The following is a 72089-nucleotide window of genomic DNA, read 5'->3' as shown; positions in this document are numbered from 1 at the left end:
AGGAGCGTTTGATGGCTGTGGGCCTCTACTCACAGGAATTCAGAATGAGGGGTGACCTCATTGAAACCTATAGAATGTTGAAAGGCCTTGACAGAGTGGATGTTTCCTGTGATGGGGGAGTTTAAGACCAAAGGACACAGGCTCAGAATAGAGGGGCAAACTTTTGGAGCAGAGATGAACATAGAACATAGAATAGTACAGCACAGTACAGGCCCTTAGGCCCACAATGTTGTGCCGACCCTCAAACCCTGTATCCCATACAACCCTCCACCTTAAATTCCTCCATATACCTATCTAGTAAGTCTCTTAAATTTCACCAGTGTATCTGCCTCCACCACTGACTCAGGCAGTGCATTCCAGGCACCAACCATTCTCTGAGTAAAAAACCTTCCTCTAATATCCCCCTTGAACTTCCCACCCCTTACCCTAAAGCCATGTACTCTTGTATTGAGCAGTGGTGCCCTGGGGAAGAGACGCTGGCTGTTCACTCTATCTATTCCTCTTAATATCTTGTATACCTCTATCATGTCTCCTGTCATCCTCCTTCTCTCCAAAGAGTAAAGCCCTAGCTCCCTTAATCTCTGATCATAATCCATACTCTCTAAACCAGGCAGCATCCTGGTAAATCTCTTCTGTACCCTTTCCAATGCTTCCACATCCTTCCTATAGTGAGGTGACCAGAACTGGACACAGTTCTCCAAGTGTGGCCTAACCAGAGTTTTATAGAGCTGCATCATTACCTCGCAACTCTTAAACTCTGTCCCTCGACTTATGAAAGCTAACACCCCATAAGCTTTCTTAACTACCCTATCTACCTGTGAGCGAACTTTCATGGATCTGTGGACATGTACCCCCAGATTCCTCTGCTCCTCCACACTACCAAGTATCCTGCCATTTACTTTGTACTCTGCTTTGGAGTTTGTCCTTCCAAAGTGTACCACCTCACACTTCTCTAGGTTGAACTCCATCTGCCACTTCTCAGCCCACTTCTGCATCCTATCAATGTCTCTCTGCAATCTTTGACAATCCTCTACACTATCCGCAACACCACCAACCTTTGTGTCGTCTGCAAACTTGCCAACCCACCCTTCGACCCCCACATCCAGGTCATTAATAAAAATCACGAAAAGTAGGGGTCCCAGAACCAATCCTTGTGGGACACCACTAGTCACAACCCTCCAATCTGAAAGTACTCCCTCCACCATGACCCTCTGCCCTGGTGAGACCACACCTGGAGTACTGTGTGCAGTTTTGGTCTCCAAATTTGAGGAAGGACATTCTTGCTATTGAGGGAGTGCAGCGTAGGTTCACAAGGTTAATTCCCGGGATGGCGGGACTGTCATATGTCGAAAGATTGGAGCGACTGGGCTTGTATACTCTGGAATTCAGAAGGCTGAGAGGGGATCTTATTGAAACATATAAGATTATTAAGGGATTTGACACACTGGAGGCAGGAAGCATGTTCCCACTGATGGGTGAGTCCAGAACCAGAGGTCACAGTTTAAGAATTAGGGGTAGGCCATTTAGAACGGAGTTGAGGAAAAACTTTTTCACCCAGAGAGTGGTGGATATATGGAATGCTCTGCCCCAGAAGGCTGTGGAGGCCAAGTTTCTGGAAGCTTTCAAGAAAGAGATGGATAGAGCTCTTAAAGATAGCGGAATCAAAGGTTATGGGGATAAGGCAGGAACTGGATACTGATTGTGGATGATCAGCCATGATCCCAGTGAATGGTGGTGCTGGCTTGAAGGGCCGAATGGTCTACTCCTGCACCTATTGTCTATTGCCTTGTGCAGGCAAGCCAGTTCTGAATCCACCTGGCCAAACTTCCCTGGATCCCATGCCTTCTGACTTTCTGAATAAGCCTACCGTGTGGAACCTTGTCAAATGCCTCACGAAAATCCGTATAGATCACATCCATTGCACTACCCTCATCCATATGCCTGGTCACCTCCTCAAAGAACTCTATCAGGCTTGTCAGACACGGTCTGCCCTTCACAAAGCCATGCTAACTGTCCCTGATCAGACCATGATTTTCTAAATGCCCATAGATCCTATCTCTAAGAATCTTTTCCAACAGCTTTCCCACGACAGACGTAAGGCTCACTGGTCTATAATTACCCGGACTATCCCTACTACCTTTTTAGAACAAGGGGACAACATTCGCCTCCCTCCAATCCTCCGGTACCATTCCCGTAGACAACGAAGACATAAAGATCCTAGTCAGAGGCTCAGCAATCTCTTCCCTCGCCTTGTGGAACAGCCTGGGGAATATTCTGTCAGGCCCCAGGGACTTATCCGTCCTAATGTATTTTAACAACTCCAACACCTTCTCTCCCTTTATATCAACATGCTCCAGAACATCAACCTCATTCATATTGTCCTCACTGTCATCAAGTTCCCTGTCATTGATGAATACCGAAGAGAAGTATTCATTGAGGACCTCGCTCACTTCCACAGCCTCCAGGCACATCTTCCCATCTTTATCTCTAATCGGTTCTACCTTCACTCCTGTCATTCTTTTGTTCTTCACGTAATTGGAGAATGTCTTGGGGTTTTCCTTTACCCTACTCGCCAAGGCCTTCTCATGCCCTCTTCTTGCTCTTCTCAGCCCCTTCTTAAGCTCCTTTCTTGCTACCCTATATTCCTCAATAGACCCATCTGATCCTTGCTTCCTAAACCTCATGTATGCTGCCTTCTTCCACCTGACTAGATTTTCCACCTCACTTGTTCTTTCACCCTACAATTCTTTATCTTCCTCACCAGGACAAATTTATCCCTAACATCCTGCAAGAGATCCCTAAACATTGACCACATGACCATAGTACATTTCCCTGCAAAAACATCACCCCAATTCACACCCGCAGTTTCTAGCCTTATAGCCTCATAATTTGCCCTTCCCCAATTAAAATTTTTCCTGTCCTCTCTGATTCTATCCTTTTCCATGATAATACTAAAGGCCAGGGAGCAGTGGTCACTGTCCCCCCGGTTCGTTACCTAATACTAGATCTAGTATGGCACTCCCCCAGTCGACCTGTCAACATACTGTGACAGGAATCCATCCTGGACACACTTAACAAACTCTGCTCTGTCTGAACCCTTGGAACTAATCAGGTACCAATCAATATTAGGGAAGTTAAAGTCACCCATGATAACAACCCTGTTATTTTTGCACCTTTCCAAAATCTGCCTCCCAATCTGATCCTCGGTAGCTCTTCAGCTACCGCGGGGGGGGGGGGGAGGAGGGGGCTATAGAATACCCCCAATAGAGGAACTGCTCCCTTCCTGTTCCTGACTTCCACCCATACTGACTGAAAAGAGGATCCTGCTACATTACCCACCCTTTCTGTAGCTGTAATAGTATCCCTGACCAGTAATGCCACCCCTCCTCTCCTCCCCCCCCCCCGCCATCCCTTTTAAAGCACTGAAATCCAGGAATATTGAGAATCCATCCCTGCCGAGGAGAAATTTCTTTAGCCACAGAGTGATGAATCTGTAGAATTCGTTCCCAGAGGTAGCTGTGCAGGTCAAGTTTTCATGTATATTGAAGGCAGAGGTTGATAGATTCTTAACTGGTCACGGCACGGAGGGATACAGGGAGAAGTCAGGATCAGCCATGATGAAATGGCGGAACAGATTCAATGGGCAAAATGTGGAATGTTATACTAAAGGAGGGGAGGGTTGGCAAGAGGATAGTGTCTAAGGAAACTGGGGCAGGACTGCAGTGAGTTTAAGATGGGAGCGGCTTGTATGGAACAGGGGTGCCAAATTACCGGCCCGCTGGCCGGATGCGGCCCGCAAAGGGGTCCAATCCAACCCATGGGATGACCTGGGGGGAAAAAAGTATATTTACGACCATTTATTATGTATCTGTCCGGCAGCCGCTCTCTCTCCCACTGCTGTCTGTGCCGCCTGCTGTGCCGGCAGCTTGTAGAAAACAACAGGCAGCAGTAAACCACCCGCTGTGCATAAACACCTACCACCCTGCACTGAAGACCACTAGGGCCCCACGTACATCGTCAGACGCAGTATAAACACACAGAGTACTCAGGTAAGTAACACCTGTAGCAAGGATGAGACTGTTTGCTGCTGTGGTTCAAAATGCTTTCCAAGAAAAGTTGACAGCGAAGGTCAGATATTCAACGATAATTGGAAAGATCGTTTTTCCCTCTGTGAGGGCAACGGCAAACCTGTGTGTCTGATATGCTCTCAACAAGTGACTGTGGCAAAAGAGTACAATGTCAAACGACACTATGAGACATAACACGGAGAAAAATATGACAAGTACGCAGGACGGCTCAGAACGCAAAAGGTAAACAAGCTTGAAGCAGCTCTGAAAAAAACGGCAATCAGTGTTCACCAAAAGTCGAGAGACTCATGATGGAGCTGTCAAGGCCAGCTATGTTATTGTCAACAAAATAGCTGCTGCGTTGAAGCCATACTCAGAGGGGGAATTAATCAAAGCATGCGTGCTGATGGCAGCTGAGCTGGTGTGCCCTGAGAAGAGGCAGACTTTTGGTAGTATCAGCTTGTCAAGAAATACTGTGGCAGAGAGAATCGGGGACCTTGCAGGAGATTTGAACAGTCAAAAAAAGACAGTGAAGTCATTTATTGCCTTCTCTATTGCAATTGATGAGAGCACCGACGTGACTGATGTAGCTCAATTAGGAATACTTATTCGTGATGTTGATGCATCTTTGACCTTCACCGAGGAGTTAATTTTATTAGAGCCAAGGGACTCAACCATCGGCAATTTGACACTTTTTTGTCCGAAAGTAATGTTGGACATAGAAACCATAGAAACTACAGCACAGAAACAGGCCTTTTGGCCCTTCTTGGCTGTGCCGAACCATTTTCTGCCTAGTCCCACTGTCCTGCACACGGACCATATCCCTCCATACACCTCCCATCCATGTATCTGTCCAATTTATTCTTAAATGTTAAAAAAGAACCCGCATTTATCACCTCGTCTGGCAGCTCATTCCATACTCCCACCACTCTCTGTGTGAAGAAGCCCTCCCTAATGTTCCCTTTAAACTTTCCCCCCCACCCTTAACCCATGTCCTCTGGTTTTTTTCTCCCCTTGCCTCAGTGGAAAAAGCCTGCTTGCATTCACTCTATCTATACCCATCATAATTTTATATACCTCTATCAAATCTCCCCTCATTCTTCTATGCTCCAGGGAATAAAGTCCCAACCTATTCAACCTTTCTCTATAACTGAGTTTCTCAAGTCCCGGCAACATCCTTGTAAACCTTCTCTGCACTCTTTCAACCTTATTTATATCCTTCCTGTAATTTGGTGACCAAAACTGAACACAATACTCCAGATTCGGCCTCACCAATGCCTTATACAACCTCATCATAACATTCCAGCTCTTATACTCAATACTTTGATTAATAAAGGCCAATGTACGAAAAGCTCTCTTTACGACCCTATCGACCTGTGATGCCACTTTTAGGGAATTTTGTATCTGTATTCTCAGATACCTCTGTTCCACTGCACTCCTCACTGCCTTACCATTAACCCTGTATGTTCTACGTTGGTTTGTCCTTCCAAAGTGCAATACCTCACACTTGTCAGTATTAATCTCCATCTGCTATTTTTCAGCCCATTTTTCCAGCTGGTCCAAGTCCCTCTGCAGGCTCTGAAAACCTTCCTCACTGTCTACTACACCTCCAATCTTTGTATCATCAGTAAACTTGCTGATCCAATTTACCACATTATCATCCAGATCATTGATATAGATGACAAATAACAATGGACCCAGCACTGATCCCTGTGGCACACCACTAGTCACAGGCCTCCACTCTGAGAAGCAATTCTCTACCACCACTCTCTGGCTTCTTCCATCGAGCCAATGTCTAATCCAATTTACCACCTCTCCATGTATACCTAGCGACTGAATTTTCCTAAGTAACCTCCCACGCGGGACCTTGTCAAAGGCCTTACTGAAGTCCATGTAGACAATATCCACTGCCTTCCCTTCATCCACTTTCCTGGTAACCTCCTCGAAAAACTCCAATGGATTGGTCAAACATGACCTACCACACACAAAGCCATGTTGACTCTCCCTAATAAGTCCCTGTCTATCCAAATGCTTGTAGATTCTGTCTCTTAGTACTCCCTCCAATAACTTACCTACTACCGACGTTAAACTTACTGGCCTATAATTTCCCGGATTACTTTTCAATCCTTTTTTAAACAACGGAACAACATGAGCCACTCTCCAATCCTCCGGCACACCTGTAGACAGCGACATTTTAAATATTTCTGCCAGGGCCCCTGCAATTTCAACACTAGTCTCCTTCAAGGTCCGAGGGAACACACTGTCAGGTCCCGGGGATTTATCCACCTTAATTTTCCTCAAGACAGCAAGGACCTCCTCCTTTTCGATCTGTACAGTTTCCATGATCTCACTACTTGTTTCCCTTAATTCCATAGACTTCATGCCAGTTTCCTTAGTAAATACAGACGCAAAAAACCCATTTAAGATCTCCCCCATTTCCTTTGGTTCCACACATAGCTGACCACTCTGATCTTCAAGAGGACCAATTTTATCCCTTACAATCCTTTTGCTCTTAATATACTTGTAAAAGCTCTTTGGATTATCCTTCACTTTGACTGCCAAGGCAACCTCATGTCTTCTTTTAGCCCTCCTGATTTCTTTCTTAAGTATTTTCTCGCACTTCTTATATTCCTCAAGCACCTTATTTACTCCCTGCTTCCTATACATGTCATACAACTCTCTCTTCTTCTTTATCAGAGTTGCAATATCCCTTGAGAACCAAGATTCCTTATTCCTATTCACTTTGCCTTTAATCCTGACAGGAACATACAAATTCAGCGCTCTCAAGATTTCTCCTTTGTAGGCTTCCCACCTACCAATCACATCCTTGCCAGAGAACAACCTGTCCTAATCCACGCTTTTTAGATCCTTTCTCATTTCTTCAAATTTGGCCTTCTTCCAGTTAAGAACCTCAACCCTAGGACCAGATCTATCCTTGTCCATGATCAAGTTGAAACTAATGGTGTTATGATCACTGGAACCAAAGTGCTCCCCTACACAGACTTCTGTCACTTGTCCTAACTTGTTTCCTAACAGGAGATCCAATATTGCATCCCCTCTAGTTGGTCCCTCTATATATTGATTTAGAAAACTTTCCAGAACACATTTTACAAACTCTAAACCATCTAGACCACTAACAGTATGGGAGTCCCAATCAATATATGGAAAATTAAAATCCCCTACCACCACAACTTTATGTTTCCTGCAGTTGCCTGCTATCTCTCTGCAGATTTGCTCTTCCAATTCTCATTGACTATTGGGTGGTCTGTAATACAATCCCACTAATGTGGCCATACCTTTCCTGTTTCTCAGCTCCACCCATAAGGACTCAGTAGACAAGCCCTCTAATCTGTCCTGCCCGAGCACTGCTGTAATATTTTCCCTAACAAGCAATGCTACTCCCCCACCTTTCATTCCTCTGCCTCGATCACATCTGAAACATCGGAACCCTGGAATATTAAGCTGCCAGTCCTGCTCCTCCTGTAGCCAAGTTTCACTAATTGCTATAACGTCATAATTCCACGTGTCAGTCCACACCCTCAACTCATCTGCCTTCCCCGCAATACTCCTAGGATTGAAATATATACACCTCAGAAGATTTTTACCACCACTCACAACCTTTCTATTAGCGGATTTGCTTGAACTTTTAACATCATTTATTTTCACCCCAGCCATACTGTCAGCTCTGGCACTCTGGTTCCCATCCCCCTGCAAATCTAGTTTAAAGCCTCCCCAGTAGCACTAACAAACCTCCCTGAAAGGATATTGGTCCCCCTGTAGTTCAAGTGTAACCCGTCTCTCTTGTACAGGTCCCACCTGCCCCAGAAGAGGTCCCAATGATCCTGAAATCTGAAACCCTGCCCCCTACACCAGTTCCTCAGCCACTTGTTCATCCTCCAGAGCATCCTATTCCTACCCTCACTGGCACGTAGCACAGGACGCAATCCTGAGATTACCACCCTCGAGGTCCTGCTTTTCAACTTCCTACCAAGCTCTCTATACTCACTCTCCAGGACCTCCTCACTCTTCCTTGCTATGTCATTGGTACCGATGTGCACCATGACGTCTGGCTGATCACCCTCCCACTTCAGAATGTCATGCAAGCGATCGGAGACATCCTTGACCCTGGCACCCAGGAGGCAACAAACCATCCTGGATTCTCTGTCACGACCACAGAACCTCCTATCTGTACCTCTAGCTATCAAGTCCCCTATCACTACCACTCTCCTCTTTTTCCACTCCCCCTTCTGCACTGCAGAGCCAGACTCAGTGCCAGAGATCCAGCTGCCACAGCTTGTCCCAGGTAGGTCATCCCCCCCAATAGTATCCAAATCGGTATACTTGTTGTTGAGGGAAATGGCCACAGGGGAACCCTGCTCTGCCTGCCCTTTCCTCTTACCTCGCCTGACAGTGACCCAATTTCCTGTCCTCTGCTCCTTTGGCGTAACTACCTCCCTGTAGCTACGATCTATAATCTCCTCATTCTCCCGAATGATCCGCAGGTCATCCAGCTCCTGCTCCAGTTCCCTAACGTGGTTTGTTAGGAGCTGCAGCTGGATGCACTTCTTGCAGGAGTCGTTGTCAGGAACACTGGAGGGCTCCCTGACTTCCCACATCCTGCAAGAGGAGCATTCCAACATCCTGCCTGGCATTCTCTTTACTCTAAACAAACTGAACAAAAAACTTACCGGAACCTACTCTGGTCTCTGCCTGTTCTCGCCGAAGCCTGTTGAGCCAAAGCCGTCCCACGCTGCTCCCTCTCACTCCGCTGCCCGCTGTATATGGTGGTCTGTTTTTAAACCTTGGTATGCTACATCACGCGCCTCTGCAGCGCAGACCCTTCTCCCCCAGCTGTGTTTAAAAAAAAGACTTTTTGCACCCGATTTCTTCACTCCCTTCTTCTCCGTTGCTTGCTTCGAATGAAACAAGGTACAAGGACAAAATATCACAGCTGAAAAGTGAGTTTCAGAATCGTTTTCAAGTCTTCACTCAGCTCGAGAAGGAATTCCCACTGCTTTGCTCGCCTTTTGCCGTCAACGCAGCATCAGATGTACCGGAGGAACTCCAAATGGAACTAATTGAAATTCATTGTAAACAACAGGAATTCTGCAGATGCTGGAAATTCAAGCAACACACATCAAAGTTGCTGGTGAACGCAGCAGGCCAAGCAGCATCTATAGGAAGAGGCGCGGTCGACGTTTCAGGCCGAGACCCTTCGTCAGGACTAACTGAAGGAAGAGTGAGTAAGGGATTTGAAAGCTGGAGGGGGAGGGGGAGATGCAATATGATAGGAGAAGACAGGAGGGGGAGGGATAGAGCCGAGAGCTGGACAGGTGATAGGCAAAAGGGGATACGAGAGGATCATGGGACAGGAGGTCCGGGAAGAAAGACGGGGGGGGGGTGACCCAGAGGATGGGCAAGAGGTATATTCAGAGGGACAGAGGGAGAAAAAGGAGAGTGAGAGAAAGAATGTGTGCATAAAAATGAGTAACAGATGGGGTACGAGGGGGAGGTGGGGCCTAGCGGAAGTTAGAGAAGTCAATGTTCATGCCATCAGGTTGGAGGCTACCCAGACGGAATATAAGGTGTTGTTCCTCCAACCTGAGTGTGGCTTCATCTTTACAGTAGAGGAGGCCGTGGATAGACATGTCAGAATGGGAATGGGATATGGAATTAAAATGTGTGGCCACTGGGAGATCCTGCTTTCTCTGGCGGACAGAGCGTAGATGTTCAGCAAAGCGGTCTCCCAGTCTGCGTCGGGTCTCACCAATATATAAAAGGCCACATCGGGAGCACCGGACGCAGTATATCACCCCAGTCAACTCACAGGTGGAGTGATGCCTCACCTGGAAGGACTGTTTGGGGCCCTGAATGGTGGTAAGGGAGGAAGTGTAAGGGCATGTGTAGCACTTGTTCCGCTTACACGGATAAGTGCCAGGAGGGAGATCAGTGGGGAGGGATGGGGGGGACGAATGGACAAGGGAGTTGTGTAGGGAGCGATCCCTGCGGAATGCAGGGGGGGGGAGGGAAAGATGTGCTTAGTGGTGGGATCCCGTTGGAGGTGGCGGAAGTTACGGAGAATAATATGTTGGACCCGGAGGCTGGTGGGGTGGTAGGTGAGGACCAGGGGAACCCTATTCCTAGTGGGGTGGTGGGAGGATGGAGTGAGAGCAGATGTACGTGAAATGGGGGAGATGATGTGAAATTCATTGTAATTCGGCTTTGAAATATAAATTTGAGACTGTGGGTCTGGACTCATTCTATCAATACCTGGGACCGATGTACCCCAAGATGACAGACTTTGCCTCAATGATCTTTTGCATGTTCAGGACAACATATCTCTGTGAGCAGGCATTCTCCATAATGAACATTAACAAAATCCAAACTGCACTCACAGCTGACACACAGACATCTAAATGACATAATGAAAATCAGAACTGCCCAGAAACTGGTCCCTGATGTTGACAGGCTGGTTAAAGCCAAGAAATGTCAGGTGTCTGGAAGCAGCAAGTGAAAAATGAGTGACACTCTTCGATGCACTGCGACATGTAAGCAAAATGCATTGAAATATTGAGTGTCATAATATTGTAATTCATTCATTTTCTGACTATTCTATTATTGTAAATGTGATCACTTCAATAAAAATTAGAGGCTAACTGTGTTCATTGTTTGAGTTTGATTGCTGGAAGCAGGCTAATAAAAATAAGGTGCAGTTGTGTCGCCTACGTTTACAATTTGTTTCGTTAGGTCTACATTTGTGTCTGCTAATGTTCGATTTCAAATGGTTTATTAATGGAAAGGGTGTGGCTCCCAAAACAATCTTAGCCAAAATAGCATCGCTTTTTCTCTCTCTCATTACAACTTACTTGTAGCCTACGACTGTAAGTTAATACCAATATAAAAATAATGCTTGCTAGGCAATCTTCTTCATAAACGAAATTGGTAAAGGGAAACACTTTGTAGTTATAGCAGAGGCTGAGACACATGTAGCAGGTTGAAGAAACGAAGGCAGCGAAAGGCGTGGGAGCGCGCGCGCGCACAACTGATCCGGCCCGAGACCTAAAATGAGTTTGAGTATAGAGCGAAAAAAAAGCTGGGGTAAACGGTCTTCCCAATGGCGCACCAGTCTTGATCAAGGAGTAAATGACGGTCAGTTTTGTGCTCACTCTGAGCTGTGTATTAAGTTTCATGTCAATTTCACCACTGATTCCCACCGAGCTGTTTATAGATTTCCAAACACACAAGCACTGCTTGCTCCTTCCTTCAGTCTCGTAAGTAAATAGTCCAGTTTAAGAAATACTGAGCACTTTATCCCACCCCTTCCAAAACGCAGCCAATCAGCCTAGGAGCTGGCGCTATCACGTGACTGGAACGTGGAAGGAAACGAAAGTTTGCAAAAGTTTGGCGTTTGGTTGAGTTGTTTTGAGAGTTGCAGATAGGGGACCGGTTCGTGGGGGCGGTTGCAGACCGAGCGGGGTTCGTGTCATAGAGTGAAACAGAGTGGAAGATAAGAAGGATCGGAGTGACTATGGCGACAGAGGCATCAGGCTCGGGTAAGGAGAGTTGCATTGATTTGCAACGTTTGCAGCAAGATCAGTGCCCGACCATCTGAGGGAGAAAGTCCGCCCTCCTCAGATGCTTCGCCACTGCCTCGAACTATTGACTTAGGTGCAGCGGGGGGACCCTAGGGGAGGTGTAGGGTCCTCCCCCGTATGGGGGGGGGTGAAAGTATATGCCTGCATCTGAACTCGTGGTAAGCCTGTTCCAAATTTCCACCAGCCACATACTTGCGAGAAATAAAACTTGGTTCACTAAATGTTGGGAACGAGGAAAAATCCATTCTTTCAAATGCAAATAAGAAGGCGTCAGGGTACCATAGTATTGTTTCAATAGTTTGAAGAGGACGGCAGCATTCGTAAGGTGCAGATGTATTTGCAGACCCTATCACCGGATCGCACTGGTGCAAGAGGGCTGTGTTTCTTTCAGGATCTCGGCCAGCATTCATTGGCCATCCCTCATTGCCCTTGGGAAGTGGAATTGAGCTGCCACCTTGAACCTTTGGTAGAGGTGCTCTAAGAATTCTGCTGAAGGGGGAGGAGTTTCAGGACCTAGAAGTGAGGACAACGGAGAACCGGCGATATATTTCTAAGTCAGGATGTTGTAAGACATGGAGGGAAGCCTTCACAGGAGGAGCTTCCCTGTCCTCAACAGAAGAGAGCTATAGACCCAACATGGGTAAAGAGGGTTAGTGAGGTAGATATAAAGGACGTGGAGAGCTGTACAACTCTTTGAGTCAGGAGATGCCGTCATGAGTAACTACAGTGTATTTTGTAGATAGCTCCATAATCTTTGCACCATTTTGCTTTATGCTTGTTGCTGTATTTATTAGACCATAAGAGAACAGAGCAGAATTAGGCCATCCAACCCATCAAGTCTGCTCTGCCAGTTTATCATGGCTGATTCATTTTCCATCTCAACCACATTCTCCTGCTTTCTCCCTGTAATCTTTAATGCCCTGACTAATCAAGATCCATATCAGCCTCTGCCTTAAGTACATCGAATGACTTGGCCTCCACAGCAGCCTGCAGCAATGAATTCCACAGATTCATCACTGTCTGGCTAAAGAAATTCTTCCTTATCTCCATTCTGAATGGGGGTCCTTCTGTTTTGAGGCTGTGCCCTCTGGTTCTGGACTCTCCCACTGTAGGAAACATCTTCTCCACATTTGCTCTGTCAAGGCCTTTCAACATTTGATAGGTTTCAATGAGATCCCCACCCCACCCCCCATTCTTCTAAATTCCAGCAAGCACAGACTCAGAGACATCAAATGTCCTTTCATTCCTGGAATCATTTTCATGAAACTGCTCTGAACCCTCTCCAATGTCTTCACATCCTTTCTTAGATAAGGAGCCTAAAACTGCTTGCAGTACTCCAAGTGAGGCCTCACCAGTGCCTTATAAAGTTTCAGCGTTACATCCTTGCTTTTATATTCTAGTCGTCTCAAAATGAGTGCTGATGTTGAATTTGTCTTCCTCACATAGACTCAATCTGCATGTTAACCATTGAACCACAGATTTACAGATTTTTGAATTTTCTGCCCATTTAGAAAATAGTTCATGCTCTTGTTCTTACTACCAAAGTGCATGGCCATGCATTTTATGACACTGTCTTCCAACTGCCATTTCTTTACCCATTCTCCTAATATGTCCAAGTCCTTATGCAGCTTCCCTGCCTCCTTAACAATACATGCCCATCCACCTATCTTCATATTGTCTGTAAATTTGGCCACAAAGCCATCAATTCCATCATCCAAATCATTGATATATAATGTAAAAAGAAGTGGTCCCAACACTGACCCCTGTGGAACACCAATAGTCACCATTAGTCACTAGCAGCCAACCAGAAAAGGTTCTGTCTGTCTGTATCTTGTTTTACGGCGGTTGGCATCCAGCTTAATGGTGCATTACCGCCACCCTCTGCTCCAGAATGTGCACTAGACATACATTCTAAATCCCTTCACACACACACACACACACACACACACACACACACACACACACACACACCTACACTTCACCCTCCCATCTTTGACCATCCTAGTATCCTATTCCTGTTTATTCGTCATATTCTATAAAAAACCCCTGTACCCCTTAAAAACGCTAAAAAATACCCGGACTTGTGCTCTCTCACCCATGCCCAGCAACCCTTTTAATGTGAATTCCTGCATCCCCAACTCCCTTAATTTATTTCTCATCATCTCTCTCTGTATCCCATACTTCCTGCAACTCAGAACTACATGTTCTACTGACTCCTCTTCCTGACATTCCTCACACAATCCTGTCTGGTGTTTCCCTATCATTTTCAATGTTTTGTTTAATGCACAGTGCCCCAGCCTTAACCTAGTCCACACAATTTCCTCTCTTCTGTTTCCATTACCTACCCTAGTAACTGCAATACTCTTTTGTATTTGATATAAATGCCTCGGTTTCCCCTCCCTGTCCCATCTTTCTTGCCACATTCGGTTGACTTTTTCCCAGATTACACACTTAACCTCTGCTTTACTGATACTAATGTGTATTTCCACATTTTCTTTCTTGAACGCCCTCTTTGCCAACTCATCCACCCTCTCATTCCCCTTCACCCCTACATGTGCTGGAACCCATAGAAATTTTACCTGACCTCCCTGATTTGCAATTCTTGTAACTAACTGAAGGACTTCATAAAGTACATCTTGCTAGAACTGAGGATGAATCTGAACATATCAATGCTTTGGATGGTCTGGCTTTCTGCACCCATTGCAACGCAACCAACACTGCCAGCATCTCCACTGTAAACACCCCTAACTTATTAGATGTTCTTATGCTGATTCCAATTTCTTTTGCTGGTATAACCACCCTAAACCCTGTCACTCCTGTTTCAGGTTCCTTCGCACCATCTGTATAAATGTGAGTATAGTCACTATACTTTTCCATCACATGACAGTTAAATGCATTTACCAAATCTGTTTTATATCTTTCTTTCCTTTTTACCTCTAACAAATGCCAGTCTATGTCAGGCCATACAAGCTTCCATGGAGCTACAACCGGATAAACTACTGAAGGACTTATCCTCAGATCAAACACTCCACATTCTTTCGCGATATCATTCCCTACCCGACTAAAGGTATCCCTCTGAAACCTCCCATTTTCCCAGCACTCCTGCAACACTCCTTTAGTAGGGTGAGAATCATTGTGCCCCTGCAAGTTAGCCCAGTAGTTTGCCATCTGTTGCATCCTTCTTAGTTCCAAAGGCATTATTCCCATTTCTACCTGTAGGGCTGACACTGGTGACGTTTTAAAAGCCCCACTGCACACTCTCAAGGCCTGAGCCTGAATCACATCCAGTTTCCTTATAAGAGACCTAGCTGCTGATCCATATACTATATTTCCATAATCCAATACAGATCTTACTAAAGCCACATACATTCTCTTCAAAGCTGAACAACTTGCTCCCCATTCCCTACCAGTCAAACATCTCATCACATTTATTACTTTTTTACATTTCTCCTCAACTTTCCTGATATGGTCTGCCCATGTTAATCGTGAATCAAATATAACTCCCAGAAATTTAAATGATGCAACCCTTTCTAATTCAACCCCATACATCCTTAACTTCTTCCCTACCTCAACCCTTCTCCTGGTAAAAAATACAGTTTGAGTTTTATCTACTGAAAATCTACATCCCCAATCATAACCCCACTCCATCACTTCATCAATTGCTTCTTGTAGTTTCCTGATTATATAGTCCATGTTCCTGCCTCTTTTCCACAAGGCCCCATCATCCGCAAACAGTGACCTACCTATATCCACTGGTACCTTTGTGAAGACATCATTGATCATAATCATGAAAAGTAATGGGCTAATCACACTACCTTGAGGTGTGCCATTTTCCACTATGTACTGTTTTGATAATTCTGATCCAATCCGAACTTGAATTTTTCTACCAAACAAAAAATCTTTAATCCAATTAAAAACTCTCCCACCAACCCCCATCTTGTGCAGTTTAATTAATAATCCTTCCTTCCACATCATATCATAGGCTTTTTCAATGTCAAAGAACACTGCCACTACTGACTCTCTATTTGCCTGGGCCTTCCTTATTTCAGTCTCTAACATAATCACTGAGTCCATGGAATTCCTTCCCTTTCTAAAACCACTCTGATAACTTGCCAGCATTCCCCTTTTCTCAAGCTCATATGATAACCTTTCTGTTATCATCCTTTCCATTATTTTACATATACTTGATGTTAATGCAATTGGTCTGTAGCTAGTGGGTTTTGACAGATTCTTGCCAGGCTTTCCTATTGGAATTACTACTGCTTCTTTCCATGCACTTGGTAATCTTCCCTCCTCCCACACTCTGTTATAAAAATGCAGCAACTTCAAGAGCGCTCCTTCTCCTAGATTTTTTAGCATCACAGAGCATATCAGATCTTTCCCTGGGGAGGTTGGTCTCGATCTCTTTATTGCTCTCACCATTTCTGCTAATGTAAATGGATCATCAATTATATCATCTGTTCCTTCCCTCCTGCTTAACACACCTGGGTGTTGGCTCATTATTCTTTCCCTCCTTCTTCTCCCTTCTTCAGACAAATTTTCTGAACTGTGTATCAGTACAAATGACTTGGCCATGACCTCAGCCTTATCCCTACTGGAGACTGCAGTTTCCTCCTCAGATATCATTACTGGATATTCCCAGAAAAGGTTTCCTTTATTCCCAGTATTTATCTCCTACCAATCAGCCAATCCTCTATCTGTGTTAGTATCTTTCCTGTAATACCATGGGCTCTTATTTTGTTAAGCAGCCTCATGTGCAGCACCTTGTCAAAGGCTGTCTGAAAATCCAAGTACACAATGTCCACTGATTCCCCTTTGTCTATCCTGCTTGCTATTTCCTCAAAATATTCTAACGAATTTGTCAGGCAAGATTTTCCCTTAAGCTTATGCTCCTTATGTTTGCTTTGCCCTATTTTGTCATGTACTTCCTAAGACCTCATCCTTAAGAATCGACTCCAACATTTTCCCAACCACTGAGGTCAGACTAACTGGCCTATAATTTCCTCTCTTCTACCTCCCTCCCTTCTTGAAGAGTAGAGTGACATTTACAATTTTCCAGTACATCCAGAACCATGCCAGAAATTTGTGATTTTTGAAAGATCATTACTAATGCCTCCACAATCTCTTCTGCCACCTCTTTCAGAATCGTGGGGACACTCACAACACGCTGGAGGAACTCAGCAGGTCGGGCAGCATCCGTGGAAAAGATCGGTCAACGATTTGGGTTGGAACCCTTCGTCAGGACTCAAAGGGTTCCGGCCCGAAACGTCGACCGATCTTTTCCACGGATGCTGCCCGACCTGCTGAGTTCCTCCAGCGTGTTGTGAGTGTTGCTTTGACCCCAGCATCTGCAGAATATTTTGTGTTCAGAATCATGGGGTGTAGGCCAACTGGTCCAGGGAACTTGTCCACTTTCAGACCTTGCAGCTTTCCATGCACCTTCTCTATAGTAATAGCAATTGCATTCACCTCTATCTCTTAACACTCTCAAAATTCTAGCATACCATTAGTGTCTTCCACATTGAAGATGGATACAAAATGCATATTTTTGAGTGAAGATAGATTCAAAATACTTAGTCCATCTGCCATTTCCATGTTCTCCTCCCACCCCCATTACTGCCTCTCCTTTGTCATTTTCCAGTGATCTGGTATCTACTCTTGCCTCTCTTTTACACTTTATATACTGTATCTGATAAAACTTTTGGTAACCTCTTTGATATTATTGGCTAACTTATCTTCATATTTCATCTTTTCCCTCCTTATAGCTTTTTTAGTTGCCTTCTGTTTTCTAAAAGTTTCTGATCCTCTAACTTCCCACTAATTTTTGCTCTATTATATGTCCTCACTTTGACTTCAATGTTGCTTTTAACTTCCCTTGGCAATGATAGTTGCATCATCCTGTCTTTAGAATACTACTACATCTTTAAGATTTATCTATCCTGTACCTTCTGAATTTCTCCTAGAAACTCCAGCTATTGCTGTTCTGCAGTCATCTCTGATAGTGTCCCCTTCCAGGCAATTTTGGCCGGCTCCTCTCTCATGCCTATAAAATTCCCTTTATTCCTTTACTCCGCTGTAATACTGACACATCTGACTTTAGTTTCTCCCTGTCAAATTTCAGGGTTCATTCCACAACACCCAGTCCAGAATAGCCTTTCCCTTAGTGGGCTCAACCACAAGTTGCTCCAAAAATCCATATCATAGGCATTCTACAAATTCTGTCTTTTGGGATCCAGCACCAACCTGATTTTCCCAATCTGCCTGTGTATCAATATCCCCTTTGCCCATTTGACATGTGTTCTCTATCTCCCATTGTAATTAGTAGCCCACATGCTAGCTACTATTTGGAGGTCTGTATGTAACTCCCATCAGGATCTTTTGACCATTGCAGTTTCTTTACTCGATCCATATCTTCCAATCCTCTGTCACCTCTTTCAAAGAAATTGATTTCAATTTTTATGAACAAACCCACCATGGATGACAGTTGCCAATCATGCAGGCTGTTCTGTCCTCAATAGCTTGAATTGCATGAGTTCACGGAAGTGCAGCATGTTCCTTACTTGTGCCTCGATGATGGAAAGGCTTGGGGTGTCAGATGGTTAGTTTACCAAGCCTCTTATAAACACTGTATGTGTTTCAGGTCAATGGTAATGTGAGGGTGCTGATGGTTGGGTCTTGGTCATGGTAAGGCAATTGAATGTTAAGGGTGGACCTGGATGAGGTGGTCATTGCCTGCCACTTGTGTGGCATGAATAATATCAGTTGCTCAGCAGCCAATGCCTGAATGTTGTCTAACAACATTGGCAATTGTGTATGGACAGAGGAGTAATGTGCACAGAAAGAATTAGTAACTGAATTTAATCCTGACTAGAGAGCTGTGAATCAGATATCAACATTTTTCTAAGCCCTTCTTTTCAATTTGATGTGTGGAAAGATATGTTGTATGGCGCCTTTCCCAAACAAAGCACTTTGTAGTGCGCAGAATGTCCTGTGGGTGGATAGTACTACCACTGATCGAGCTGGTTGGGTCCTAAAGGACAGAGCTATTCAGTAGATCTAAACAGATCAATACACGTCCTTGCAATACACCTGAGGTATGTCTTTATAAGCTTGTTGGCAGAAGTGATCAATGTTCTTGTGGAGACAGTACTATGTCTTTTCAATGAAGATGTTGTCTGTAAATCTGTAGCATTACACATGTTAAATGGGATAGACTTCCAAAAAGTGGTAGGTAGTGAATGAGAAGCAGTTTCAAATCTATTCCCATCCTCAGTGGTGGTATTCTGCATGGCAAAGTTATTTGAAGCTGTTTCTAGCCAGAGGTGCCAGGTGATGATCCATCTTGACTACCTTCTGATCCCCAAACAATTAAATTCATTCTGATGTCAAGGAAAATCTGAGTACTGGCTCATTGATCAGTGTTTAGTTAATTTGCAAACCTTTGAAGGAGCCCTATTAAAAGAATAGTTGAAAATTTTTCTGTTAGAAATGGCAAGTAGCAATCATGCCATGCTTAATCAATTTTAGAAGTATAATTATTGTTTGGGAGCCTCAGCAATGTAAAAGTGCTTTATTTCTAACATTTGCCCAAGCTGATTACACTGTAATTCTGTTACACTCACCACAGATGCTGCTGGATCTGCTGAATATTTCCTATATTTATTTTATAAACCAAACCTTATTTGGGGAAGGGTTGGATAATATGCTTACTTATTTAGTCTGAAGTTCTTGACCTTGTTCCTCTGTAACTTTCCATTGAAGGTGCTGTCGTGGATGAAGGTGTTGTTTAATTAGCAGCCTGATTATGTATCTCCCAAGTATCCCTGTGGAGAATTGTAAATTGGCATATGCTTTCACAAGCCATCAGAGGGAAGGGATCTGCTCAAACCCAACCATCATAGACTCATACAGAAATACAGCACAGAGGCCCTTCAGCCCATCTAATCCATGCTGAAAACATTTAAACTGCCATTGACCTCACCAAAGCCCTTCATATCCCTACTACCCATGTACCTATTGAAACTTCTCTTCAATGTTGAAATTGAGCTTGAATGCACCACTTGGGTTGGTAGCTCATTCCACTCTCTCACAACTGTCTGAGTAAGCAAGTTTCCCCTCATGTTCCCCTTAAACTTCTCACCTTTCACCCTTAAGCCATGACCTCTGGTTGTAGTGCCACCTCAGTGAAAAAAGCCCGATTGCATTGACACTATCTATATCCCTCACAATCTTGTATACCTCTATCAAAAATCCTGTCAATCTTCTGCATTCTAAAGAAAACTATCCTAACCTATTCACTCTTTCCTTATAACTCAGGTCCTCCAGATATGGCAACGTCCTTGTGAATTTTCTCTGTACTCCTTCAACCTTGTTTACGTCTTTCCGTCGGTTGGTGACCAAAACTGCACACAATACTCCAAATTAGGCCTCACCAACATCTTGTACAACTTCGACATAACATCCCATCTCCTGTAGTCAATACATTGATTTATAAGGGCATTGTGCAAAAAGCTTTCTTCATGGCCCTATCTTCCTGTGACACCACTTTCAACGAATTATGGACCTGCATTCCCAGATCCCTTGGTTCTACTGCACTCCTCAGTGCCCTGCTGATAAACCCTGGTTGGTCCTACTGAAGTGCAAAATCTCATGTGTGTTTGCATTAAATTCCATCGGCCATTTCTCATCCCAGTTTAACAGCTTGATGCGGATCCCTCTGCAAACCATGATAGCCTTCCTCACTGTCCACTACACCCGCAGTGTTAGTGTCATCTGCAAATTTGCTGATCCTGTTGGTGTCATCTGCAAATTTGCTGATGCTATTATCATCCAGATTGCTGAAATAGACGACAAACAACAAAGGACTCAGCACCAATCCCTGCAGTAGTCACAGGCCTCCAGTCGGAGAGGCAACCATCTACTACCACTCTCTGGCTTCTTCCACAAAGCCAATGACTAATCCAGTTTACCACCTCATCCTGAATGCCGAGCAACTGAACCTTCTTGACCAGCCTCCCATGCGGGACCTTGTCAAGTCCCTTACTAAAGTCCATGTAGACAACGTACACTGCCTTGCCTTCATCACTTTACTGGTAACTTCCTCAAAAAACTCTGTAAGATTGATTAGGCGTGACCTACCATGCACAAAGCCATGCTGATTTTCCTTAAATCAGTCATGTCAAAGCACATGCTTAGAATACCCTCCAATAATTTTCCCACAGCTGATGTCAGACTGACCGGCCTATCATTTATGGATTAATGTTTAGAGCCTCTTTTAAACAGTGGAACAATATTGGCTATCCTCCAATCCTCTGGCACCTCTCCTCTTACTATGGAAGTTTTAACTCTCTCTGTTAGGGCCCTGGAAGTTTCTGCACTTGCCTCTCATAGGGTTAGAGGGAACACCTTGTCAGGCCCTGGGGTTTTATCCACCTTGATTTGCCTCAGGGTAGCAAACGACTCTTCCTCTGTAATGTTTACAGGGTCCATGAAGTTGTTGTGCTTTGCCTCACTTCTGTGGACTATATCTTGAGTAATCAGAGATATAAAGAATTTATTTCAGATCTGCCGCATCTATTTTGGCTCCACACATGGGATACCATTCTCGTCTTTCAGAGGACCAATTTTGTCCCTCGCAGTCCTTTTGCTCGTAACCTATCTGTAGAATCCCCTAGGACTCTCCTTCACCTTGTATGCTAGAGCAATGTAATGTCTTCTTTTAGCCCTCCTGATATATTTCTTAAGTGTCCTCTTGCAGTTTTTGTACTTCATAAGTGCCTCATTTGTTCCTGTTTGCCTATACCTGTTATGCACCTCCTTTTTTTTTCTCTTAACTAGGGCTTCAATATCTCTTGAAAACCAAGGTCCCCTACACTTGTTATCTTTACCTTTTATCTAACAGGTACATACAAACTTTGTACTCCTCTCAAAATTTCATTTTTGAAGGCCTTCCATTTTCAGAATCAGGTTTATTATCACTGGCATGTGATGTGAAATTTGTTAACTTGGCAGCAGCAGTTCAATGCAACACATAATATAGCAGAGAAAAAAAAAATAATAATAATAATCAGTAAACAAGTAAATCAATTACATATATTGAATAGATTTTTCGAAAGTGCAAAAATAGAAATACTGTATATTTCTTAAAAAGTGAGGTAGTGTCCAAAGATTCAATGTCAGACATTCCTCCTCTCCCAGAAGATCCGGGAGTCTCCCGCATATCGATAGTGGCTCCCTGGCGCCCGGAAATTATATACAATATCCCGGAAATAGATTTTTTTGAAAGAGAGAGGGAAAGCAAGCATCCTGATTGGTCTCTCTTCGTGCTAAGAGTGGTCCCTAACCTCACACTGTCACACACTGTTGAACTTGAATGCACGCGAGGTCATTATGCATGCGTCATCCATATCAGTGCGGGAAGGAGATCAACTCCTCGAGCTTGTAAATGACGGCGGCTGAAAAGTATGTTTGACATAACATCTCTGCCGGCATTCTGGATCAAAGTCAAGGCTCAATATCCTGAAGTAGCCATGGAAGCACTGAAAACGTTGCTTCCATTTCCAACATCATATCGCTGTGAAGCGGAGTTTTCTGCAATGAATGCAACGAAAACTAAATTGGGGAATAGACTGGACATAAGGAACCCCCTTCGAGTAACGCTGTCTCCCATCACCCCTCGATGGGACCGTCTTGTTGCAGGGAAACAAGCCCAGGGCTTCCACTGATTCAGCGATATTGGTGCGTTGCAATGATTTTATATGTTCATACGGGGAAAATATGTGCTGTGTGTTTAATATCCAAACGTTACTTAAAATGTTATGATGCTGTTGACTTATCACCTATATTCCGGTCGTGATGAACACCACCACCCCTCCCCCCCGGTCGGCCGGTCCGCAAGAATATTGTCAATATTAAACTGGTCTGCGGTGCAAAATAGGTTGGGGACCTCTGCTAAGTAGACCTATCAGTTTTCTCTGTGGGTGGGCTTTGCAGTCGACCTCAAAAATTATGACAGTGTTGCTCGCTGCATTGTTTTGCCCATGGTGGGCTAAAATGTAAAAGACATGTTGAGGTGAGTTTAACAGGTGTCATTACAGCATAGCTAACGTTAATTAAACTAGCTGGCTAGCTGCTAAGGAGCTATGCTATTTATGTCCTATGTGATGAGGCCAAACTCCCTGTAGACTTGCTTAAAGTTGTAATAGAATAAACATGATAATATAATAGATGTACGTACTTTAATGTCACATTTGCTGCACATACCCAACTTGGTTTACAGATTAGACAAAATCACTAAACAAAGTATTACATACACCCTTGGAGGTCGACGGGCGGGGGGAGGTTGGGGGTGGTGGGTGTGCTACCTCCCTGAAATGTTGGTGATACCTCCCTGAAATGAATTTTTGCAGGGTGGGATGTCTGCAATGTCCATTTAGGAATCTGATGGCAGAGGGGAAGAAGCTGTTCCTGAATCGCTGAGTGTGTGCCTTCAGGCTTCTGCACCTCCTACTTGATTGTATCAGTGAAAAAAGGGCATGCCCTGGGTGCTGGAGGTCCTTAATAACGGACGTTGCCTTTCTGAGACACTGCTCCCTGAAGATGTTCTGGGTACTTAGTAGGCTAGTACCCAAGATGGAGCTGACTGGATTTACAACCTTCTGCAGCTTCTTTCGATCCTGTGCAGTTTCCCTTCCATACGAGACAGTGACGCAGCCTGTCAGAATGCTGTCAACTATAGATGTTTTTGAGTGTATTTGTTGACATGCCAAATCTCTTCAAACTTCTAATAAAGTATAGCCGCTGTCTTGCCTTCTTTATAGCTACATCGATATGTTGGGACCAGGTTAGATCTTCAGAGATCTTGACACCAAGGAACTTGAAGCTGCTCACTCTTTCCACTTCTGATCCCTCTATGAGGAGTGATATATGTTCCTTCATCTTACCCTTCCTGAAGACCACAATCAGCTCTCTTGTCTTACTGACATTGAGTGCCAGGTTGTTGCTACGGTCCCACTCCACTAGCTGGCATATCTCACTCCTGTACGCCCTCTCGTCACCACCTGAGATTCTACCAACAATGATTGTATCATCAGCAAATTTGTAGATGGTATTTGAGCCATGAGTAGAGCGGTGAGCTAAGCACACACCCCTGAGGTTTGCCAGTGTTGATCGTCAGCGAGGAGGATATGTTATCGCCAATCCACACAGATTGTAGTCTTCTGGTTAGGTAGTTGAGGATCCAATTGCAGAAGGCGATACCGAGGTCCAGGTTCTGCAACTTCTCAGTAAGGATTGTGGAAATGATGGAATTAAATGCTGAGCTATAGTCGATGAACAGCATCCTGATGCAGGTGTTTGTGTTGTGCAGGTGGTCTAAAGCTGTGTGGAGAGCCATTGAGATTGCGTCGGCCATTGACCTATTGTGGTGATAGGCAAATTGCAATGGGTCCAGGTCCTTGCTGAGGCAGGAGTTCAGTTTAGTCATGGCCAATCTCTCAAAGCATTTCATCACTGTCGATGTGAGTGTTACCGGGCGATAGTCATTAAGGCAGCCCACATTATTCTTCTTAGGTACTGGTATAATCGTTGTCTTTTTGAAGCAAGTGGGAACTTCCACCCATAGCAGTGAGAAGTTGAAAATGTCCTTGAATACTCCCACTGTTGGTTGGCACAGGTTTTCAGAACTTTACCAGGTACTCCATCTTGACCTTCCGTTTTTCAAAGGTTCACTCTCTTTAACATCTGCCACTGAGACAGAGATCACAGGGTCATCAGGTGCAGCAGGGATCTTCACAGCTGTAGTTGTGATCTCCCTTTCAAAGCGTGCATAGAAGGTATTGAGCTCATCTGGTAGTGAAGCATTGCTGCCATTCATGCTATTGGGGTTCGTTTTATAGGAAGTAATGTCTTGCAGACCCTGCCAGAGTTGCTGTGCCTTCGATTTCGCCTCCAACCTCATTCAAAATTGTCTCTTCACCCTTGAAATAGACCTCTGCAAATCATACCTGGTTTTCTGGTACAGGCCTGGGTTGTCAGACTTGAATACCACAGGTGTAGCCTTCAGCAGACAACGTATCTCCTGGTTCATCCACTGCTTTTGGTTTGGGAATGTACGGTAAGTCTTTGTGACACACACTCATCCACACAGGTTTTAATGCAGTCAGTAACAACTGCAGCATACTCATCCAGATTTGCAGATGAATCCCTGAATACAGTCCAGTCCACTGATTCAAAGCAGTCCTGTAAGCGCTCCTGTGCTTCCCTTGTCCTTTTTAAAAAATTTTATTTTTATTTGGATAAGGAATTCACAAGTATCATGTACTTTTTCCACACTTATAACCTTTTTCATTTTTTTATATGTATAAAACTATAATTATTTATACATTTTTAAGTACACATTGAGATGATATAAAAGGAAATTAAACACTTAAATAGATAATTATGTACAGTGGTAATTCTAATCTATTAGGGTAAGTAATGGTATTAGTTGTTAAGAAACATAGTAACAATAGTTTCCATAAATCTCTTCTGGACCATTTCTTCTGGTCCAAAATGTTGTATGTAACAACTATTGTAGGTGTTTATATCCTAACTTGTTCATGCTTGCTCCTGCCCCCAGACATAATTATCCAATCCCTATGTACTTATTTACTTAATTTTATCATTTTTTATCCCTTTCCCAAATCTTTTCCTTTACTTGTATTAATTCTCTATTTTCCAAAAGAAAACAAAAACAGTAAACATTTAGACTAGGGGTGCTTATGTTAGCAATATTACTGTGTTGATGAGAAGAGCAGTATAAATCATTAGGAGAGTCATCTAAAGTCTGCTCGCATTGGGGTTATATATTCAATCCATTTATTCCAGATTTGATAAAATTTTTCTTTTTGAATTCTCATGGAGTAAGTCAACTTTTCCATTTTAAATATTTCCAAGATAATTTTGTGCCAATCTTCTAATGTAGGTGGTATTGGATTTAGCCACTTTCTAGTGATTGATTTCTTACTTGCCGCTAAGAGGGCCTGCAGCAACTTTATATCTTCCTTCTGTTAAAGAAACAATACATGCCCCAAATACAGCGTCTCAAAGTTCAGAGGTATCTGGGACCTAAGTACCTTAACTAATGTTCTATGAATACTTTCCCAATATATACTTAATTTAGGGCAATCCCAGAAAATATGAAAATGATTTGCCTCCTTGGAGCCGCACTTCTCCAACACATTACGTTTGTATCTCTGTATTTTTCCTGATATGGGGTCTTGAAGTATCTTATAATATTTTTCCAACAATGTTCTCTCCAAGTCAAAGAATTAGTTGAAGACCACTGAAAGCTGCATATTTTCCCCCAAGCCTCCTCAGAAAGTACCAACCCCGCTTCTTTCTCCCACTTCTCTTTAATATACAATGTGTTTACATTTTTAGCATGGGAGAGTGCATTATATAATCGAGAAACTGATTTACTAGGTATTGAACTGCAAGCCGAATTCAGGATCTTGAAAAATTCTAATTCTACTGTTGATAGGTCTGTATATCTACAACTCTGGTTAACATAGTTTCGTACTTGAAGGTACCTAAAAAAGTCATTGTGTTCTAGGCCATGTTTGTCCTGCAGGATTTGGAAACTTTGTAATACTCTTTTATCTATAAATGAGAGGTAGGTTGTAAGACCTTTCTTTATCCATAATTTAAATCTTTTATCTCCTCTGTTGGGAAGGAATTCGGTATCATATGCACACCATCTGAAGAGTTTTAACATGTTATTAATTCCACACGAATTAATCACCTTCTGCCATACTTTTAGTGTAAGATTTATCCATCTGTTTTTAAATTTTTCCAATTGGGCCATCAATCCTTTGTCAGCTATTGAGGCCTGTAGAGGAAAACTGTCAACTAATCCAAATTCTATTTCCTTCCATCTAGCCTTATATTCCCTATTACACCAATATAATAGAGGGGTTATCTGTGAGGCATAAAAATAATTTCTCAGGCAAGGAAGAACAATACCTCCTCCTTCCTTCCCTAACTGTAAGGTGTTATGTCGAATTCTAGGTTTCTTTCCTTGCCAAATGAAGCAGGAAGTCCATTTGTCCCATTCCCTGAATTGATTATCGTCCACCTCCACAGGTAAAGTACGGAAAAGATACAGTAACCGAGGAAGAATATTCATTTTTATAGTATTTATCCTTGAATTTAAACTTAAAAAGGGGATAAGATTCCATCTATGCATATCTGCTTTTATCTCTGAGATTAATGGCCCATAATTTACCTGTGACAGGGTTGAAAGATCCTTTGGCAGGGTTATTCCTAAATATTTTAATGATTTAGCTTCCCACTTAAGATCGTATGTATCCTGCAATTTTTTGGATGGTGTATAATTTAGGGACATAACCTGTGTTTTCTTTACATTTATTTTATAACCTGATATTTTCCCAAAGTCAGTGCTGCCCTTGTCCATACCTCCTTGGTCCTCACTGCTGGTGCTGCAGTCTTCAGTCTCTGCCTATACTCAGGGAGTAGAAGTACAGCTAGGTGATCAGGCTTCCCAAAGTGAGGGTGTGCAATAGCACAGTAGGCATTCTTGATGGTGGTGTAGCAATGGTCCAGTGTGTTGCTTCCTCTGGTATTGCAAGTGATCTGTTGATAGTACATCTTTGCCAGTAAGTAGCCTGTCCCAATCCATACTTGCCAGATCACTTCTGATACCATTAAAATTGGCCTTTCTCCAATTTATAATCTCAGCCCGCAGTCCAGACTTATCTTTCTGCATATTTACTTTGAAACTAATTGTGGTCACTGGATACAAAGTGTTCCCCTACACAAACATCTGTCACCTGCCCTGTCTCATTCCCTAACAGCGAATCCAGTAATCCAGTATCACACACTCTTTCATCGGGACTTCTACGCACTGATAAAGAAAACTTTTGTGAACACATTTCACATACTATGCCCATCTAGTCCTTTTACAGTATGAGATTCCCAGTCAATATCTGGACAGTTAAAATCACCTGCTATATTAACCTTACATTTCTTAAGATAGTCTGTGATCTCCTTATAAATTTGTTTCTCTAAGTCCCTTGGAAGTCTACCCAAGTCTATCCCTTGGGTAGTCTATAATATAACCCCATTAACATGGTCATATCTTTCTCATTTCTCAGTTACGCCCATAATGCCTCACGAGTCAAGCTGTCCAGTCTGTCCTGACCGCACGCTGCCATGACATTTTCTCTGACTGATATCACCACCTCTCTTCTGTTAATCTCTTCTGCTCCAACACATCTGAAACAACGGAACCCCAGAATATTGAGCTGCCAGTCCTGGCTGTCCCGCTACCAAGTCTCACTGATGGCTACAATATCATAATTCCAGGTCTTGATCCATGCCCTGAGCTCATCCACCTTTCCTGTGATACTTCTTGCATTGAAGTATACGCAGCTCAGGACACTAATCACACAATGCTCAACCTTTTGATTCCTGACTTTGCTGAGGTCTTACCAATATCTGCCACCCACAGCCTTTCCACTAATTGTTCTGACGTTAGGGTTCCCACCCCCCACAATTTTAGCTTAAACTGCACTGTGCAGTATTAACAAACCTTCCCTCTAGGATATTAGTCCCCCTGCAATTGCAAACTGTCCCCTCTATGAGTCTCACCTTCTCTAGAAGAGAGCCCAATGATCCAAAAATCTTAGCCGCCCCTCCTACACCAACTCCTTAGCCATCTGTTAAACTGTATAATCTTCCTATTTCTGGCCTCAGTAGCACATGGCACGGGTAGCAGTCCTGAGATCACAACCCTGGAGGCCCTGGCCTTTAACTTGGCACCTAACTCCCTGTGCAGAACCTTGTCACTCGTCCTACCCATGTCATTGGAACCCTCATAGACCAGAACCTTTGGCTGTTCACCCTCCCACTTAAGAATGCTGAGGACTCAATCTGAGATATCCCAGACCCTGGCATCTGGGAGGCAACATACCATCCGGGGAATCTCCTGTCCGTTCCCCTAACTAATGAATCATAGAAACATAGAAAATAGGTGCAGGAGTAGGCCATTCGGCCCTTCGAGCCTGCACTGCCATTCAGTACTAACATGGCTGATCATCCAACTCAGAACCCTGCACCAGCCTTCCCTCCATACCCCCTGATCCCTTTAGCCACAAGGGCTTTATCTAACTCCCTCTTAAATATAGCCAATGAACTGGCCTCAACTGTTTCCTGTGGCATGGAATCCCATTTCACCACAGAGTGCCTCTTCTCCCCCTCTTCCCTTCTGAGTCACAGAACCAGAGACCAGACCACTGTGAATTTCCTCCGTTAGGTCAAACCGCTACGCTCCCCCCCAACAGTATTGAAAGTGATATACTTGTTGTTGAGGGGGATGGCCACAGGGTTATTCTGCATTGGCTCCTTAACCCGTTTCCTCTTCCTGAATGTCACCCAGTTTCCTGTGTTCTGAATCGTGGGTGTAACTGCCTCTCTGTTACCCCCTTAGCCTCTGGAATGATCCAGAGGTCATCCAACTTCAGCTCCAAACCCTTAACACAGAATGTTTGAAGTTGCAGCTGGATGCCCTGCTCACAGTTGTACTGGTCAGGGAACTGGAGGTCTCCCTGCCTTCCCGCAACCCACAGAGGGAGTTTATATCATCTCGATTCAAACCTAGAGCCCCAGATTCTGACCCAAAATGCCAGCCTCCATTCAGGAAGTTTGAAACCTGCACATCCTGTTGCAGAGCCATGAATGCTTGTTTCTTACCATGGATGATTTGAGTGAGAGATTGCAAAGCACAAGCTCTGTAAAAACAACAAGTCAGTCATTTGAAAGGAGCTCTTCAGATGTGGAATCCCAGTGCTGATTAAAATCATTGCATTGTTAACAAGCAGAGGTTTTATTCAACCCTGGAAGATCCGGACAGCAAAAATGCATACATCAGGATGCTCTTAATCAATTGCAGCTCAGCATTCAATACCGTCATTCCCTCAAAACTAATCAATAAGCTCCAAGATCTTGATCTCAATACCTCCTTGTGCAATTGGATCCTCGATTTCCCCACTTGCAGACCCCAGTCATTTCAGATTGGCAACAACATCTCCTCAACAATCTCCATCAGCACAGTTGCACCACAAGGCTGTGTGCTTAGCCCCCTGCTCTATTCACTTTTTACTTCTGACTGTGTGGCTAAGCACAGCTCCAATGCCATATTCAAGTTTGCTGATGACACCCCTGTCATAGACAGAATCAAAGGTGGTGATGAATCAACTTTTGGAGGGAGATTGAATATCTAGCTGAGCGGTGACATAACAATGACTCTCACTCAAATTCGGCAAGACCAAGAAGCTGATTATAGACTTCAGGAAAAGGGAACCAGAGGTCCATGAGACAGTCTTCATTGGCGGATCAGAGGTGGAGAGGGTCAGCAACTTTAAATTCCTCAGCATTATTATTTCAGAGGACCTGTCCTGGGCCCAGCATGTAAGTGCAATTATGAAAAAAGCATGGCAGTGCCTCTACTTCCTTAAGAATTCATGGAGATTCGGCATGACACCTGAAACTTTGACGATCTTTTATAAATGTGTATTGGAAAGTATATTGAATGGCTGATTCGCACCCTGTTATGGAAGCACCAATGCCCTTGAATGGAAAATCCTACAAGAATTAGTGGATTTGGCCCAGTCAATCACGGGTAAACCCCTCCCAACCATTGAGCATATCTACATGAAACATTGTTGCAGGAAAGCAGCATCCATTATCAGGGTCACCACCACCCAGGGTATGCTCTCTTCTCACTGCTGCCATCAGGAAGAAGGTACAAGAGCCTCAGAACTCACACCCCCAGGTTTAGGAACAGTTATTATCTTTCAACTACCAGGCTCTTGATCCAAAGGAGAAAATTTCACTCAACGTCACTTGCCCCAACAATGAACTGTTTCCACAACTAATGGACTCACTTTCAAGGACTCTTCATCTTATGTTCTTGATATTTATTGCTTATTTATTTATTATTATTTATTTTGTACCTGCATAGTGTGTTGTCTTCTGCACTCTGTTTGAACGCCCTAGTCTTTCACTGATTTTATTATTGGATTTGTTGAGAATGCTTGCAAGAAAATGAATCTCACTGTTGTATATGGTGACATATGTGTACTTTGATAATAAATTTATGTTGATCTTTGAACTTTGAGATTGTACTTTCTTCACCTGGAACCACCGTTAGCCCCACCTTACCCATCCCTGGCTCTGACCTTGTCAGATCAAAACTTTCCAAGTGCTTCACACATCTCATCTGCTTTGAGGCCTGGTGCTTGTTTTGTAATGGTTTGTCCATGTAGTCAGCCTCCTTTACGCATTTTGCTGCTCTCCTTGATTGCAGTTATGTGCAAGTGGAAGTTGAAGGTTGGCTGCTGGGGGAGGTAGGGAGGGGCCAGAAGTTTACAGCTGCCCAACTGGCATCCAATCTCAAAAACAGCATGCAGTGTGTACTTAATACTTTTCCTATTTGAAGGCTTTCTCAAGTTTTTTTCTTGAGGCATGCCTGGAAAGCACATGAAATCAGGTCCTCATGCAAAGCGTGTTAATGAAGTGTGGGCTGAACTGAGCAGTTTTTTAGCCTTAATTTTTAAACCCAGAAAGTTGAACACATTCTCTGGATTGACATTCCTTTAACATATCAGGAGATGCTTCCCTGTGGAATGTGGCATTAAATCATGGAGTTTTACATCCAAATTAATGCCATGGTTAATTTCACTTTAGAACCCAGAATACCTGCTCCTTGCCTTTGTGGAATAATGCTGTGTGCTCCCTCAGCTGTTTGCCCATGTAGTTCCAGTCGTTTGCTGAAGTATATAACTCTTCCTTGAGTAGTGCAGTGGGATCATCTCGGATAATTCATTCTGAAGACAGCACACCTGATGGAGCAACATTCCCTCAGCTCAGCACAGAATTTCATAAATCTCTGGTTTGAATGTTCACCAGCCAACCTCTGCTTCAGCAGTGTGTGTCACTGAAGATAGAAGAGCTGACCAGTACACTGTGGACAGATCTGAAGTTGCTCGCCTGAAGAAAATGGTTTGGATATTCTAGAGTTCTGTATCACTGCAACATTCGTTATACCTCTCTGTGGTCATCAGAGTATATCTGAGTGATAGAAGCACTCAGTCAATTCTTCCCTCCATTATTGTCTGGTCTGCTTTGTGACCTGAATACGTGGACACTTTATTCAAATGGCCACACTCTGACTAGTTATTTTTTAAGCTCAGATGGGGAACGGATGGCTTATAGATGAAAGACTGGGGATTGAGGTGGACCTTAGGGGGAAATTAATTGAGGGGAAATAGAAGGAATATGGGGTTGGGCAGGAGAAGGAGGAGAAGATGGTGGCGCACGTGGCCACTTCGATGGTGATTTCTGTTATCTGTCAAGTAGGGTACCGTGCACATTTCTGATTTGATGGAGACAGATGTGAGAGTACGGAGGAACATCTGGAAAACTACTGAAATACCCGCTTTGCTGCTGCTGCTACTGTGTGATAACCAGAATCTCCGGAGCAGAAGGCCCCGAATCCTCGGCTTTGTGTGTTTCAGCAGCCGGGGCGAGGTCGAAGGTGCTTAGCAGAGGATGGCGCTCGGGAGGCTGTATCGGAGAGGGTGGTCAGAAGCTCGAAGTTTTCGGACGGATGGACTCTGTGTCGGCTGTGGTCGGCTGCTTCCAAGGCATTGGCAGGTTGATGGTGCCTGGAGGTTTATGGCAGGGAGTTTCTCCCTTTTGCTGCCTGCTATCTGAGACTTGGGAGTTGATCGACTCGGGGATTTTTGAGACTTTATCTACCATGCCCATGGTTTGTTCTTCATCAAATTATGGTATTGCTTTGCACTGCTGTAACTATATGTTATAATTATATGGTTCTGTCAGTGTCAGTCTTTGGTTGGTCCTGTTTTCTGTGATACATAAAACATAGAAACATAGAAAATAGGTGCAGGAGTAGGCCATTCGGCCCTTCGAGCCTGCACCGCCATTCAGTATGATCATGACTGATCATCCAATTCAGAACCCTGTACCAGCCTTCTCTCCATACCCCCTGATCCCTTTAGCCACAAGGGCTATATCTAACTCCCTCTTAAATATAGCCAATGAACTGGCCTCAACTGTTCCCTGTGGCAGAGAATTCCACAGGTTCACCACTCTCTGTGTGAAGAAATTTTTCCTAATCTTGGTCCTAAAAGGCTTCCCCTTTATCCTCAGACTGTGACCCCTCGTTCTGGACTTCCCCAACATTGGGAACAATCTTCCTGCATCGAGCCTGTCCAATCCCTTTAGGATTTTATACGTTTCAATAAGATCCCCCCTCAATCTTCTAAATTCCAATGAATATAAGCCTAGTTGATCCAGTCTTTCATCATATGAAAGTCCTGTCATCCCAGGAATCAATCTGGTGAACCTTCTTTGTACTCCCTCTATGGCAAGGATGTCTTTCCTCAGATTAGGGGACCAAAACCGCATACAATACTCCAGGTGTGGTCTCACCAAGGCCTTGTACAAGTGCAATAGTACCTCCCTGCTCCTGTACTCGAATCCTCTCGCTATAAATGCCAGCATACCATTCGCCTTTTTCACCGCCTGACAGATACCACTCCGGAGAAACATTGTATCATTTCTTAATGCATATATGCATTTCTAAATGACAATAATGACAATAAAATGGCGGGAAGGTTTAATAGAGCTGTTAGGGAGGGTTTAAACTAATTTGGCAGGGGGATGGGAACTGGAATGATAGAGTGGAGGAAGGGGAAAACAGAAATAAATCTAAGATAGTGAACAGTAAAGATGTCAGGAAAGACAGGCAGGTGATGGGGCAAATTTGTAGCCATTGGGATGAGTTGCAGTGCAATAAAGTTGCAGTGAAATCAAAGGGAAAAGTACTAAATACTGGTCTTAAGGCAGCGGTCCCCAACCACCGGGCCGCGGACCGGTATCAGGCCGCAAGGCAAGCGCTACCGGGCCGCGAGGAAACGATATGATTTGGCGATATGAGTCAGCTGCACCTTTCCTCATTCCCTGTCACGCCCACTGTTGAGCTTGAACACACGCGAGGTCATTACCCGCACGTCATCCATGTCAGCGCGGGAAGAAGATCAACTCCTCGAGCTTGCAAATGACGGCGGGCTGAAAATTATGTTTGACATAACATCTCTGCCGGCATTCTAGATCAAAGTCAAGGGCGAATATCCTGAGATAGCCACGAAAGCACTGAAAACGTTGCTTCCATTTCCAACTTATCTCTGTGATGAATGCAACGAAAACTAAATTGCGGAATAGACTGGACATAAGGCACCCCCTTCGAGTATCGCTGTCTCCCATCACCCCTCGATAGGACCGTCTTGTTGCAGAGAAACAAGCCCAGAGCTCCCACTGATTCAGCGATATTGGTGCGTTGCAATGATTTTATATGTTCATACGGGGAAAATATGCGCTGTGTGTTTAATATCCAAACGTTACTTAAAATGTTATGATGCTATTGACTTACTTATATAACCGTATAACAATTACAGCACGGAAACAAGCCATCTCTGCCCTTCTAGTCCGTGCCGAACGCTACTCTCACCTAGTCCCACCGACCTGCACTCACCCCATAACCCCCCCATTCCTTTCCTGTCTATATACCTATCCAATTTAACTTTAAATGATAATATCGAACCTGCTTCTGCCACTTCTACTGGGAGTTCGTTCAACACGTATTTCAAGACCCCCTGCCCTCCCCGATAATTGACTTATCGCTATATTCATGCGAGGAAAATATGCGCTGTGTGTTTAATATTAAATTCATTAGATAAACCCGTTTAGAAACGAAATTGAGCGTATTAGCCACTTATCACCGATATTCCGGTCGTGATTAACAGCGCCCTCCCCTCCCCCCGAACAGAATCGCCAAAAACGATTTGTAGCAAAAAATGGCACGTGCACGCATACGCAAAGTCACGCATGCGCACTGGTGCCCGCGCAAGGCTTCATGGTCATTGTAGTCTTTTCGGGGTAAACGCAACGTATTTGACTGCTACTGTACTCTTGTCCATTGGCAACCATCCCTCTCCCTCCCCCCACCCCCCCAACCCCCTGGTCGGCCGGTCCGCAAGAATATTGTCAATATGAAACCGGTCCGCAGTGCAAAGAAGGTTGGGGACCCCTGTCTTAAGATGTTATACTTGCATGCAGCATAAGGAATAAGGTGGATGATCTTGTTGTACAGCTACAGATTGGCAGGTATGATATTGTGGCCATCACTGAGACCTGGCTAAAGGATGCATGTCTCTGGGAGCTGAACGGCCAAGGATACACGGTGTATCGGAAGGATAGGAAGGTAGGCAGAGGGGGAGGCGTGGCTTTATTGGTAAGAAATGATATTAAATCATTAGAAAGAGGTGATATAGGATCGGAAGGTGCAGAATCCTGATGGCAGTTATATATAGGCCTCCAAACAGCTGCAGTGATGAGGGCTACAAATTACAACAGGAAATAGAAAAGGCTTGTCAGAAGGGCAGTGTTATGATAATTGTGGGGTTTTTAACATGCGAGTGGATTGGGAAAATCAGGTTGGCACTGGATCTCAAGAGAGAGAATTTGTAGAATGTCTGCGAGGTGGCTTTTTAGAACAGCTTGTTGTTGAGCCCACTAGGGGATCGGCTGTACTGGATTGGGTATTGTGTAATGAACCGGAGGCGATTCGAGAGATTGAGGTGAAGGAACCCTTAGGAGACAGAGATCATAACATGATTGAGTTCACTGTGAAATTTGAAAATCAGAAGCTGAAATCTGATGTGTCGGTGTTTCAGTGGAGTAAAGGAAATTATAGTGGCATGAGAGAGGAACTGGCCAAAGTTGACTGGAAAGGGACACTGGCGGGAAGGACGGCAGAGCAGCAGTGGATGGAGTTTATGCGAGAAGTGAGGAAGGTGCAAGACAAGTATATTCCAAAAAAAGAAGACATTTTCGAATGGAAGAAGGATGCAACCGTGGCTGACAAGAGAAGTCAAAGCCAAAGTTAAAGCAAAGGAGAGGGCAGACAAGGAAGCAAAAATTAGTGGGAAGACAGAGGATTGGGAAGTTTTTAAAAGCTTACAAAAGGAAACTAAGAAGGTCATTAAGAGGGAAAAGATGAACTACGAAGGGAAGCTAGCAAATAATATCAAAGAGGATACTAAAGCTTTTTCAAGTATATAAAGAGTAAAAGACAGGTGAGAATAGATATAGGACTGATAGAAAATGATGCTGGAGAAATTGTAATGGGAAATAAGGAGATGGCGGAGGAACTGAGGGAGTATTTTGCATCAGTCTTCACTGGGGAAGACATCAGCAGTATACCAGACACAACAAGGGTGGCAGGGAAGAGAAGTGTGCATAGTCACAATTACGACAGAGAAAGTACTCAGGAAGCTGAATAGTCTAAAGGTAGATAAATCTCCCAGACCAGATGGAATGCACCCGCGTGTTCTGAAGGAAGTAGCTGTGGAGATTGCAGAGGCATTAGCGATGATCTTTCAAAAGTCGATAGATTCTGGCATGGTTCCGGAGGACTGGAAGTTTGCAAATGTCACTCCGCTATTTAAGAAGGGGGCAAGGAAGCAAAAAGGAAATTATAGATCTGTTAGCTTGACACTGGTGGTTGGGAAGTTGTTGGAGTTGATTGTCAAGGATGAGGTTACAGAGTACCTGGAGGCATATGACAAGATAGGCAGAACTCAGCATGGATTCCTTAAAGGAAAATCCTGCCTGACAAACCTATTACAATTTTTTGAGGAAATTACAAGTAGGCTAGACGAAGGAGATGTAGTGGATGTTGTATATTTGGATTTTCAGAAGGCCTTTGACAAGGTGCCACACATGAGGCTACTTAACAAGATAAGAGCCCATGGATTTACGGGAAAGTTACATATGTGGATAGTGTTGGCTGATTGGCAGGAAACAGAGTGGGAATAAAGGGATCCTATTCTGGTTGGCTGCCGGTTACCAGTGGTTTTCCACAGGGGTCCGTGTTGGGGCCGCCTCTTTTTACATTGTACATCAACCATTTGGATTATGGAATAGATGGCTTTGTGGCTAAGTTTGCTGATGATACGAAGGTAGGTGGAGGGGCCGGTAGTGCTGAGGAAACGGAGAGTCTGCAGAGAGACTTGGATAGATGGGAAGAATGGGCAAAGAAATGGCAAATGAAATACAATGTTGGAAAGTGTATGGTTATGCACTTTGGCAGAAGAAATAAACCGGCAGACTATTATTTAAATGGGAAGAGAATTCAAAGTTCTGAGATGCAACGGGACTTGGGAGTCCTCGTACAGGATACCCTTAAGGTTAACCTCCAGGTTGAGTCGGTGTTGAAGAAGGTGAATGCAATGTTGGCATTCATTTCTAGAGGTATAGAGTATAGGAGCAGGGATGTGATGTTGAGGCTCTATAAGGCGCTGGTGAGACCTCACTTGGAGTACTGTGGGCAGTTTTGGTCTCCTTATTTAAGAAAAGATGTACTGACGTTGGAGAGGGTACAGAGAAGATTCACTAGAATGATTCCGGGAATGAGAGGGTTAACATATGAGGAATGTTTGTCCGCTCTTGGACTGTATTCCTTGGAGTTTAGAGAATGAGGGGAGACCTCATAGAAACATTTCGAATGTTGAAGGGCATGGACAGAGTGGATGTGGCAAAGTTGTTTCCCATGATGGGGTGGTCTAGTACGAGAGGGCATGATTTTAAGGATTGAAGGGCGCCCATTCAGAACAGAAATGTGAAGAAATTTTTTTAGCCTGAAAGTGGTGAATCTATGGAATTTGTTGCCACGGGCAGCAGTGGAGGCCAAGTCATTGGGTGTATTTAAGGCAGAGATTGATAGGTATCTGAGTAGCCAGGGCATCAAAGGTTATGGTGAGAAGGTGGGGGAGTGGGACTAAATGGGAGAATGGATCAGCTCATGATAAAATGGCGGAGCAGACTCGATGGGCCGAATGGCCAGCTTCTGCTCCTTTGTCTTATTTCTTTTTGTTTTTTTGTCTAAAAGAGGACTGAGTGTTCTCATAATCTAAAAAAAAGAGGCTTTATGTCGTCGTCGTGGCTATCCCTCAAGGTTGAAGATGATGGTCTTCGTTCTGTTGATCTACTTGTGGGCTCTGAAGTGGCTTATGAGTCCAATCTTGGCGTTGAGAGTTCTTTCGCATTCAGGACAGGTAGTTCCAGATGGCAGATCGGGCTTTGGTTGTTGCTGCCTCTCTTTCCATTTTCTTCTCTTTTCTTCTAATTCTGCACATCTGTTGGCTTTGAAAGTTGCTGTTCCTTCTCGGATGATGGCTTGCCAGAGTTTCCTGTCCTTGGCATTGGTTTCCCAATTGTTGATGTCAATGTTACATTTCTTCATGTTGGCTTTTAAGACGTCTTTGAATCTCTTCTGTTGTCCGCCTGTTTTACGTTTGCCTTCTTTAAGCTGGAAGTAGAAGATTTGTTTCGGCAGACGTTCGTCTTTCATCCGAACAACATGACCGCTCCATCTTAGTTGGTTCTTGACGACGTAGGCTTCAATGCTTTTTGTTTTTGCTTCATTTAGCACGCTGACGTTGGTTCTTCTATCTTCCCAGCTGATATTTAAGATGTTTCGAAGACAGCGTTGATGGAACTTTTCAAGTGCCTTCAGATGTCGTTAGTATGTTGTTCAGGTTTCTGATGCATACAGGAGCATTGGGATTACCACTGCTTTGTACACTAACATTTTGGTGTCTGTTCGGATCTTATGATCATGAAAGACTCTTGTTTGGAGACGTCCAAAAGCTGTTCCTGCGCATTTAAGACGATGTTGGTCATTAAGGTCGACATTGGAACACACACACACTTCCAAGATACGGAAAGTGGTCCACATTTTCCAGGGTTGTTTCGCCAAGTTGAAATGATGGTTCTATCCGATTTGTCTCAATTGGTGACGGTTGATAGATGATCTGGGTCTTCTTGGAATCGATGGTAAGCCCAAGTTTCGTGTATGCACGGTTGAAGGCAGTCAGAATCTGTTGTAGGTGGTTTTCTGAAAGAGCTGCAACACTGTTGTCATCTGCATATTGGAACTTGATGAGGGAACTCATGGATGTCTTCGTTTTGCATTTGAGACGGGCAAGATTGAAAAGTCTGCCATCTGTTCTGTAGACAATTTTGATTCCTGGGGGTAGGTTGTCCTTGATAATGTGGATGATTGTCGCAATGGAGATAGTGAACAAAGTTGGGGCAATCACGCATCCCTATGTTACTCCTGATCTAACTTGAAAAGGCTCACAGTTACTGTTGCTGACCATGACTGTGGCAAGCATGCCATCATGGAGTAGTCTCAGGCTTTATGTAAGGGATTATGAGTGGGGTGAGGCAAGATGAGTGTTGGGGATGGTGAGGTTTAAGGTGTGAGGGGAGGGATTTTATAGGAACCTGAAGGGGTGGTTTTTCACCCAGAGGGTGTCAGATTATAGAATGACTTACAAGAGGAAGTGATGGAAGCAGGCACAGACACATTTATGAAATTTTAAAGATATTTGTACTTTTGAAGATGCGAATAGGAATATGGGCAAATGGAGCGTGGAGCCGGGAATGGTGGTGGTCACAAAGCAGTAGGGTTGAAGACCCATTTGCTGGTTGTGTGCATTACGATTCTGAGGTGCAGTAGAATGGTGAGAGAAGCATGGGCTGAATTGCTCAGCATATGACTTTGCTGGCCTGGTGTGAGGTCTTGTTCTGTACTTGTAGTTTTATCTAACTGAAAACTAACTTTCTTTCTTTCAGACTTTCAGACCTGAATCATTTACACTGCTTTCTTTTCAACAGCTGAATATTTCTAATTTTTACCATGTAAAATTACCTCATTGGGTTGTATCCATTCTGTATACTGTACTGCTGTATACTTACTGTGTGAAGAACTCGCTCAAACTGCCTCTTTGACCAACTGTTCCTGTGATAATTTTAATCCGGAGCTTTGGATGTGGTAACTGTTGACTGTGTTGTGTTACAGAGCTGAGTATAAATGCCAGTGTGTGTTATGGTGTTTTGCAGCTGTTGATAACTGTGCGCTGGGCCAGGCTGCAGATGCTGACACCCTCACCACACGCGAGGAAGAGCTACACAAAGCACGAATGAGTGCCAAGGCCAAGAGGAAGCTGAGGAAGAGTTCATCACGTGACTCCGGATCTGGTCGTGAATTCCTTTCTGAGAGTATGGAAACTGGTGGTAACAAAGGCAAGATGGGGGACAAAAAGTCCCGATCAGGAAAGGGTCGCGGTTTGCCGAAGAAAGGTAATTGGGAGCAGGGGTTTTGGGTGTTCAAGACTGAGGGGAAGTCAATTGGGAGCAGGGTTTGGGGTGTTGAAGATGGAGGGGTAATGGGAGCAGGGGATTGGAGTGTTAAAGACTGAGAGGAAGTCTCCTATTTGTCTTTGCATATTCCTTTTCCCCATTCGCTTTCTTCTTGTTGCTACTTGAGAATTACCCTGCCGTCTTGTTCAAAGGTTCACTTATTATCAAAGTATACAATTCTGAAATTCTTCAATTCTCTAGGTAGCCTTGAAACCAAGAAAGAAAAGGAAACACAACCATCAATCCCCAATTCCCTCCTCCCTGCAAAAAAACGAACAAAAACAGAACAGGCACATTACTCCCCAAATTCCTTCTGTACAAAAACAGAGCAAAACATTCCAGGCACATCAACTTCCAAATCCCTCCTGCACAAAAAAAATGAACAAAATGGATCAGGCACATCAACCCCAAAATATCTACCCACACAACAAACAAAATGGATTAGGCACATCGACACCTCCCCATCCCTCTCCCTGCACAAAAAGAAAGATAGAGCGAAAAAACACAGAATATAAAAACTGAAAAAGACTGAAAAAAAAAGTCTGCAGTCCGAGTCCATATCCAAATGCAGAAAAAACCTGGGAACGTTGCGGTGCAGAGCACCCAATCAAAAGACAAGCAGCTGGCGTCCACCCTCTGCATTCACTTAAATGTTCAATCTCCCTCGTTGCTTTAATCGGCAAACAATGGAAGTTATAACTGGTGAAATGGAGCCAAATGTCGGCTTCTGCCTAGTCCTGCAGTCTTCCAGCTACGAGGAGACTGCAGAGTGCTGGTACACCCAAACAATCTCCAAATTCCACACTCGTCTTGATGTTTCAATTGCCTCCATCACTTTAATCAGCAAAATGAGGTCAAACATCAGCTCATGCGCCATCCTTCAGCCTTCTCGCCACAAGGTTCGCTCACGCTGCCTCTGCCTCCCGGAATCCTCTTGGAGACTACAGAGCGTGAAGCATCCAAACGAACTCCAAACAGCAAAACATGGACTTTGACAGTTTCAGAATCACATTGAAGACAAGAAACTAATGTAAAAGTCATAAAAGAAGTGAAAAAGATGGTTTCATGATCTAACCAGAAGATATCGAGCAAAGGAGCGTTGTATGCAGGCACCATCTTGACTGTCATTGCTTCAGCTTTTAATACGCTGAACATACAGTGCCTATAAAAAGTACTCCCCCCCTTTGAAGTTTTCATGTTTTATTGTGTTACACCATTGAATCTCCCTCTGTCCCTCCCTCCCTCCCTCTCTCCCCCTCTCCTCCTCTCCTCCCTCTGTCCCTCTCACTATAACTCCTTGCCCATCCTCTGGGCTCCCCTCCCCCTTTCTTTCTCCCTAGGCCTCCTGTCCCATGATCCTCTCCCTTCTCCAGCCTCGTATCCCTTTTGCCAATCAACTTTTCCAGCTCTTAGCTTCATCCCTCCCCCTCCTGTCTTCTCCTATCATTTTGGATCTCCCCCTTCCCCTCCCAGTTTCAAATCTCTTGCTATCTTTTCTTTCAGTTAGTCCTGATGAAGGATTTTGGGCCGAAACTTCAACTGTGCCTCTTCCTAGAGATGCCGCCTGGCCTGCTGCGCTAACCATTTTTTATGTGTTGCTTGAATTTCCAGTACCTGCAGATTTCCTCGTGTTTGGGTTTTCTAAAATTGACTCCTTCTACCTTAGGCCACGAACATATCAATCACCCCTCGTAGGCTAAACTCCTTTCTCTAGGGAAATGCCAATCGATATTTGGAAAATTAAAATCTCCCACCACAACAACCCTGTTGTTGCACCTTTGCAGAATCTGTCTCCCTATCTGCTCCTGGATGTCCCTGTTATTATTGGGTGGTCTATAAAAACACCCAGTAGAGTTATTGACTCCTTCCTGTTCCTAACTTCCACACACAGAGACTCCGTAGACAATCCCTCCATGACTTCCTCCTTTTCTGCAGCCATGATACTATCTCTGTGTTGGCTCGTGGCCAGGTGGTTAAGGCGTTGGTCTGGTGATCTGAAGGTCGCTAGTTCGAGCCTCAGCTAAGGCAGCGTGTTGTGTCTTTGAGCAAGGCACTTAACCAGACAGTACTCTGCGACGACACTGGTGCCAAGTTGTATGGGTCCTAGTGCCCTTCCCTTAGACAACATCAGTGGCGTGGAGAGAGGAGACCTGCAGCATGGGCAACTGCCGGTCTTCCATACAACCTTGCCCAGGCCTCAGTCAACATCGAAGTCGATGGACAGCCGAAGATACTATCTCTGATCAACAGTGCCATGCCCCTACCTTTTTTGCCTCAGTAAAGGGGAGAAGTAACGGGGAAGTGCTCAGATTAGCGGTGATCTTGCTGAATGTTCATGTAGACTCAAAGGGTTGAATGGCATTCTCCCGCTCCTGCCTCTATTTTGTTGTCTGTCAGGAAGTGGCTGCATTTCACTGTGAGAGTACACCTGATCAAGGCCTTTTATGTGTCGCAGGAGGTGCTGGTGGCAAAGGTGTGTGGGGCGCTGCAGCCCAGGTGTATGATGTGGAACAACCGGACATCCATGACCCCAACTATGATGACGACAAGCAGGTATTGATGGGTCAGGTCTGAATCTAGACAGTCAAGGGCAGTCTGCCAGAAATGCATGCAATTTAGGGACATGTGGAGGAATTTTAATTTACTGCATATTTTATTGTTTTGTAGTGGTGATATGGGATTGTTTTTATACATTACTACTGCTTTCATCATGTTGTGGTCAATTATACCATCCCTTGGGTTTATTGTGGGATATGGTTTTAATTCTCTGGATTATTAATCAGTTTCTGTAACAATGGTTGAAGATTAGGGAACAGTAAACGCATGTTGGCATTTGTATGTTAAGGGTGTGGTGTTAAGTTTTCTCTTTGTGCGTGTGTGGACACAGGTTAGACATCTCAGAGCTGTAACAAGTAAAGGATTGTGAGCAGCAAGGTCAGAATGTGCTGTGAAAGTTACTCAGTGAACTGTGCATACCTGGCAATCTTCATGGGTTCCCCCAAACCCTACATCGGATGTCCAAGATATGCTTCAGCACAGCCACTGCATAAGTATCAGATTAGTGTGATTTTTGATGACATCCATTCAGGTGTGGAACAGAATGCTGAGTCTCTAGACCACATAGCAGAGCCCATCAAGGGAGGTTGGGAATGTCTCCTTGTACACAGCATACATGTTTAATTTAATTATATTTAAAGATACAGTGCTGAACAGGCCCCACTGAACCAAACTGTCCATTAACTCAGACCTAATCACAATAATCAATTGGACTGTAAGAGGAAACCGGAGTACCCGGAGGAAACCCGCGCACCCACGGGAAGGAACATACATACTTGTTTACAGAAAATGCCAGAATTGAACTCCAAACTCTGAGGCCCTGAGCTGTAATAGCATCATGCAAATTACTATGCAATAGTGGAGCATATTATCACTTCCTGGTTTTATTTTGTTGCTACAATACCCATTTAATTTGTTAGCTATTTTAGTACCTGTCCATAAGACCATAAGACAAAGCAACAGAAGTCGGCCATTCGGCCCATCGAGTCTGCTCCGCCATTTTATCATGAGCTGATACATTCTCCCATTTAGTCCCGCTCCCCCGCCTTCTCACCATAACCTTTGATGCCCTGGCTACTCAGATACCTATCAATCTCTGCCTTAAATACACCCAATGACTTGGCCTCCACTGCTGCCCGTGGCAACAAATTCCATAAATTCACCACCCTCTGACTAAAAAAATTTCTTCGCATTTCTGTTCTGAATGGGCGCCCTTCAATCCTTAAGTCATGCCCTCTTGTACTAGACTCCCCCATCATGGGAAACAACCTTGCCGCATCCACTCTGTCCATGCCTTTCAACATTCGAAATGTTTCTATAAGGCCTCCCCTCATTCTTCCAAACTCCAAGGAATACAGTCCAAGAGCGGACAAACGTTCCTCATATGTTAACCCTTTCATTCCTGGAATCATTCTAGTGAATCCTCTCTGTACCCTCTCCAACGTCAGCACATCCTTTCTTAAATAAGGAGACCAAAACTGCCCACAGTACTCCAAGTGAGGTCTCACCAGCGCCATATCAACATCACATCCCTGCTCCTATACTCTATTCCTCTAGAAATGAATGCCAACATTGCATTCGCCTTCTTCACCACCGACTCAACCTGGAGGTTAACCTTAAGGGTATCCTGTACGAGGACTCCTAAGTCCTGTTGCATCTCAGAACTTTGAATTCTCTCCCCATTTAAATAATAGTCTGCCCGTTTATTTCTTCTGCCAAAGTGCATAACCATACACTTTCCAACATTGCCACTTCTTTGCTCATTCTTCCAATCTATCCAAGTCTCTCTGCAAACTCTCCGTTTCCTCAGCACTACCAGTCCCTCCACCTATCTTCATATCATCAGCAAACTTAGCCACAAAGCCATCTATTCCATAATCCAAATCGTTGATATACAATGTAAAAAGAAGCGGCCCCAACACAGACCCCTGTGGAACACCACTGGTAACCGGCAGCCAACCAGAATAGGATCCCTTTATTCCCACTCTCTGTTTCCTGCCAATCAGCCAACGCTCTATTCACGTATGTAACTGTCCCGTAATTCCATGGGCTCTTAGCTTGTTAAGTAGCCTCATGTGTGGCACCTTGTCAAAGGCCTTCTGAAAATCCAAATACACAACATCCACTGCATCTCCCTTGTCTACTGGTAATTTCCTCAAAAAATTGTAATTAGTTTATCAGGCAGGATTTTCCTTTAAGAAATCCATGCTGAGTTCTACCTATCTTGTCATATGCCTCCAGGTGCTCTGTAACCTCAACCTTGACAATCGACTCCAACAACTTCCCAACCACCGATGTCAAGCTAACAGGTCTATAATTTCCTTTTTGCTTCCTTGCCCTCTTCTCAAATAGCGGAGTGACATTTTCAATCTTCCAGTCCTCCAGAACCATGCCAGAATCTATCGACTTTTGAAAGATCATCGCTAATGCCTCCGCAATCTCCACAGCTACTTCCTTCAGAACACGCGGGTGCATTCCATCTGGTCCAGGAGATTTATCTACCTTTAGCCTATTCAGCTTCCTGAGTACTTTCTCTGTCGTAATTGTGACTATGCACACTTCTCTTCCCTGCCACCCTTGAGTGTCTGGTGTACCGCTGATGTCTTCCTCAGTGAAGACTGATGCAAAATACTCGCTCAGTTCCTCCGCCATCTCCTTATCTCCCATTACAATTTCTCCAGCATCATTTTCTATCCGTCCTATATCGACTCTCACCTGTCTTTTACTCTTTATATACCTGAAAAAGCTTTTAGTATCCTCTTTGATATTATTTGCTAACTTTCTTCCATAGTTAATCTTTTCCCTCTTAATGACCTTCTTAGTTTCCTTTTGTAAACTTTTAAAAACTTCCCAATCCTCTGTCTTCCCACTAATTTTTGCTTCCTTGTATGCCCTCTCCTTTGCTTTAACTTTGGCTTTGACTTCTCTTGTCAACCACGGTTGCATCCTTTTTCCATTCGAAAATTTCTTCTGTTTTGGAGTATACCTGTCTTGCACCTTCCTCACTTCTCGCATAAACTCCAGCCACTGTTACTCTGCCATACTTCCCGCCAGTGTCCTTTTCCAGTCAACTTTGGCCAGTTCCTCTCTCATGCCACTGTAATTTCCTTTACTCCACTGAAATACTGACACATCAGATTTCGGCTTCTGTTTTTCAAATTTCACAGTGAACTCAATCACTGCCTCCTAAGGGTTCCTTCACCTCAATCTCTCCAATCACCTCCGGTTCATTACACAATACTCAATCCAGTACAGCCGATCCCCTAGTAGGCTCAACAACAAGCTGTTCTAAAAAGCCATCTCGCAGACATTCTACAAATTCTCTCTCGTGAGATCCAGTGCCGACCTGATTTTCCCAATCCACTTGCATGTTAAAATCCCCCACAATTATCATAACACTGCCCTTCTGACAAACCTTTTCTATTTCCTGTTGTAAATTGTAGTACATATCCCTGCAGCTGTTTGGAGGCCTATAAATAACTGCCATCAGGGTCCTTTTACCCCTGCGATTTCTTAGCTCAACACATAAAGATTCTGCACCTTCCGATCCTATATCACCTCTTTCTAATGGTTTAATATCATTTCTTACCAATAAAGCCACGCCTCCCCTTCTGCCTACCTTCCTATCCTTCCGATACACCGTGTATCCTTGGGACGTTCAGCTCCCAGAGACGTGCATCCTTTAGCCAGGTCTCAGTGATGGCCACAATATCATACCTGCCAATCTGTAGCTGTACGACAAGATCATCCACCTTATTCCTTATGCTGCGTGCATTTAAGTATAACACCTTAAGACCAGTATTTGGTACTCATTGCTTTGATTTCACTGCAAATTTATTGCACTGCAACTCATCCCAATGGTTACAAATTTGCCCCATCACCTGCCTGCCTTTCCTGACATCTTTACTGCTCACTATCTTAGATTTATTTCTGTTTTCCTCTTCCTCCGCTCTGTCATTCCGGTTTCCATCCCCCTGCCAAATTAGTTTAAACCCTCCCTAATAGCTCTATTAAACTTTCCCATCAGGATATTGGTCCCCTTCGGGTTCAGGTGTAACCTGTCCTTTTTGAAAAGGTCAAATTCCCCCAGAAGAGATCCCAGTTATCCAAGAATCTGAAGCCCTGCCCCCTACACCAGTCTCTCCGCCATGCATTCATCTGCCTGATCCTACTATTCTTGCCCTCGCTAGCACGTGGCACAGGTAGCAATCCCGAGCTTACTACCTTGGAGGTCCTGCTTCTCAGCTTCCTTCTTAACTCCCAGAAATCTCTCTTCAGGACATCCTCCTTTGTCCTGTCTATGTCATTGGTACCAACGTGTACCAAGACAACTGGCTGCTCACCCTCCCCCTTCAGAATATTCAGGACCCGATCCGAGACATCCCGTACCCTGGCACCTGGGAGGCAACACACCATGCGGGTGTCTCTATCAGGCTCACAGAATCTCCTGTCCGTTCCCCTGACTATGGAATCCCCTGCGACTACTGCATTCCTCTTCTCCCTCCTTCTCTCCTGCACAACAGCGCCAGGCTCAGTGCCAGAGACCCGGTCACCGTGGGCGTCCCCTGTCAGGTCATCCCCCTCAACAGCATCCAGAACAAAATATTTGTTGCTGAGGGGGGCAGCCACAGGTGTGCTCTCCATTATTCGGGCATTTCCCTTCCCCCTCTTGACAGTCACCCAGTTTTCTGACCCCTGTAGCCTAGGGATGACTACCTCCCTGTAGCTCCTGTCTATCACCTCTTCACTTTCCCTAATAAGCAATAGGTCATCAAGCTGCAGCTCCAGATCCCTAACACGGTCTCTGAGGAGCTGCATCTCGGTGCACCTGGCGCAGATGTGGCCATCAGGGAGGCTGGAGGTCTCCCAGGATTCCCACATCTGACACCCCGAACAAAGCACTAACTCTGCAGGCATGCTATCTAATTCTACAGGAATGAAACAGGAAAAATAAGTCTACTCACCCACTTACCTCGACAAACAGATGAACTTTTTAAACCGTTAGCTCGTACCATTAGCTGTGAGAGCCCTGCTGTTCCTGCCTGTCTGGGCCGATTTGCGAAAGGGGTTGGAGGGGGAGGGAAGAGTTGGTGCTTCGCTCTCGCCTCTTCCCGTTTACTGCCAAAGCCCTACACTCTGCTCTCACTCACTCCGCTGCCCGCTCCGCCAGCTGCCTAGTGTATAGAGTGGTCTCCTTTTTAAACTCTTCGCGCTGTCCTGTTGACGTCACGCGCCTGTGCAGTCTCGTCCTCCTGGCACTCGAAGAAGTTTTTTAAAAAACTGCCTTCCTTCAGAATTCAGCTCCCACGACGCTCTGTAGTCCCGATCCAAAAGACCATTCATTAGATACTTTAATTTCACTTCCCTACTATAGGAATTGCTATGTGTGTATCCATTTTACTTTACAGTTTCCTCAATGTTGCCAGAGAGGTCACTCTATTTTCCATAATTAATATGTACCTGCCTTCATGCACAGCCTTAAAATTTGAGTTGCACTCCTCTGGAATGAAATTGGAATTGTTGCCCACAAACACAGGAGAAAAAAATCCCAATCACTCTCTTAAGGAATGTGAGTCCTTAGAAGCAGTGTTATGGTATAGATCGACCTTTTTTCATTGAAAGAGGTTGTTTTGGTCCATCAAGTCTATGCTCTTTCAAAGGGAAATCCCACTTTCCCCCACCAGATTTCTTTCCCTGTAAACTGTTTTCCCCAAATTCCCATCAACTATTCATGGATTTTACCACCCATGTACACCTTTGGTAATTTACATTGGCCATTTAACCAAGCAACCTGAACATCTTTTAAATGTGGGAGGGGAAATTGGAGGAAACCCATAAAGTCACGGAGGGAGCATATAATCTCCCCACAGATAGCATCTAAGGTGAAGATTGAACCCAGGTTTCTGGCACAATGAGACAACAGCTTTACCAGCTGTGCCATGAATCAAACAAAGTGGCTGAGCAGGGAGGAGGAGTGGGGTGGCCGGGGTTCCAGCACTGTGGCAGATTTCTTACGCATTCCATTGACGAGTCTCTGAGGTTGTCAATGACTGTTGTCTGTTTTATTGTAGGGTAAAACTGTATACCAAACGGTTGTTCCTGAACTGGATGACAGTGAGTTTGAAAAGGCAGTGACCCCAATCATTCAGGAGTACCTTCAGCATGGAGATACCAAGGAGGTTGCCGTAAGTGAGATTCCTAGCACTTCTCTCGCGTTGAATCTCAGTGAAGTAAAGGAGAGGGATCTGATAACTGAGTCAGAATCTTGTCTGTGGAGCATGCAGCGATGGTTAATAAGCCAAACTAAAATGTAAATACAGTTACTTCTGGTTTATTGGGCACTATACCACATAATTGGGCAAGAGACTGTTGCCGAACAGTTTCTAACTAGTGTCAGTGGCATGCACATGTGTTTCAAGCAAACAGTTTTTGAAGATCATCAGTTACGTGTGTATGTGTTCAAAAGGCAGTAAGAAAATTCAGAACTGTTTTGCTCACTACAGTTTCAAGCATTCTGGCATGGGGACGCCAGAAACAGCTGGGAGTGAAAATGAAAAGATTTCACTACTTCAACAAATTAGAAACTACAAAGAATTTAAAGGTATTGACAATCGCCTTGAATGTTACAATGAAAATTAAGATTTGGAGGATGCAATCGTTGACAGCATTGTATGAAGGCATTCCATTATCTGAATGCTGTGTCTACACTGATTTTGTTCATTTACATTCAAAAGAACACGGCATGGACAAACTCCTCCATCTGTAGTACTATTGGTAGTGTTCTAATTTGTTCTCTATTTCACTTAAATACATAATTAATTACTCAGTAGAAATGGTAGTTCGTCTTTTTTTAATACATTTTTAACTATTTCCATGAAACCTAGGCTAATTGGGGCAGCTGCTTAATTGAATCAAAATGTACTTGTCCAGTGTGTCCCAATTAACTAGAATCCTGATTTTTTTTTAACAAGGAATTAAAATAATGAGTAAGAGTTTAAGTTGTGCAAAAACATATAAATTAGTTTTTTATTGTCTCTTGTACTGAGATGCAGTAAAAGTCATAGTTTTGTAAACCATCCAAACTGATCATTTCATAGCAATAACAGAAGATAGTGTTATTGAGAAGGTGCAGCACAAACAAGCAGTAAGGCACAAGGCCACGATAAGGTAGATGGTGAGGTCCAGAGTTCAGACATGCATTCAGTAGTCACATAACAGCAGAGTAGAAGCTGTCCTTGAGCCTCGTCCAGTGTATTTTCAAATTTGTTTATCTTCTACTTGGTGGAAGTGGGGGAGAAGAGAATATATCCACGGTGGGAAAAGTCTTTGCTTATACTGGCTGTTTTACCGAGGCTGAGAGTAGTGTAAACAGAGGCCATGAGAGGCTGCACAGTTGTCTGAAGGTGTGACTAATCCAGCCCCATTACTAACCAGCAGGTATGAGCAGGCCCTGGCATAATATTGACTGAACTGCTCACGGATCTACTTTTAGAGAGCCATGGCCAGACGCCATGGTTGCATAGTGGTTATTGCAACACCATTACAGCTCGAAAAATAAGACACAAGCTGAGATAGGTAAAGAACAATGTGGTTTTGTGGAAGACAAAGGTATGAGAAATGCGATGTTGATGTTAAGGATACTATCAGAATGAGCTATTCAAGTGCAAAGAGATTTGAAGCTGGGTGACAATAGATGGCAGGTGCGACATGGAAATCAAAAGAAGAATAGGGATGGCAAAATACACCTTTATGAGAATGAAAAATATACTGGCCAACACTAAGCTAGGCATGACAACCCGCCTCAGAGTACTGAAATGTTACGTTTATCCAGTTATGTTATATGGCTCAGAATGTTGGACAATATCTAGTAACATGAGGAAACGAATTGAAGCAGCAGAGATGTGGTTTTTGAGGAGGATGCAAAGAATATCATGGACAAAATGAATATCTAACGAGGATTTCATGAACAGAGCAAGCACAAAAAGAGATTATGAAAAGGCAACGTACCTTTATTGGACATGTGATTAGGAAAGAGGAGTTAGAATGCATGGTAGTTATGGGAAAGATTGAGAGAGGAAGGCAAAGCTAAATGATGATGGAGACAGCAGCCAGAGAATTGGAAATGAATACCAATGAATTGATCGACTTGACCCAAAATGGGAGTGTGTGGGCCATGGCAGTCAAAGCTCAAACTGGGCACGGCACCTGGTGATGATGATGATTACAGCTCGAGGTGTTGGAGTTCAAAGTTCAATCCCAGTGTCCTCTGTAAGGCTTTTGTACATCCTACCTGTAGAATAGGTTTTCTCCAGGTGTTCAAGTTTCCGCCCACATTCCAAAGACGTACCAGTTAGTAGGTTAATTGATCATTCTAAGCTGTCAAATTATATTGGGGATTGTGGTGGCACGACTCGGGTCGAAAGGGCCTGTTCGGCACTGTATCTGTAAATAAATAAAATGTATTAGTGCAAGTGCACTGGTTCTGAAGTCACCAGTAGGTCTGGCATTGCTTGTTGTTGGCTGACGCGAGAAGGCAGTGTTAGGATCAAGAGTTAGTTAAAATTTGGCAACATCTGTCACAGGAATTAGATCAGCCCTGGAAATGTTGATAGCGTTCCTTCTTTATTGGGTGAGGATAATCTGTTGGATTTTTAATAAATCAACCACTAATATGAAAGCCTTCTGCTTCCAACTCTTGAGCTATGATGATGGGATTCAAACTTACTTTCTCTAGGTTAATGATCCTAGTTACTTGCACTGCTCCAAGCTCCATTAGCTAATGGTGGCTAAGAAGGATTTGACATACTTTATTTAGCTGTTAGCTGAGGGAGGAAGGAGCTCTCACACATGGACATGGAAAGGATTTACAAATTGCATGGTAGGTTCCAAGGTTTGCTCACTGGTTTGCCTTTTGGCTTTCCATTTCCTGATCTTTGACATCAGACAGAAAGTCTGTTGTGGGCTTGTAGTGTTAGCATAATCCAGGAAGAGTGAAAGGAAGAGCGAAGGCCAAAGGGAGATAGCACCAACCTGGGCTTTGGGTCGCTGGAGTTTGTTGATGTTCTCTTGCTCTCCACTTCCAGTGGTCATTACCTAACGTGCATTGAAAGCAGGACAACCTCACCTACAGCTGTGAGTTTGTACATGCCCCACCATTGTTTTGTGACGTCCCCAGTGCCCTCATCATGGGCTCTGTGTTGTGCCCTGTGTTTGTTCAGGTGGACAGAGGTAGAGGGTGGGGTGGAAAGAGTGTGTAGTAGTTCTGGTTGACACTGCTGTGGTGTTGGGGGTGGGGAGAATATGAGACATTTTCTTTAATACTGCTTCTCTGGTTTTCTAGACGTTACTGCACCAGATGAACCTGGGCAACAAGAGGAGCAAGCTCCCATTCTTGTCAGTGACCATGTCACTAGAGGGAAAGTCCAGCCACCGGGAACTGATCTCCCGGCTCCTTGCTGATCTCAATGGGAAGCAGTTGTTGGCTGAGGACATGGTCAAGGCTTTTGACCAGCTCCTGCGTGACCTACCCGACCTCATCCTGGACACTCCTGAAGCCCCTCAGGTATGTGGCAGTGACTGGGTTCCCCTATTAGGGGTGACATTTTGGCAACATTTCTATCCCTGCCTATAAACTCCAGATGAGTTTAGGACGCAAGGGTGCTGGAGGTCCTGAAACAGAGTCTCCACCAGGAGATGCTGCCTAAACTACCAAGTTCCTGCAGTGGTTTGTTTCACTCCCGATTCCTTGACCTCACCCACACTGGCAAACTTCCCTGTGTCTGCCAGAAGGAGCAGTGAGCAGTGCTATCATGAAGGATGGGGAATGCAGAGTGGAGGGAGTCAGGAAAAACTCCAAAACTCAGATCAGTTGGTCTTTGATAGGCATGAGAATGGGTGGTAAGGAAAGCAGTACAGGTGGAGCCAGCACAGAGACAAATTGTAAAACAAATTGAACTCTGAGTCAGGGTAGCACAGTGGCTCAGCTGGTTGAGACACTGCCTCACAGTGTCAGAGTTCTGGGTTCAATCTTGACTTCAGGTGCTGTCTCCCTGTAAGCGTGTGGGTTTCTTGTCACATCTCAAAGTCTTGGTGGTCAGTAGGTTAATTGGTCACCTTAATTTTCTCCCTTTAAAGGTCACCTTAAATTAAAGTGTGCAGGAGTGTGGTAGAATCTGCGTTTGGGGAGGGGGGGTATTGATGGGAATAGGGCGGTTGGGATGATTATACATCCATGTCATTGATGTCTGGCATAGAATCAATGGACCAAAAGGACAATTTCTATGCTGTGTACCTATCAGCTGGTAGGACTCACATCTGCTGCCGTGAGGTTAGTTATGGCTAGAATTAACTCCTGCCTGAGCAAGGACTTGGACAAAGCAGTACTGCAACAGACCTACGGCAGATACAATCTCACTTGGCTTTGGAGCACCTAGCTAACCACAAGACACATGTCGGATTACAGCTTGGCATTCAACGGTATTAAAGCCTCTATACCTCCCCCTGCCACTGGGTCTTTGACTTCCTTATCAGGAGACCACAGCCAGTGTGGATCAATAATAACATCTCCTCGTTGCTGACATCCACATCACACACTTCGAGCCTGTGTGCTTAGCCCATTGCTCTGCTCACTCTGCACTCATGACTGTGTGGCTGGGCAGGGCATGACACCACTTGTGTTGGGAGGTTTTCAGATGATGGTGAGTAGGTGTACAGGAGTGAGATTGATCTCAGTTGAGTGGTGTTGCAACAGCAACCTCCTACTCAAAGTCAACTAGACTTGAGGAAGAGGAAGTCGAGGGAGCACACGCCAGTCCTGACCGAGGGGTGAAGGGATGAGCAGCTTCAAGCTGCTGAGTGACAACATCTCAGAGAATCTATCCTGGGCCCAAAACATTGATGCAACGTCGATAAGCTATGCCAGATTCTATACTTCATTAGGAGTTTGTGTATAGTGGAGAACATTCTGACTGGTTGTATGGCGGCCTAATATGAAACCTCCAATACACAGAATCACAAGAGGCTGCAAAGGGTTATCGACTGAGTCAGTTGCACCATTGACACTCCCTGTCATCAAGGACAAAAAGCACAGTGTCTGAGCAAATCAGCTTTGATCAATAAGGACCCTCACCATCTGGGATGTGTCCATTTCTCATTTCTGTCATCAGAGAAGGAAGTACAGGAACTTGAAGACCCACACCCAGCAGTTTAGGAACAGTTCATTTCCCTTCTGCCACCAGACTTCCGGCGGGTCTGTTAACGCCGGGCGCCCGCAGGGTCCATTAATGTCGGGCCTGAATGGAGGGGCTTCCTGGTGATAATATGTAACCCTTTCAATACTGTCAGCATTGGTGCTGGGGAAGGGGTAGGTGTGGAGACTTGTGCACACCAGAGTGGCATAATGGATGCCCTCTCTGATCTTGCCTACCACCCTAAGGTAAGTAGTGAAGGAATGTCCATTGGGTAGGGTTGAAGAACTGGCTTTGTTGGATGCTCCTTCTGATGACCAAAACTGGTTTCTGACAAAGTGTTGTGTCGGAGCATTCTTCTGGTATTCTGGGTCTGAAGTGGGGTTTGCAGTCGGCCTGTGGCTTGGGATCGATGGGAAACGGGACCACTGGAACCCCTCAGGACTGGGGGGAGGGTGGTCCTCAGTAGGAGACCTAGTAGCCACGCACACCTGTTTAATCACATCCTCTCCCCCATAGAAGGGTGAAGGTGAACGCCCCTGGGGTACATTTGGAGTTGGAGTGGGTGGTCACTCTGTGCCATTTTCGGTCTTTGCCATCCCACCCTACCCCCACACTTTGGGTGAATTCCCTGAGTTGGAGGGTCTTGGCTTGAGGCTATGGTATTTATGCTGCACTGCCTCCCCAACACCCACTGGGGGTGCTGCGTACAGGCCTTTGCCCCTTTTCCACCGGCTTGTGATAGTGGTGGAGTCTGTGGGTGGGCTGGGGTTACACTTCCCCTTCATGATGCCGCCTTACCAATGGACATTGTGCTGTGTTTGCGCACAGATGGTGGGCCAGTTTGTTGCCCGCGCCGTGGCTGATCACGTTCTATCGGTAGACTTCCTGGACAGTTACAAGGGAAAGGTTGACTGTGAACACACCCGGTAAGTACTTCCAGCTTCCAGCACCAACCAGGCAATCCTGCTGAAGGGGCCTTCAGTTCCACTCACATATCAGTTTCCTTACCATTCCAGAAGGCTGCACTGCAAGACCGTCAGAGGGCAGAAACCGCTGCTCCTAGTTCTTCTCCAATAACCACTTTCTGCATGATCCACTGAGCAGGAAAGCCAGATCCCACAGTGGGTCAGCTGGCTGAGCTGCCAGAGACCCGGGTTTGATCCTGACGGCTGGTGCAGTGTGTGGTTTCCCCAGGTGCTCTGGTTTCCTCACACAGCCCCAAGACAGGTTGACTGCCAAACTAATTTGTCGCGAGTGAGTGAGGATAGACTCGAGGGAGTAGTTGATGGGAAAATTGGGAGAATAAAATGGATTACTATAAAAATGGATGGTTGCCTGTCGGCATGGATTGGTAGACCAAAGGACCTGTTTCCATGCTGAATGTATAACCAGCAATGTTGGTGGGGTGTGTGTGGCACAGTTTTGTGGGAGCTCTGATATGGATAACGCCCCTGGCCTTTTCTCCACATCTCAGTGTCTTCTGGCTCCAGTGATGTCGACTGGAGTGTTCAAGTGTTCAAGTGTCCAGGTACTTCCACCATCAATGGCAGCAATGGCTATGGCAAATGTTAATGTCCATCAAAGTATCTTTTTTTATTTTGGAGGGGAGTCAAAATTTCCCTCCCTCCATTTTACTTCCTGTATATTGGTGAGACTAAGCACAAACTGGCCATTGCTTCACCGAGCACTTGTACCCCATCCATCTACCATAACCATCTGGAGCGCCCAGTTGCCAGCCATTTTAATTCTCCTCCCCATCTCTACACCAACATGTCTATCCTCAGCCTCTTCCATTGCCAGGCTGAGGCTAGACACAAACTGGAGGAAAACTAATTCGTATTAGTCTACAACGCAGTAGTTGAACACTGAACTCTCCAATTTGAGGTGAATTACTCCTCCCCTGTCCCTTTTCTTTCTCCACCTGATCTACCAGGTTCCTCCCATTCCCCACCTCAGCCCCCATCACCTGTCTCTTTCCAGTCCTCTACCCATTCCATCTGCCCATCACTTACACACTCTTCCCAATGTCTCCTCCCTCCACTGTTTCTCACTGTTCTCTCTGCTTCTGTATCTGGTTTCATAATCTATCTACCTTCCTTCCCTTTGCAGCACTTTGTAACCTCTACCTCCCAGCCACTTCTCCCTCTTCCATCTGACTATCACCTCCCCTCACTTCAGCCCACTTATCACTTGACAGATCTTGTTCCATCCTTCCCTTCACTTTTCATATGGACTCTCTCCTCTATTTTTCAGTCCAGATGAAGGGTTGAGATGTGAAACGCAAACTGTCCATTTCTCTCCACAGATACTGCCTAACCCATTGAGTTCCTCCAACAATTTGATTGTTGCTCTTTCTTGTGTTCTTGTTTCTCCCTTTCCTCCTGTACCCTGGGCTGCTTGAACCAGTGGAAGTAGGCCAGCCTCCTGACCTGATGCCTGTTTCTCTGCAGCCTAGCACTGGACAAAGCCACCGTGTTGCTGAGCATGAACCGTGGGATGCGTCTAGACAATGTCTGGGGCGTTGGTGGGGGTCTCAGACCCGTGAAGCAGCTCGTCAAGGAGGTAGGGCAACTTGGCTCTATTTTAGGTTCCTCTCTCCCTTTTGATTCGAAACGCCTTAAGCAGGTCTCTAACCCGATAGTTAAATATGCTTTGCGTATTTGGTTTCAATTCAGAAAATTTTTTGATCTTAATCAATTCGGGTTAGCGATTCCTATTTTAGGTAACATATTTTTTCCTCCCTCTTTTACGGATCGCGCTTTTCAAACTTGGAAGACTAAGGGTATTTTACGGTTTTTGGATTTATTTTTAGATGGTTCCCTTATGTCTTTTGAACAACTATCTAACAAATGTAATTGATCAAGAATACATTTTTTTAGATATTTGCAAGTTAGAAATTTCCTAAGTACTATACTTTCTTCCTTTCCAATGCTTCCTCCTACATATATTTTAGATTCGATAATTAACCTTAATCCATGTCAGAAAGGTGCATCGGCTATGATTTATAATATTATTATGAAACTTAGGAAAGCTCCATTTGATAAGATTAGGGTAGATTGGGAACAGGAATTGGGGCTTACCATTTCTGTGGATGATTGGGGGCAGATTTTACAATTAGTTAATACTTCCTCTATTTGCGCTAAACATTCCCTAATTCAATTTAAAGTTGTTCATAGAGCACATATGTCCAAAGATAAGTTAGCGCGTTTTTACTTGCATATTAATCCTTTTTGTGATAGATGTTCGGGGCAGATAGCCTCTTTAACTCATATGTTTTGGTCTTGCCCTACTTTGGAAACTTCTTGGAGAGACATTTTTAATATTATTTCTAAGGTGTTAAATATAGATATCTCTCCTCACCCTATTACTGCTATCTTTGGACTACCTAAAATTTCTAGTAATCTTTCCCCTTCAGCCTGTAGAATGATTGCATTTCTTACTTTAATGGCGAAAAGATGTATTTTACAACATTGGAAAGAGCTTAATGCTCCAACTACCTTTTTTTGGTTTTCTCAGACGATTTTATGTTTGAATCTGGAGAAAATTAGAAGTAACCTTTATGATTCTTCATTTAAATTTGAACAGATTTGGGGATCTTTTATTCGATATTTTCATTTAATGTAATATATACCCTTCTTGTTTTTTTTTTCACTGTTTTTAATGGAGGTCGGGATTGAGGACGTGATTTTAAGTTTAACTCTGTTTGGTTTCAAGTTAGCCCATTGCTTTGCTTTGCTTTTAGTTAGTTGCACGGTGGGTTGTTTTTTTGGGGTTTTTTTTTCTTTTTTTCTATCGATATATATATAAAATTTAGTATACTATTATGTTATCTTGGTTTCTTATGTTTAAATTACATTGTTTGTAGTATTTTTTTTCGGTATTGATACCTTCTGTAATTTTATTATATTTTAACATTGTATTAATGTTTATATGGCTTACCTTTTGGTATACTTATTCAATAAAAAGATTTAAAAAGAAAGGAGGTAGGGCAACCATAAACCACGGTAGAAGGGGAATAGGCAAGGTGATTCAGAAGTGCCAGGGTGCACTTTACTTGTGGCCTTGAGTGGGACAGACTGGGGAGCTGGCATGGCTTTAATACTCTGCCCTCCTAGAAATGATCAAAGGGTGCTCCTGGTCTGCCCTGGAGCATCCATCACCTGCAGACCCTATCCTAAAGCACCTGTACAGCCTCTGGCGGGAATCTGGTTCCCTTTTCCCAATTCAAATTTTCCTGGATCTGGGTCCCCAAAATGAAGCAGGCCCCATCACTGATGGCATAGCAATGCTGTTGTGTTCCTGATGTGAGGGCTTCAGCTGCTTTGCTTGCCTCGTGTGTGCAGTGAGACTTCCGCTATCCTGATGCTCGCTTCTTTAGTCTTCCTATGACACAGGACCTTGTTTTGAAAAGGTGGGCTAATTTCAGGATCTGCTTAAAGTCCAGCATCACATGACAATTCTAAAGGACTTTCACAATACTTTATTTATCCGCTGCTCATCCCCAAGTCATTCATTTTCCCAAAAGCCCCTATAGCTGTACTAGAACATGGAGCTTTTTCAAAGTAAAAAGTCTCTACCATTCTGTGGCATATTCCCCAATTTAGGAACCTGTGAAATAATAATAGTACCAGTGGATGAATTCTTCTTGGTGCTGGGTTGTGCACATTAATTTAGTTAATCTCTGCTTTAAATAGCACCCTCAGAACCTGCTGTTTACATTCACGTTGGTTGCAACACCGGTCCGACTGTGAGCAACGTTTGTTATGCTGCACCTGCCAGAACTGACTAACTAGCCAATATCTGGATAACATGCAAATTGCACCTTTAATTTCCAAGTTTTACACTTTGAAAACTTTACCCTCTCCCTCTCCAGTTCTTTCCTTTAAAGTCATTCATTATGCGCCATGTCATGTAACATAGGCGATCATAATCTTTCCGTGACCATGATTGTTCTTGGCAAATTTTTCTATTGAAATGGTTTACCGTTGCCGCCTTCTGGGTAGTGTCTTTACGAGACAAGTGACCCAAGCCTTTATCAATACTCTTCAGAGATTGTCTGCCTGGCATCAGTGCTCACAAAACCAGGACGTGATATGCACCAGCTGTTCATACGACCATCCACCACCTGCTCCTGTGGCTTTATGTGACTGAGGAGGTGGGGACTAAGCAGGTGCTTCACCTTGCCCCAGGGTAACCTGCAGGCTAGTGGAGGGAAGGAGGGCCTTACACCTCCTTTGGTAGAGTGGGGAAGTCAATAGGGTGGGGAAAATAAGCACATGTCATACTTGCCTTTATTAGCAGAGGCACTGAGTTCAAGAATCCAGAGGTTATCTTGCAGCTTTATAAAGCTCTGGTTCAGTTGCATCTGGAGTTTTGCACTTAGCTCTGGTTGGAAGGATGTGGCTTTGAAGAAGATGCAAAAAGATTTACCAGACTGCTGCCTGGGGATTTAGGGGGCAAGATTGGACATACTTGTGTTGTTTTCTCTGGAAGGGCGGAGGATGAGGGAAAACCTGGGATTTATAAGATGATAAGAGACTTGGGTAGAGTAAACACAAAATAATCTGCAGTTGCTGGAGTCAAAGCAACACTTACAACACACTGGAAGAACTCAGCAGGTTGGGCAGCAGTCGTGGAAACGATGAGTGGACATTTCAGGCCGGAACCCTTTGTCAGGACTGTAGAGGGAAGGGGCAGAGGGCCTATAAAGAAGGTGGGGGGAGGCTGTAGAGGGAAGGGCAGAGGCCCTATAAAGAAGGTGGGGGGAGGCTGTAGAGGGAAGGGCAGAGGCCCTTGTGGCCTCTGCCCCTTCCCTCTTCAGTCCTGACGAAGGGTTCTGGCCCAAAATATTAACTGATCGTTTCCACGGATGCTGCCCGACCTGCTGCGTTCCTCCAGCGTGTTGTGAGTGTTACTTGGGTAGAGTATACAGCTGATATCTTTTTCCCAGGGTTGACATTTCTAATACTAGAGGGCATACATTGAAGGTGAAAGAAAGAAAGTGCCAAGGTGATGTGTGGGGCAACACAGAAGTGGTGGGTGCCTGGAATGTGTTGCCAGGGACGGTGGTAAAAGCAAGGATAATAGAGCTATTTGAGAGGCTCTTGGACAGGCATGTGAAAATGCAGAGAATGGAGGGGTATGGACTACGTGCAAGCAGAAGGGATTGTGGTGAACTAATTAGCTTAATTAGTTGAGCACAACATGGTGGGCCCAAAGGGTTTGATCCGCTGCGAACTGTTCTATGTTCTATTCGGTTCACTGTATCAGTGCACTTGCACTGTTGACCCAGCCCACTACAGACCTATACCATGCACAGTGAAACTTTACACCATCTCTTCCTCTTCCCCGGGTTCCCATGTGCGTGCAGGAAGAGCTGTGCTGTAGCGCTGACCACAGCAGGGGGCAAGCACAAGAATTAACTCCTTGAACTCTTCACCAGATGAATCTCCTGCTGAAGGAATACCTCCTGTCTATGGACACAGCTGAAGCTGAGCTCTGCCTGCAGAACCTAGAGGTGCCTCACTTCCACCATGAGCTGGTCTATGAGGTACCTGTCATTCCCTCCTCTCCTTCCTTTGAGCTTCTAGGTCTATGTGCATGTAAATCAGAAGATCAGCAGCAGCCAGTGCCACCTCTGGACTCTCCCCTCTTACTGCCTCTACACTTTGTCCTTGGGTAGTCAGAATGTTGTGCCTTTGCTGACTCCTTGAAAAAGGACAGGTGAAGCTGTTGGTGACCTGAATTTGTTCAGGAACAGAAGCCATTCCAGGTAATAATAATCTTCCTGCATTCCAAAGAGATGGTTACTTCCAAACTTCTGGACAATCTCCTTTTCCATCTCTGTCCACTTCCCCCCTTCTCTGGCATTTTCCCAGACAGCCATAAAGATGCAACACTTGTCCTTTCACCTGGTTTCCTTCTCATCATTCCAAGGACCCAGCACTCCTAAGTGAAACAGCCATTCTCTTCAAGCTCCCATTTATGGTGCTCATGACGTTTTCTCCTCTGTGCAGAGGAATCCAAACCCAGTTTAGATGACCTCTTTGGAAAACATCTTCAATCAGCCCCCAAAGAGGACCCTAACCTTTCCACTCCACACTGACCCCTGACCTCTGTCTAGAGAAACTGCCTCAAAGTAGATCCAGTAGACCCATCACTAAGATCTACAAAGTTTACAATTTTATTTCTGGTAACTTCAGGTAACTATTCTGCTCCTTCCCCATTTAAACCTCCTGAAGTTCTTGCGTCTTAACTTTCCCCTCACCCCTTTCTCTCTCCTGTTTTCTACCCTTCCACCTGCTGCTGCCTTGTTTCTACACCCCACTCTTTTCCCTGCCTCCTTCAGGTTTGTTTCACTTTTGTAATGACCTGATCTCACCCGGTCCACCCTCGCCCCTACCATTCTCACACGTTGTTGCTGTTCCGTCTGAGCCGTGGTCTTCGTGTTGTCCCTAGACCTCCACTAACCTGTGCTTTCCTGCAGGCCGTGGTGATGGCTCTTGAATCCATGGATGTCAACGCCTCAAATCTAATTGTAAATCTCCTGAAGAGTTTCTGGGAATCTGGCTTTGTAACTCTTGATCAGATGAACCGGGTGAGTTTGGTAAAGCCAAGCCAATCTTCATGTAAGAACGCAGGAACAGAGGAAATTAAATCACCTTTTGATTTTTCAAAAGGAAAAGCAATAAGAGAATTGAAAATACAGTGGAAGTATGGTATAGGTAGACAATACGGTGCAAGCACCAAGATGAGGTAGATTGGGAGATCACAAATTCATCTTTACTGTATAAGAGGTCCATTCAGGAGTCTTATATCAATGGGATGAAAGCTGTCTTTGAGCCTGATTGTATCTATTGCCCTGTGGGAGAGGGTGGGGACGGGAACGACTGAGGTGAGAGGGGCCTTTGTTTATACTGGCTGCTTTTCCGTGGCTGTGGGAAGTGCACACATGGTGTAGGAGAGGTGAACTGAGCAGTGTACACAATTCTCTCAACATTTACCATTTGGGAGTTGTTATTGAAATAGATTCCATTCATATTTTTAAACAAGTTTTGGCCTAACAGCTCATCTAGGCTAGACCACACTTGGACAGCTACATGGATATGATTAGTGGGATATTGGCCAAACATGGGCAAATGGGATGAGCTTGGATGAGCATTTTGGTTACCATGGTTAAGCTGAGCAAAAGGACCTGTTTCCATGCAATGTTACTGCATGACTCTGTTAAAATCCTTCTTAACCCCTTCCAGTCCTGGATGCTGTCTGCCACCAATGTGATCTCCTGAGCAAAGCAGGGTCTCTGAGCTGCAACTCCTGGGAGTCGAGCAATTTGCTCTTCTGCTGAAACCAATGATCCTCTTATAATATGGGTACACCTATTAGACGTGAGTCCAAATCCCTGAATAAAAGACGTGGGTGAAGAGATTATGGAGGCATTAGTAATGATCTTTCAAGAATCACTAGCTTTTTGCAATGGTTTCAGTGAACTGGAAAATTGCAAATGTCACTCCACTCTTTAAGAAGGAAGAGAGGCAAAAGACAGGAATTGTAGGCCAGTTAACCTGACTTCAGTGGTTGGGAAGATGATGGAGTCCATTATTAAGGGTAAGGTTTCGGGGTACTTGGAGGCACATGATCAAATAAGCCAAAGTCAGCATGGTTTCCTTAAAGGGAAATCTTGCCTGATAAATTTGTTGGAATTCTTTGTGAAAATAGCAGGCAGGGTAGACAAAGGAGAGTCAATGGACATTGTTTACTTGGATTTTCCGGAGGCCTTTGACAAGGTGCCACACTTGAGACTATTAAATAAGATAAGAGCCCATGGTATTATAGGAAAGGTACAAACATGGATAGCAATTTGACGAGTTGGAGGCAAAAAGTGGGAATAAAGGGGGCCTTTTCTAGTTCCACGGGGATTGGTGTTGGACCACTTTTTTTCACATTATATTTCAATGATTCAGATGACAGACTTAACAGCTTTGCGGCCAGGTTTGTGGATGATTCAAAGGTGGATGGACAGGCAGGTGTGTTGAGGAAGCAAAGAGTCTGCAGAAGAACTTGGACAGATTAGAAGAATGGGCAATAAATTGGCAGATGATGTAGACTTTTTTCTAAATGGGAAGAAAATTCAGAAATCAGAGGTGCAAAGGGACTTGGGAGTCCTTGCACTGGCTTCCCTAAAGGTTGATTTGCAGGATGATTCAGTGGTAAGAAAGACAAATGTAATGTTAGCTTTCATTTCAAGAGGACTAGAATATAAAAACAAGGATGTAATGCTTAGGCTTTATACACAGGGTATTGTGAGCAGTTTAGAGCCCCTATCTAAGAAGGATTTGCTGGCAATGGAGAGGGTCCGGAGGAGGTTCACGAGAATGATCTTAGGAATGAAAGGTTAATTTATGAGGAGCGATTTGCTCTAGGCCTGTACTTGGGGGATCTCATTGAAACCTATCGAATATTGAAAGGTCTAAATAGAGTGGACGTGGAGAGAATGTTTCTTATAGTGGGGGAGTCTAGGACCAGAGGGTGCAGCCTCAGATTAGAGGGATCCGCCTTTAAAACAGAGATGAAGAGGAACTTCTGTAGCCAGAAAATGATTCTGTGGAATTTATTGCCCTTGAAGGCTGTGGAAGCCAACTCATTGGCTATATTTAAAGCTGAGTTTGGTAAGTTCTGGACTTATAAGAGCTTCAAAGGTTAAGGGCAGAAGGCAGGAGAATGGGTTGAGAGAGATGAAAAATCAGGCATAATAAAATGGCAGAACAGATTTAATGGGCCAACTGGCTTAATTCTGCTCCTATGTCTCATGGTCTAAATGTTGACAGACTTCAGCTCCTGAAGCTGCAGTGAGAGAGTTGAATGAGTCTGTGAACCTGGGCCCTGTGTACCTACCCAACTGATGCCATAGATTCATGTCACTGTTTGAAGGAGCAGGGGAGGACCAGGGTCCCATTTAATCATACGTCTCCTGTACTAGCATGAAAACGGATAATCTTTGGCATGCTGTTCACAGGAGGTTGCAGTGCTGCCGGGTTTAACTACTTCAACAGGTTCAATAGGTACACTTAATATCAGAGAAATGTATACAATATAGATCCTGAAACTCTTTTTCTTCACAAACATCCACAAAACAGAGGACTGCCCCAAAGAATGAATGACAAACCCCAAAGCCCCCCAGCACCCCCTCCCATGCAAAAGCAGCAGCAAGGTAACAACCCCCCCGCAGCAAAAAAAAGCATCGGCGCCCCCCACCGAGCACTCAAGCATGCACCAAAGCATCAATAAGACACCGATTTGCAGTACCCAAAGACTACTCATTCACCCAGTAATTCGACATACCTCAGGCTCTCTTTCTCCCGAATAAGGGAAAAAGGGATGTCCCCATTTCACAGCGAGACTAGAGACATAACAAACAACTCGCTGATTTATGGTGTTAAAAGTCTGTTGCGTTGCTTTTTCTAAGCTCTGTGCCCAGAGAGTCGGCCCCAGAAAGGCTCAGGTCTCTGGGCACATTGCTAGCAGCAAGCTCACTGCTTCCGATCTTGCGTGTTCTCCCGCGACGCATCGGGTGGCAATACCAGCCTTGAATCAGCCCACCTCTAGATCCACAAAAATCCGGCACCCTGAAGGCGCGCTAGTCTTCCAGGCGGCGTCCTTGGGATGCCGAAAAGCGGCCAGTCATGAGGCCCTGAGAGCGGAACTCCAGGTGAGGATCTTCAAAAGATCCTTAAAAGGGAAAAAAGGAAATAACCAAAGATAGAAATAGAGCTGTTTCTGAACACAAAATACTCTGTAGATGCTGGGGTCAAAGCAACACGCACAATACGCTGGAGGAACTCAGCAGGTCGGGCAGCATCCGTGGAAACGGTCAGTTAACGTTTCGGGCTGGAACCCTTTGTCAGGACTGTAGAGGGAAGGGGCAGAGGCCCTATAAAGAAGGTGGGGGAAGGTGGGAAGGAGAAGGCTGGTAGGTGCCAGGTGAAAAACCAGTAAGGAGAAAGATCAAGAGGTGGGGGAGGGGAAGCGGGGAGGAGATAGGCACGGACGCTGCCCAACTTGCTGAGTTCCTCCAGCGTGTTGTGCGTGAGCTGTTTCTGAAGGTGCAAACAAAGGAGTCGCCATTTAGCACCATCATCACTCACATCACTCAGCTCCGCCCTCTTCTTTACAATAGTGACTATACTTAACAAGGAATTAATTGGCATTGGTTGATTATTGTCATGCACAGAGATACAGGGAGAAGCAGTTGTTTGCCTGCCAGCCTGACATGCAATCCCATACACAAATATTCAGGGTTATTAAAAAAGGACGAAGTACAGAATACAGTGTTACAGGGTAAGGTGTGGTGCAGGTAGACAAGACCATGACAAGCTAGAAGGGTTTATCTTTTGGAGTATGAGAGGTCTGTTTAAAAATGTAATAACGGTGGGATAGAAGCTATCCTTGAGCCTGGTGGTATATGCTGTCAAACTTTTGTATATAATGCCCTATGGGAGAACGGTTGGGAGAGAGAACAATTAGAGTGCGAGGGATCTTTGATTATGTTAGCTGATTTCCTGAGGCAATAGGCAGAGTCAATGGAGAGGAGGTCGGTGGGCGTGGTGGACCTTGTCTATGACAGACTCAATGTTGTGAGGTTTTCCCAAAGCCGACAGAAGTGCAGTGTCATTCATCTCTTGCTGAACATGGCACCTTACTTCCACCCCTCTCCCCACCTTTTTCTGCAGGGATTCAACCGAGTCTTTGAAGCCATGCCTGAGATCAGCTTGGATGTACCAAACTCCTACAGAACGCTGAAGGACTTTGTAAACCTTTGCCATCAGCAAGGTGTTATCACCAGAGCACTCCAGGAGCAGTGTCCTTCATGGTACTGTGTCAAAACTCAAGTTCCGTGACTCTACTTGTATCGGGCTAGAACCTCACAAATGGAATAATCAGGCCTTGAGCTAAATTGTTGGTGATTCACTGCAGGGCTGTAGGATCAACTGAAGTTTAGAAAAGATAATACAATAATTTGAGGGAAGTGAATTAGGTAATGAGAGTGTCTGGAATGGGTTATCACTAGTACATAGTCTGAGCAAGGAGAAATGCTAACTATTTCAAGGTTTTACCTGATTACACATTGCAACTTTAAGTAGGTGGATGAATTAACAGCAAAAATAGAAATAAATAACAATGATCTAATGGTCATTATGGAGTTGCTGTTGCATAAGTTAACGTAATAAATATTCCCGTATACTTTTAGAACAGACAGGCCACGTGGAAAATTCCAGAATGAAAGAGTGGGATAATAGATTGAGTGCCTGTTCTGAAATTTGGGCAGGACAGTGGTTCAGCTAGGAGAGCTGAACTATGCAGCTCCGGGGACCTCATTTCAGTTCTGACCCTGGTGCTGACTGTATGGATTTTGCCCATTGTCTTGATTGCATGGTTGCATACTGGGTTCCCCGTTTCTACATCCCAGAAACATGCTGGTTGGTAGGTTATTTAGCTGTGTGTGGGTGAATGGTAGATTCTGAGGAGAGTCAATGGGAATGTGGAGAGAATCTAAAACCCATGGGAAACATAAGAGATTGTCTTCGCTGGAATCTGGAGCAACAAACATTCTGTTGAGGAACTCAGTGGGTTGAGCAACAGTGAGAAGAAAGGAAAAATTGACGATCAGTGCAGACGGTGAGCTAAGTGACCTGTTTCTTTTAATTTGACCTTTGAACTTTGTATCTGTCTGCGACTGTAAAGTCAAGCAGAACCAATGTGACTGGAGCTAAGAAACAGCGAAGAGCAGAGAGCATTGTCCATCAACAATGCAGGGCAGAATATAAATTGGGAAATATCGTGTGTATCGAGGGTGATACTATAGCCCCAGCAGAGCTTTGATCTATATAGGGACTGTGAAAACCAAGTATAATGCTGAGAAGCGGAGTGCATGAAGTTGGTTTCCTGGATATTGAAGAGCCAACAAGGGAGCAGGTTATTCTGAAAATGGGACTGGGCCCTAGATGTGGATAAAGCAGGCTCGCTGATGAGGTGTGAGTGAGTGATTCTTTTCCAGGCAGAATGAAAAGCCCAACAGAAATAATTGCCACAGCTATCAAGAAACATAAAAGGAAAAAAGGTTATGTTGTCAATAGGTGCATTTAAGCTGAAGATTGGAAAAAGGCGAGGTCAGCAGAGCAGCAATAAAACTTGGATGTAAAGGCGAGCAGGAATGTAAATGCATTGAACTGGCAAAGGTCCTCATTAATGGAATAAATGAGGCATATTTGGACTTTCAGAAAAACCTTTGATAAGGGGCCACATGAGATAACTAAACACAATTGTATCATGGATTGGTGAATGGACCACAGATGGTAATGACAATAAATGGTCATTTTTGGGCTGCAGGTGATGTTGGCATCAGTGCTGACAACAGTACTGAATGTCTGTACCACTGGTTTGGGTGAAGGGACTAAATGTAATTTATCCAAGTTTGCTAGTGGTACAAAGCAGGGTAGCAGCAAAGGCAGCCAGGGAGATGTAGATAGGTTAAGCTAATGGGCAGGAACATGCCAAACAGAAATTGTGGACAAAAACAGAAAAGGAAAGTAAGAAACAGGTTTTTTTTTCAATCTGGTGGAAGATTGAATGGTGCTGATGGTCAGAGGGAGTCTGGTGGCCCTGTAACTGTGAATCACTGTTGATTAATATGTAGGTCCAGCAAACAAATGGTGTGTTGCCCTACAGTACAATGGAGTACGGGATTAAAAATGCCTTGCCCTAGTTGTATGGAATGTTGCAGACCATATTTAGAAATTTTTGTTCTCCATGTCCAAGGATGAATGTCCTTGTGATAGGAGGGAGTGTGGGTTGGAGAGGAGATGCTCAAGTCTGCATCAATCACAATGGTGAATGGAATGGTAGTTTTAACCATGAGCAAGGAGTAATGTACAGTGTCTGAGGTGTGAGGTATTGCTCTTGTTTCTGGACAGGTTAATCCAGCTGCTGATTGCCCCATGCTTTAGTGAATGCATTAACAGCAACTTGCCTTTATATGGTGGCTTGCATGAAGGGTAAACAAAGAATAGTGGGACTGCATGTTAGGACAGGAGCCAAGCTGGCTCAGCATGTTGGGGTAGAAGGTTAGCAGATGGGCAGGACAATTCAGGGACTGATTTAAGAACTGCTGTCAGACGTGCAGTCCTTCTTAAGTGGAGAGATATTGCCCCACCCACTCATACTCAATGGCTCAGAGACATTATGTCTTGCTTAGACCTTGAAAAGATTCATTATTCACTTCTTAATTTGGACATAAAGTTCCAAAAGGTGTGGGGACCTTTTCTTGAATATTTTCATAATTCCCGTTTAGATTAAGGGTTTATCCCTCCTTTCTTTTGCATTAAAATCCCTTACTTCCAGCTTCTTTCGGTTAAGACTTACGTTTTTTTTTTGATGTGTAAACATGTTATAGCTCAGGTAGTAGGCAGTATACCTTTTTATAAATACAGCTCTGTGGTAATAAAAGTTCTGATCAACTTTTCTATATATCGTAAGGTTGGCTTGGAGTTGGGTAGTGGGAGGATGGGGTGGTAACTAACTTTATAAGATTCCACTATGGGTGCTTTTCCTTAACTGTTATGAACTGTACATTTGATATATTTTGCACTGTATAAACCTTTTTTTGCTGTTTTTTTGTTTTTTTGCATTGCAGAAATTTATCTTAAAAATTAATTAAAAGAAAAAGAACTGTCTACACATGGTTGAATCTGCTAGGGTAATGACAATTGGCAACCTCAGAAGAACAAAATTAGTGGTGTCCAGAGATCAGGAGTGTGGGGATGGATAAAGTGATAGAGATGGGGAGGGAGTGGTTCAGAGGAATTTCATGAGAAATTTCAAGGCAAGGCAAAAATCAGAAAATGCTGGAAGCACTCAACCGGTCAAGTAGTATCGACAGAAAGTAGTATCGACATTTCAGGTCAAAGATGTTTTGTCAGAACTGGGAAAAGAGAATAAAAACCTAGTTACAGATGGGATGGGGGCGTGTTATTGAGACAAATGGGATATTTGTGATAGGGTGACACATGGGAGCGGTTACAGAGTGATTACTTCCTCATCTTGGATTCCAATCAGTAATAAATAGGCTTAACTGGAGTTTTATACAAATGAGCTTAGCCTTTTAATGTATCAATGACTTGCAACAAAATTAACAAGTTATGATACAGAGAGAGAAAACAAGTTACAGCTACAATATTTCCAGCACTTGCACTCTGAGATCTCCAGTACTGACAGGTTTTTCCATTTTGGTTTGAAATTGATCCGTTGGGAGATTGGGAAAATAGTTACTAATCTGACAGCACAGGAGCAATGGTCAGATTGGAGTGTTGCCTATCTCCTTACTAGAACAGCTGAGTCTGGAGTTGACAGGGACACAGGAGGGTTGGAGCTGCCAGAGCAGAGGTAACTCTCCTGCCCGTTTGTCTACTCTGTCTAATCGTGTGCCCCTCCCCCATCACACCTCCACTGAGGACTGAACCCCAAGCGCACAGGCGTTCAGCCCCAAGTACAGAAGCAGATTGGCTCAGAGCGCTGCAGGGCTACAGGCCCTACCTCTTGATAGTCTGAGCAGATTTCTTCCTGCAGAAGAAAATGGAAGGGTGACTGTAGACATCTTTAATGTGGTGATGGCATTCAAGGATTGAAGAGGCCGTTTCCACTTGAAGGACCTAAAGAGACACAAACCAGGGGCCACAATATTCACCACTTAGAGGGATGTTTGTACCCGCACAAGGTTTGGCAATGTGGAGCATGATTGTGGGTGGTATTCATAGAGGGTTTCACACAGGAGTAGGGACAGGCTGTGATGGTATTCATGCTATAAAAACTGTCCAAACCTGCAGGATCCCAGTCCTAGGGGCTATCGTAATTTCTATTTTAAATCTCTAATGTTGCTGTTAAATAGCTGCTGAGAGAAAGTGCCTTGTTATTTTTAGCACAGTGGCTGTACTGTCGGCAGAGGAGTTATGTTACCTTGCTATGCAGTACTGGGGAAACGTTTCCACTGTGCTGAATGTGCCACTTAATTGCAAGGTGTTGTTGCACCTCATCGTTTCTGAGGCATCAGTGTTCTTCGATCTGATTCATGTGGTTATTTACTCTCCTTTTTTTAGTAACATCAGGCACTCTGCGGATGAGTACACGAGAGACTGCATTACTGCCACAGCCCAGTAACAAGCCTGGACATCAGATGGGACATGCTGGAGGGAGTCTCATCGAGGGTTGTGTTTGGTTCTGCAGATGAAGGGGTCTCAGGGTTTATCAGGTGGGGAAGCAACCCTGGTAGGGTTCTGTTAATTGGTCTTCCTGCCTATTGTAATTTTAGAAATGCCAAACCTTTACTATATTTGTGCTTTTGAATTTGCTTCTCACTGGTGTTGTGTCCACTGCTCCAATTTGCTCTTGGCTCAGATCTTTGGAATGGTCAGCTGGAGACTTTAAAGCTCCAGCAAATGGTTTGTGAAATTTTGAAATGCTTCCTGTTGAACCAGATCTTTGAATGTACTTCTTGGTGGAGTGTTTACGCTGGGTGTTTCTCACACTGCGGTCAAGAATAGTCAACTGTACAAATCCAGTCTGTAACATTTATGATCCAAATGCCTTCTTGAAAATAAAACACTATTGCTTGATCATGGTGGTCTGTGGTTTTCCTGGTGTTTTGTTGCAAGAAGCTTGGATCAGCCTTGAGGATTTATGGAGGTGACAGAGAGCCAGGGCTTTTGGCTGTACCATCAAGCACCCACTTAAATTAATTACACTTTATTCTTCCTATGTTCATAGATATTCCCTTTGTCCCACCTTGCTCTCCTCAACCTTGACTGTAAATTGGAAACAAACTTGTTTCTCTCTGTGTTAGTTCTGACTTTCTGAATGCTTTTTGAATTTTCTGCTTTTATTTCCAATTTTCAGTATCTGCAGTTTTTTGAATTACATCCACTAAACTAACTCTGTGTAAACTGGAATCAAGTTACAAATATTCGGAGAGAACAGTTAAGAATTTCTTACAGATCACGGCTTCAGATTTCAAAGCATACAAGAGGTGGATGAATAAACGGCTGCTGACACCTACCAGATTCAGCAGCCGCACAGAGTGGAGTTTTCCAGTTGCTGACACAGCAAATTACTCCTGGCAAATCGATTAAGTTGCCTGATGGAGATTGTGCATAGAAGCGAAAACTAACAGCTGGGCCTTGTCTTTCTAATTTTACACACTATATGAAAGGGCTGCTCTAATATGAAAAACACCAATAGAAAGTTTAAATCTTTCCTTCGACAGGAGTTGAGTGAAGCCCCCTCCCACTGCTTCCCCACTGTGATCCCTGCTGCTCTCTGACTCTTTGACCACGTACTCACCTAGACCCGCTACTACAGCCAGGTATCTTTTCTGGGAACATGCCTTCACCACCAGCTTATACCACAGGTTTCCAGATTTGTTTGTAAGTTGCTCGATTTAGCCCCTCAGAGGACCCCAGATACTCTCATTCAATTGACTGCTTCTCCCACTGCTTCTCCCACCGCGTTCTACGTGCCACATTTTCCGCCATGAGGAGGTAGGTCTTTGTCGCCAGTCCCAAAACAAAGATCAATGGGCAACCTTGCCTCTGGCCCAAACATCAGATAACATGGCAAGTACCTGGTAGCTTTATTTCGTGTACAGTTGTAGCAGTGGATCAGATGTCCAATATGTTGACTCCATCTGCTCTTCTTGCTGATCTCCAAGGTTCCGAGCATGTCTAGCAAGGTCTGATTAAACTTCTCGGGCTGGGGATCACCCTGCGAATAGTAGGGCGTAGTCCTCAACTTCTCGACTCCAAGCATGCTCAGTAACTCATGGATGAGTCTACTCTCGAAATTCTATCCCTGATCACTATTATCCACCTGAGGAGGCCATTAGAAATGAGATACTTCTCCCAGAACACTTTGGCCACTGTGGATGCCCTCTGATCCTTGGTAAGGAAAGCTTGTGCATATCTGGTGCAGTGATCCGTGATGACTAAGACATTCACCATGTAGTTGGCATCTGGGTCTATTGACAGGAAATCCATACACACCTGGTTAAGGGGTCCCGCACTCTGCAAGTGGGACAATGGAATAACCCTTGTAGGCAGTGTCGTCCTCCATGTGCATCGAATGAACGACTTACAGTATTCTTTGACCTCCAGCTTCATTCAGGACCAGTAGAGCTGGTCTTTGAGCAATCCATTGGTCTTTTCAACCCCCAAATGTCCAGAATCATCATGAAGTAACTTCAACGCAATCCTCGGATACTTCTTAGCAGAACACTGAGGTCAGTC

General features: G+C 44.4%; 1 protein-coding gene across 1 annotated transcript; it reads left to right on the top strand.

Annotated features, from left to right (window-relative positions):
• Positions 1-11430: 11430 nt before the first annotated feature.
• Positions 11431-70425, top strand: LOC134349422 (programmed cell death protein 4-like). Its single transcript, XM_063053702.1, has 11 exons — positions 11431-11620; positions 39716-39955; positions 42471-42568; positions 48643-48756; positions 51912-52133; positions 54589-54686; positions 56211-56322; positions 60203-60310; positions 61247-61357; positions 65490-65629; positions 69909-70425. Exons 1-11 carry the CDS (start codon positions 11596-11598, stop codon positions 69967-69969), a joined length of 1329 nt encoding a protein of 442 aa, XP_062909772.1. The 5' UTR covers positions 11431-11595; the 3' UTR covers positions 69970-70425.
• Positions 70426-72089: the final 1664 nt, after the last annotated feature.

Source organism: Mobula hypostoma, chromosome 7 (genome assembly GCF_963921235.1).
Source record: "Mobula hypostoma chromosome 7, sMobHyp1.1, whole genome shotgun sequence".
Lineage (NCBI taxonomy): Eukaryota > Metazoa > Chordata > Chondrichthyes > Myliobatiformes > Myliobatidae > Mobula > Mobula hypostoma.
Note: the sequence above shows the minus strand (reverse complement) of the source record. Positions and strands in the feature narration are given on the sequence as shown.

Bases quoted from the DNA above. Each gene is read 5' to 3' on its own strand.
- LOC134349422 (XM_063053702.1), top strand. From the start codon at position 11,596: ATGGCGACAGAGGCATCAGGCTCGG. The intron at 11,621-39,715 runs GTAAGGAGAGTT...GGTGTTTTGCAG, and splicing joins GACAGAGGCATCAGGCTCGG to CTGTTGATAACTGTGCGCTG. The intron at 54,687-56,210 runs GTAAGTACTTCC...GTTTCTCTGCAG, and splicing joins GTTGACTGTGAACACACCCG to CCTAGCACTGGACAAAGCCA.